The following is a 72089-nucleotide window of genomic DNA, read 5'->3' as shown; positions in this document are numbered from 1 at the left end:
GGTGGGATCATAGTTCATTTAGAACTTGATTGAGTTATTGAGATTATTTTTAAATAGCCCACTATATCCAATCAACAATCTACTCTTCAATCATATCATTCAAATCATTAACCAAAATACCCTCTATTTAAAAAATATATATATAATTCTAAGATCTTTTTACCCAATTACCAACATCGCATAAGGTTATTTAGAAATAACCCCTTGGTTATTCAAATAACCCTAGATCTAACAAGGCCTTTTAGCTGGCTTGTGATCCCCAAACTATTTTCTACATAATAAAATGCCATAAAAAAATGGCCCATACCTTGTGCCATGTCAGCGGCTGCTGTTGTTGTGCAATCAAAGAACCTTGCATCCACTCAACAGGAGAAATACCATCTGGAGAGATCAGATTCATGGATTCTCCTTTTAGCCCAACCTATAATTGGACAGTCAATAGTCAGCGAAACAATTGAAGGCATCATAATCCTTTTTTAAGGAAAAATCGAGGGTAATTGTTTCAAACCTGGTAATTCCATTTAGCCCAGGACAAATCCAACTTTCCTTGGTCAAGTCCGTGTACGACAACTGGTCCTAAGACTCCAGTATTCCAAGTCTCAAAATGTCCTCCAACATTCTTAAATGACACAAAATGGGAAGAAACATGTCAGAAGTAGCTTTTTATTTGTAATTTATTTTGAAATAAATGGTGAAATAGTGAAAACTACTCACTGGCAAACCAACAGCTATGCTGAGCAAACCAATTGTGTTTGTTCCAGCACGCAAGTTGACCTTTCCAGAAAAGGCGAATCGCCTATTTTCTCTTGTCCCAAAGGCAGATCCTACAAAAAGACAAGAAAAGAAAAGTAAAACTTAATGGACAACAAAGACGAAGCATGTTCTGCGAAGGTAATCAGGTGGAACATATACCCGAAAGCTGTCCATTTATGAATACATGAAGAGCATGTCCTGTTGACTGCACTATGAGACTAGGGAGTTCTTTTCCACCACGCAGGAAGGATTCAGATGAACCAATATCAACACTGTGATAAAAATTACAAATCTTGTTTAAAGATTAGCTGTCAGATAATCCTACTTAATTTAGAGCTTGGAAAAAACCTTGTTTGATGAAAAAAAAGATTATTTGGGGTAAATGACTAAAATATAATTTATATTGAATATTTAAAATGATATTCAAAATAAAGCAAGGATAATTTAGTATTTTAGTTGATGATTAAAATGATTTAATCATCAAACAAGGCCTTAACACAAATTAACAAACTCAATCTCACCTAGTCTTGTACCAAAGATAATCACTAGTATCCCTAGTAACATTTATCTGCTCCAAGAGACCAAAAGAACTGAAAGTTGAGCTGTCGTCCATAGCTGAAAGATCTTCCTTAAAAGTTTCCCACGAATACAATTCAGAACTGCTTGGCTGCATTTCCATGGTTGATGTTTGAACTCCAACCTGAAATTAAGCTCTATACAGATTAAAAGGCGATTTACTGCATAAATATTTCCCAACAGAGTAAAATTGTAAAGGATCGACATACTTTAGCAGTATTGAAGACTACATTCCTACAGTCGGGCAAGATGCTGATGGACCAAGGAGGCAAATTATAGTGCATATTATTAAACATCACTCTCGCAGAAGATTGGGTGTCATAATTTGAAAGAAACGCAGCACAAACTCCTGATTCGGATGAGAAGACGTGAGCCTGCAGAAGATGAAACATGTTTAGTGAACAATCCCACAGCAGTTATGAGGAAATATGCATGAGCAGACATACCTGTTGCATGCCTCCTATAGATGTGATAGTTGGATCGGCTGAAACTAGAGCTTTCTCGCATAGCTTGATAGATTTGTGAAGCTCCTTTAGATGGCCATGTTTTGGTTGCCTAATCAAACCTATACAATAAATATTTTAAGCAGTTGATTTTTATGTAATCACTTCATGTAAAAAAAACTTCCACATCCAAACTAAAACTTTTATTGTTGTCTTAAGCATTGTGAATAACAACCTCTACTAATAACTATTACTTCATCTAATTGGTTTATAGGTTGAATGAAGGTTAAGTTCCAATACGCCTTGATTCTAATACTCCATGTTCGGGGTTATTTGGAAACACTTTATTATTCAGATCTAGATATGAATATGGACGAAAAACCGTCAATCAACTTTTTGATACAAATTTTGATATGAAGCACCATCTTATATTCCTTTTTCATTTATATCATATGAACCATTTGCTATCAAGACTATTTTTTTTCAGTTTCCAAACAGAGAAAAGGGAGCGTTTCATTACCATATTCATCGAGTGGAGCATCATAGTCATAGCTAGTGGTGATGAAAGGCCCGCCAGCTGTGCGTCCAAAATTGGTTCCACCATGGTACTATATAATGCCATAAACATGAGAACTACAGTTTACTGAAAATCATCTGACTTTTGGTTACAAATTGAACAAGAAAACCAACCATGTAGTAGTTAACGAAAGACCCTCCCTTCTGTATGAACTTAACAACTGAAAATGCCAGGTCCTGGACAGGCCTTTGATGAATAGGACCACCAAACTCGGTAAACCTTCAAAAAAAGACAGAAAAGATCAACAAAAATTCAAAATGAGACGAAAAATATATCCCTGGCCACAATTCAATACCAGCCACTCCAAGCCTCCGTCCACATTGTAGGTTTATAAGGTCTATTCGGAGAGAAGGCATCACAGTAGAAGCCATTGCATGTATTAATCTGTATGTACAGACAAGATCAAAAACATTATAGAAAAAGCATAACTATTCTGAAATTTTAATGTAGATTTCAAACTTACAACAGGATCTGGGGCATCATCTTCTTTGCACATAACCCATGGGACACCTGTTCCCATACTGATAGCCATATTTGCTGCCCAGGTCATATATCCACGGCCTGCAGCTCCAAATAACTTGCTTTGAGCTCCATATTCGTTCTCAATCTGCAAAATAGAAAAAGCTAAAAATTAAGTGCTTATTTAAATTAAGTTCATCTCATAAATATTCAGCACAAATTAAACTAAAAAGTTAAGCAATAAATATGTCTTAATTCGGTAAGCTAATATAGTAAGAGTTGCACCCAAGACAACTTTAACCCCTGGAATTAATCAAACTAGGTCATTATAAAGGTAAAATATTCTTAAAGTATTTTTCCAATATCAATCCCACGATTTCATCAAATCAACTTATATATAAAGTGATTAGAATTCAGTTATTTTAATATGGTTTATTCTCAAAGGTGGCTAGCATGAGCCCTTTAAATCAGAGTGGGCATCAAGACTTTTAATACCTGAGAAAGTATGATAGGACCACCTTGTGACTCGAAAAGATTTTCACTCTTCATCAAATTGACAATTTTCTCAGTGAAACCTTGCATAGCATTCTGCAGGCAAAAGCAGTTCAATATATATGGTAATTTTAGATCAAATAAAGAAGTAATCAAGCTTAATTTCATAAAATTAGAAGAAGATGAAACCTTAAAAGGCTCATTGTCTGTCCTGAAGCTTATGCCTGGTACATATTTTAGCCAAACAGGAAACCCTCTGCAAAAGTAAAATTAACGATTATGACCACTTCAATCAATTCAAGAGAGAAAGATAGAAGGAAGGTAATCAATCAATGGGTACCCAAAGTTCCATTCTGCACAAACATAAGGTCCAATACGAAGGTGAACATAAAGCCCAGATTTCTGCACTATCTTGAGGAACCTAACCAAGTCGTATCTCCCTTCAAAATTGTACTGATAATCCATCCACATGGAAAAGAAGAAGATAAAGCAGACATATTAACTCAAAATACACAAATGGTAATTGGTAAAGCAGAAAGAAGAGGCGTACATTTCCTTGAGAAGGCTCATGAACATTCCAGAAAACATATGTGTCAATAACATCAAGACCTCCATCCTTAGCCTTCATTATCAGATCTTCCCACATCTATAGACAAAACAGGCAAAGTTTAAGCAAAAAATGAACATTTACTCAACAAAATATTAAGAAAATGGAAAGATTGAAAATGTACATCAGGAGTGCTTCGAGGGTAATGTATGGAACCAGAAATGAGAATCCTCCTTTGTCCATTGATGAGAATGGCCTTCCTATCGTACGTGACGCTGCAGTGGATGAACTGAACAGCAAATGTAACCGCGAGGAAGAAAGGCAAGAGAAACCTTGAAATTGAGTAGCATTCCATAATTTGATGCTTCTGCAGTGTGACCTTCTTCTCCTTGTTTAGCTAATGCTACTATGCATGGATGGAACTGAACAGCGGCTAGTTTGATCTTTTCCTTTGGAGGAAGATTCCTAACTAAGAGCTCTCCGGAATTACCTTAGATGCAAAGAAAGAAAGAGAGTGAAGGAAGAGTTATAGAGAGAGAGAAAGTGGCATTCTGCTTTTTAGTAAAGGCACTACACAAGTCTGAAAACAGTACTGCACCGACGATCTATACGTACATTATATATATCTATCTATATACCTTCTTTAGTTACAGTAGCGGTGAGGCAGAGAGAGAAAGATATATAGAGAGAGAAAGTCACTGTGTGGCTGACTAAAGATACTCGGTCACCAAAAAGAAGAAGAAAGGCTAAATACTATATTAGTCCTTCAAGTTATCTGAGATGTTAAAGTATGAATACCATTCAATAATAAACAACATTTATTTATTTTTGAAAAAAAAAATAGAGAAATGATTAGGTGAGGGAATGACGTGGCATAATCTTATTTGCTGAAAAAATTAAATAATTTCTCTTTTTTCTCTCTTACCTCCCATTTTTACATTTTTCAACCAATGAAGGTGATGTCACTTCATTCCCTCACCAAATTCCCTCATTAAATTCCCTCCCTCTATCACTCCTCAAAAAAATATAAAACGGATTAATTATGTAGCCCGCAAACACACTTAACCATTTAATCTGACGCAAAACTTGTTACCTAATGAGTTCGAACACGAGAACTTAGGATTAATATTCACCTCTTATTTTCGTTAGGCTAGAAGAAGAAATAACACATTTATTTAACTTTGAACTTTAGAGTTACTTTTTTTCAATTATTTATATTTTCTTATTTAAAGAACCTCACTTCTAGTCTAACGGCAATCAGAGGTGGATATCACAAGGTTTTCTGAAGGTCCTAAGTTCGAGTTTGTAGACGATGGTTAACTGTATTTACGAATTATGAGTTTAACCCGCGGTGATTAGTCGCACTCCAAGTTAAAAGCAGACCTATAATTAAAAAAAGTGTTGGAATGAAAAATATCAAATAATTCATTATAAGTTTAGAATTTTTATTTTATATAGTCTATTTTATATTTCGAATTTGTTTTAAATGAATAAAATTTGGAAGAAAATTAGTAAACATTGAAAATAAGAGTTTAAATTATCAATGAATTTGTAAACGGCATTTAGATGCATGACAAAGAAATAAATATTTAAAAAATCTAAACCTTTTACTTAAAAATATTTTATCTAATTAAATTAGATTTCTCATATTAAATAAATAAAATTATTTAAAATTTTAACTTTTATTAATTTTTAAAAGTAATTATAATTATGATGGTGATTACTAATTTTTTTTAAACTAAGTATTTTGTCATCATGTATATTATTTAACTGTCACTTTTTTATATACAATTATTAAAGTAAAAGATGCGTAATTTTATTTTTATTTGGTACAAAATATATAATTGAATTAAATGGCATCTTTTTAAGTAAATAAAAATGATTTTATGATAAATTTTTAAAATCATATTACAAAATATATTTGCTCAATTGAGTATCTTGTTTTATAAAATAAATAAATAATAGAAAAACTTTCAAACCAAATAAGATCAAATAATAATGTCATCTTACATTGAAGAAAAGTACTACATACACCATAATAGTCAATTTAAACGTCACCTACAAAATTATCTTTTTAATCACGTGTAAAATAAAAAGAAAAGAAAATTAATATCCATTCTCCAACTTCATTTTTATTTTATTTTTACATGAGTACATACATCTATTGATTATTATTTAAATAGTTTTTATTAAATTAAATTATTGATACTCAATTTGTCTGAAACTTTTAATTTTTCTTAAAGAATAAAAGAAAAATAAGTCCCAACAATAGTGTTTTGGGGCAGTCAATTTGTAAAATATTTTTTTGATTGAATTTGGAAAGGAACGTTTTGATTGTGGTGGTGTGCAACTAATGAGGACATTATATGTATAAAAAATATATATTGGTATATTTGTATAACATTATTATTGTTTGTAACCAAGATAATTAAAATAAAAATATTAGTGAGTGCAGAATTTGAGCCATAAGATAAGGAATAAAATTGAACTATAATACAACAAGTGAATAAAATTAGCATTTTGCGTAAATGGAGAATGATCCATTTTTTTCCGCAAATTAAGCTGACAAATTGAGTATTTTCTTTTTCTTTAGAAATTATGTTGTTTAACTGTCAAAAGAAATAAATTATTAAATCAAAAGTGAAATGACAAACAGTACATGAGAATATAAATTTTCTTAATCTAAAAATACAAATACATACAAAACCTAACAACTCTAGATATTTTTAAAATGACCTACTTAAAATATAAATTTAAGATATAGGAGTTTAAATTAATCTTTTTTTTAGTGTATCAATCTTTTGAACCTTAAATTATAGTAAAAATAATTATCATTTGAATTTTTGAAGAGTTTTATTTAATCATAGACATTTTTTTACTCACAGAATACAAAGTTAATTTCATTTTTTATTTTTACATTTATTTTATAAGATATGACTAAGTTTATTTAGTAAAAATGTGTGAAATTTTGTAGATTCTTTTACTTTACATTGAACTTTTTTATATTTCAATTTTATTTTTGTCATATATATATATATATATATATATATATATATCACATCCACAAAAACATATAACAAATGGACTAATATTTGGTGGAATAAAAAAATAAATATTTAACTAAGTATGGTAATTTTAATACAATTAATAGCCTCGTAACTAAAGTTAGTGTTAAGAATCGAAACTTAAGACTAAAATTCACAATGGCTACAAATTATTCTGTAACTCATGTTGTTATATATGGGTCTGGTTCACTTTTAGTTATTTAAAAACTTAAATAAAATTAATTTTTCAATTAATTATTTTTTAACAATCAAATTACCCATTTCATTAACTAAAATATTAAAATACCCTCTATTTTAAATTATTATTTTTTATTTTATTTATACATATCAATACCTTTAAAATCTTTTTATCAAAAATAATTATCACCTCATCAAAATCATCGATCATTAACTTTTTCTCCCTCTAGATTTTTAAAAAACTCAAATCCAAACAAGGCCATGGTCGGATTAAAAAGTCAATCTATTCATCTTTAAATTATTTAATTGTTTATATTTTACATCAAATTTATATTTAATATAATTCAAAATTAAATGTTAAGTTACACAAATTGTCATAAATTCTGAAATGCATGTGTCATAAGTGTCAATTATACATAAAACAAAACATATAAGAAAAGAGCTAAAAGGTTACAACATCTATCCTAACATGTCTTCAACATCAACTAAACAACTCTATAATATCGAAAGACAACCACCACTAATCATTCAAAATCGAACAACCAACCAGTTCCGGGAAATAAAACGACCAGTCTGACTGTCAACATGTTCAAAATCCGAGTCCCATTGAAGAACATAAAAGAAGAATGACTTGATCATTATGTTTTAAATGATTTGTATATGAAATTAATGTTTTGCGATATGTCTTGATTTTTGGGGGGTAAATTAGATTTGTCTTACTAAAGGTGTAATTAAAGGCACCGCCAAATGTGATGGGAATAGAAAACTGTTTGAAATTGATATAAAAGAGATGGGGATGTGTAAAATTCAAAGACCAAAGCTAGAGATTTGAAGACAGCTAGCGAAGATCTCACATGGCATTAGACATTGAGATCGGATAAACCCTAGCTTTAATATTTGCGGTGGGATCCAACCAACCATGCATACAATAATATTACAAAAATCTAATTAATTAAATATATATATATAAATTCAATGAAAGTGACAATTGAAGGAAAGAAAGGGAAGAAGGATAGTACTATGTGCGTGGCTTTGTTAGAGATCACAAGTTTTCAATAAATACCAAAATGGTCTATAACAAGACAACAATATTGGAACATCCATGCATCTTCGGATCTGCTGCTTATTTTTGTCATTTATTTCTCTCTTTTTTTCATTTCATATATATTATTATATACAATACAACCAAAATATCATCTTACAAAAATTCGTATTCTAAACAATAAGAACAATCTGCAACATTTAACACATGTATATATATATATAGTTGATGAAGAAATTAAATAAAATAAAACAAGGTTATGAAAAATCTTAACTCAGCATATTTAGGTTGAGGGTCTAATCGTCTGAGATTGGTAGTCAATATCGAGATGGTAATTATAATATGTGGCTTCTACTTATTCACATTGAATAAAGTAATAGACCAATACATATTTATGTGTTCATTAATTATATTGTTATAATATAATGACAAGAAAACACGTAAATAACTTAATTAAATGGATATAATGTAGAAATTCAAAAACGAACAAACTAGTGATAAACTTTTATATATTATGTCTAATAATTAGGTTAGGAGAGTTTATAGGAAAATCAAATAGTCTGAAACCTTAATAATATTTTTGATAGTTATAAATAAGATTATTTGTGGCACTTGGAGCTGGAGTCAGGGCTTGTTTGAGGAAGTGGGTTTTTCTTGGATTTTCTTCTAAAAAACCCTTGTTTGATAAAAACAAGGAAAAATTGTTTTTTAAAATTTTAAGACCGATTTACCCCTGGGTTGAGAGGATAAGGTGAATGTGTGAGAATTGTGGATTAGAGAGAGAAATGATAAGGTGGCTTAGAGAGAGAGGGGGTAGTTTAGGTATTTAAATGGATAAAATTGATGATTAAATTATTGATAAGATGTTTGGGTAACAAGTCCTTAGAGTCACCAAAAGTACTCTAAGCCTTGTTTAACTAAAATATATATATCACATCACTTTTCATCTCTTTCGTCACATCATTCAATTCATTAATATATATAATCAAATACCATTTATTTTAAATTATTAATTTTTATTTATCATTATATATTAATATATTAATATATTTTAAATCTTTTTAACAAAAAAAACACTCACCTCAAAATCATCGCAAATCATTTAAATAACATGAATTCAAACCAGACCTAACAATATAAAAAACACTCTCTAACCTTATTGAAGTCATCCATGGTTTCAATAAACTCATATGGGGAGAGAGAAAAGCTCGAGAGATTTTAGGTTTACGGCGAAAATTTCGACAATAAATTTTCTCATCACGAAAACACGACTGGCATTAACGACACGATCGGCACAAACAGAACGATTGACATGATTTGCATGGTATCAAGGTCGCGGTTCACTTATTGTGGTCACGGTTGTTAGTCTCTTAGTGTCACTTGTCAAACATGCGCACGATCGGCACAATCGGCACAAACAACACGGTATCAGCTAAAATAGTTAGGTCGGTCATTCATCTTTAAAGCTTGATTGGAATGTTAGGGTTTCTAGTTTACCATGTTCTATAATAGCTAGGGTTTCTGGTGCACCATATTCTGTAATTGTTTTTCTTTGTTGCATTGTTGTTGTGTTTTGTTTTTCATTAAAATTGTAAGAAAAAAACAATAAGTATAAAGAAGTCAAAGAATTTGTGATGGAACGTTTAAGGGAGGCAACTGAAAATGAAATTGATAGGATTGTTGAAGAAAATATATTCAGGAAAAACATGAATGCAACAAAGGTAAAAAAAACAAATTGCTAATAAAAATTCTGGCAGTAAGGAAAAAAGTGAAAATAAGGAGAATTTGGAAGGTTGGTTATAACGAAAGAGCCAATATGTTTGGTCTTAAAACCAGTTTACCAAACTCCCGATACATGCTAAGAAGGGAGAAATCACAATTAGTAAAGAAAAAATTTAGCAAATAACAGTCCAACTCAATATTCATTATCTCTAGGACTGGAAAAAAGTAGAATATGAGGAGATAGTTAAATGGTCAATTGATGCAATGAAAGAGTTGATGAAGCTCCCAAATCCAAGATCTACACTATCAGGAGTAATTCAACATAGAAAGTCAATGAGTTATAGAATAAAGCAGAAAGGAATTATGAAGACAATACCTACAAAGGAAAAGTCTACATGAGGATATACAAATAAAGGTAGAGGTACTCAACTCTCATTTTGAATTCAAACTGCATTCTAAAGTAGAGAAAAAATATATTGAAAACTGGGAGTTTGTGGTGGTTGAAAATTGGGAGTTTGTGGTGGTTGAAAACTTTATTGGGAAAATTAGAGTATCATTCTCAACTACCAAAGAGACTCTAATTATATAGTGGGGAGAAAATGGCTTGAAAAAGTTTATGTAAATATACATGACCTCAATTTCCTACCGTCCAAAAATGGCTCAAATCTAAAAGAATCTTGAAGTAGGGCATACTTACATATGATCAAATTGAATAAAGTTGAAAAATGGTTAGAAGAGATGAATCTACAAAGCAGACCAAAGTAAACGACACAAATTTGATTCAAGCTCTAGAACATTTCAACCCACATGTACAATGCTGAAGCAATTAGTCATTTTGCAAGTACAATTGGGAAACCATTATATATGAAACCAATAAATGAAGGAGGAGAGCACTTGTCCCTTGCTAGAATTAGCATTGAAGTGCATCCTATAAGTGTTATGTCAATTAAAATGACATTTGTTGACAGGAAAGGAAAACAAAATATCATGGAGATCTCTTATGCATGGAAATAAAGAGGTGTGATTTTTGTAACACTTTCCTGCACAATAAATGTGATAAAGTTAAAGAAGAAGAGCAGAAAAACCAGAAAAAACAAGAAGCAAAAAAGAAAAAGAAAGAAACAAAGAAGGCTAAATCAAAGATTAAACAGTTATAGAAAAAAGTAAGAAGGATTCTGAGAAAAAGGAAAACAGTGAAGAAAAGAAAGTAAAGAGAATCAATGTGAAGAAAAAAGAAAATTTACTATAATGCGAATGATCATGATGAAAATGGACCCTCAAGTTGTTGTTGAGAAAACTCAATAGGAAGATACCTAGCATTTCAAAACTGAAACAGAAAGTTATAAAGCCGATAAAAAAGATTTCAAAACCAATGTGGAGTCTAAAGCTGAAGCCGAAGATAATGAAGACAAGAACACATAAATTCAAATTGAAGATAACAAAGGTAAAAAGCCTGAAATTTTCAAAAATAAATTTTTAATAATCAAATCAGAATAGACTTATACAAAAAGAGAATTCAAAATGAGAAATGGCAACACTCATCATCTTCTTCAATACAATCTCCTTTCATCGTCAGAGGAAGAGGAAGAGAAATAGAAAGGAAAAAATGTCTCTCAATGAAAACGGATGACATGCGAAAATACAAAGTTGTGATGGTTATGTTTAAATGTAGTCTTTACTTTTTGTCATCTGTGTTTTTTTATAACGTATGAATTCTACTAATTAGTATTTTTAGAGTTTTTTATTGTCATTCTTAATTTTAACTATGGTTTGTATAACTTTAAAAAATAAATAAATAAATAAATAAAAGTCATTTTCTAATATTTGACTATCAAGAATCTTAAAAGATTTCTTAGCACCAACAAAAATTAGTAAGAAAACTAATAAGTCATAGAAATTAGAAAAAAAATAATGCAGCGTTGGGAGAAAACAAGAGACAAATACATCAAAACATAAAGTATTTAACCTATGTTAATTGGCTTAAGTTATTAGGTAAAAAGTCAATCAGTTTTGTTTTAAGCTTAAATTATATTTATTCCATCCCTAATTTCTAATGGTATGGTTTAACTAATTCAATTTAATAATTTTCGTTTATCTATTATTTATAGGTTTACTTTTTTAAATTTGTTTGGTTTGACTAATTAATGTTTAATATATATATATCATCTCACTTTTTATTTTTATTTATTTAAATCACTTAATTTAACAAAAATAAGTTATTGTTAAATTTTAAAAATATTAATAATACTTTTTATTATAGTTAATTTTTTTGTTTATAATAATTAGTCCATAAATATATATATTTTAGTTGTCTTATAATATTATAAATTTATTTTATTTATTTTTACTAATACAATTAATGAAATATTTTTAATTTAAACATCTGGTTACTATACAAATATAAGAAAATATGCGTGTGGCCTCATTGATTAAAAAAAAAAAAGTAAAAAATAATTATTTTTGATGGAGGTAGTACAATATAGTAAAAAGAACATAAAAATATATATTTTTTGGATAATTTCATTCCGAATTTAATTTAATAGTATATCAATCTATCCCAATTTTAATTCAAACGGAAATAACTAATTTAAATTAGTATTTTTGAAATACAGATTAATCCATTAAATATTCAACCCTATTAATGTCAATAATGTCCCTACTCGTTCATACTTATGTGATGAAATCCGTGAACTTGTAATAGTATTTTTTAAGAAATTAATACAAAAGAAAAAAAATATGACCAACACAAAGATAACATATCAAACTAAATAACAATTTTATTAAGTATAGTTGCTTATGATAAAAGTGCTAGGTCTTGTTCGGATTGGAGTTTTTGAAAAAACCTAGAGATAAAGAAATAATGATCGGTGATAATTTTGAGAAAATGATAATTAATATTGGTAAAAAAATTTAAAAGGTATTGATATATATAAATAAAATAAAAAATAATAATTTGAAATATAGAATATTTTAGTATTTTAATTAATGAAATGATTGATGTGATTGTTGAGAAGAAATTATTTAAAATTTAATTATGGATGAATTTAAAAAAAAATTATAAGGCCTTGTTCTCTTTGAGTTTTTTAAAAAACTCACCCCAAATCAATTTTTTAATCAATCACTTCTCAACAATTACATCACTCATTTCATTAACCAAAATACTAAAATACCCTCTATTTTAAATTATTATTTTTTATTTTATTCATATATATCAATACATTTTAAGTTTTTTTACCAAAAATAATCATCACCTTCTCAAAATCATCATTAATCATTACCTTTTTTCCTTTTTAGGTTTTTTCAAAAACCCAATCCGAACAAGACTAAGAGAAAAGACTCATCATTAATTTATAATAATATAAAGATAAGTACAAAATGTTCAGAAGTTATTCAGTCAATGACTCAATGAAACATTCGTATAGGTACGTACGTTCACATGATGATCTATACCTTGATTGGGTTTCATTAGAAAGATTTGATTAATGAAAAATTCATTTATTTAGATTTTTAATGGTTCAAATTATTATAATATTTTTTATTATTTAAATTTTAAAATTAATTAATAAAGATATTGGATGGTTAAAAAGAAGCAAAATATACGAGTAAAAAACACAAAATAAAATTAGATAGTTCTTATTTCCTTTTTAGATGTTGGTATTTAGGATTATTATTAGGGTTATAAAAGTATATAGTTTTTAATTTTGTTTAATTATTATAGTATTTTATTTTTAAATTTTATAAAATTAAGAAAAAAATATTTTAGTTGAGAAATAAAATGGTTAAATGATTAAATATATATATATATATATATATATATGTAAACTTTTAGTAAAAATAAAACATCAAACTAGTTCATAAGGGTAACGGAGAGATTTTGAAAATAATTGTTTGTAAAACCATCCATGCATTCAAAAAACAAAAATACAAAACTCTTTTGATTTTGAATTTTTTTAGGATAATTTTTTTAAATATCTTTTATATTTAAAATAAAAAAAATAATGATATTGATATTTTAATTAATGAATTAGGTAATTTAATTATTAGAATAATAGTAATATAATTAAATAAATTTATAAAAAAAAATCAAACAAACTCTAATAATATTGGTGTATTGACTGATGTTGGGTTATCTATATATATAATGATGCTTAATTTTTAAAGTGTCCGGATTGCCGGGTCGAGAGCTGTGGTTAATTTGAATCTTTGGGTCGGATTGTGGGTTGACCCGTTTTTAAATTTAAAACAGTTAAAAATAAAATTAAAAATGTTAGAGGTATGTTTTGAACTTGCAACCTAACAAAACAAGTACAACTTTTTAACCAACTAGGCTACAAACAAGTACAACTTTTTAACCAACTAGGCTACAAAGACTTTATATTTTAAATTCAACACCAAATTTGATAAACGCGGAATGTTTTAACATTAATATAAATTCAACTTTTTAACTAACTAATATATAATTATGTTGAGTAAATGGATACTTGGGTCGGATTGTGGATTGACCCACTCATAAACTTAAAACGGTTAAAAATAAAATTTAAAATGTTATTCGTAATTTTTTTTTACGATTTCTTATATTATTACTCGTGCAAATGCACGGGCTAAATGCTAGTTTGAATAATATTTGAAATTTACTTTCAAATAAGTTTATGTGAAAATAATCTCTAATAATCCGTGACCGAACCGGGCCAACTTTACCGTTGGTAATTATTTACCAAACCGTTTCATTTTTTCCGTTGAAGTGATGAGTGAGTCCACTTTACAGGACATTTCAAAAATGTCTAGTCCAAAATAAGGGGAAATTTGAGGAAATGACCCCAAAATAAGGCCTAATAGCCGATGGTGCGGGCCCAAGATTTTTATAGCGCTGGTGACCCCCAAACATTTTTCTGCCGAAAATACCCCCGTTGCGTCACGCACCCTCCCGTTGCGTGACGCACCTGAGGGCATTGTGAAAAGTCCACAATGCCCTTACTATATAATTAAAAAAATTCCAGTTTTTCTCAGTTCTTTCTTTCTTGTTCTCTCTCTTCACTTCCCATTCTTCCATTCTCTTCCTTCTCTCTAAAAAGACAACTCCCGACGACGAACTCCGACGACGACCCCCGACGAAGACGTCGGAATCCCAGCGAAGGAGATGTCCGCTACTACTGGTATTCTTCCTCCTTCCTTTATTTCTTTCGCATTGTTTTGTTAGGGTTTAAGGAATGGAGATTTATTAGATAAATGTCACCGGCGGCGAAATACGGGTACGTCACGTAGGTGCGTCACGCAGGTGCGTCACGCAGGTGCGTCACGCAGGTGCGTCACGCAGGTGCGTCACGCAGGTGCGTCACGCAGGTGCGTCACGCAGGTGCGTCACGCAGGTGCGTCACGCAGGTGCGTCACGCAGGTGCGTCACGCAGGTGCGTCACGCAGTTTGGATATTTGTTTGGTTTTTCTCCAAAATCAATGGAGCCCAATCTATGATGTAACTGCTATACTTACCTCCATCCAGGTATGGGTTTGTTTGATTTTGAAGTTGGAACTAACTAAACCAAGCTCACACTAAAAAATACAAAAAGTTATACCTAATTAGTTACATTGCTAACAACAACATGAGTCATGGATAGCATCTGATCAAAATTACATCAAAACTTATAAGGGTTCTATTTTTTCTGCAGTCGTTGCTTTGTGACCCGAACCCAAACTCACTTGGCAACTCAGAAGCGGCAAGGATGTTCAGTGAAAACAAATGCGAGTACAATATGAAAGTAAGGGAGGTTGTTGAGCAGAGTTGGACTGCAGACTACTTCTTTCCGAGGTGGTAGGGTGGTTTGTCCCTATAATAGAGATACTGAGATTTTATTAGAACTTGAAAATGTTTTAACACTTTGTGAACTCTTGAATGGTGAACTACCAACAACATCACATATTTTCTTGGGTTCATTTTAGGGTATTCAGTTTCAGACAAATCTTGTGCATATATTGTTGATGATCCCCTCTGCCTATTAAGGTTGATTGCTTCAATTCTGCTACTCATTATTGTACTGAATTCTGCTTATATCAGTTTTAGTGTTTGTGCCTTTTATGTTGGAATGAGATATTCTACTACAAATTTTAACTTCAAATAATAACAATTTAACTATCTTGGACTCTGTTAAAATTTATTTGTAAACTTTTATATTGTAAAGCATTACATTTACCTCAAATCACAACTTCTGGTTCACAAATCACAATTTATTTGTAACTATCCAGACTTGTTTAACCCTCTATAACTTGAAACTAAACCATTAAATCATTTCGTTCAAAATTCAAAGATTTACCTCAATCATACTTCTCTTATCAAATAACAAATAAAAAATAATAATTTACTTTTCTGCTATTTCTCCAATTATCGTGACTATGATTGTGATCGAGATAAATAAATTAAATGCTTGAACCAACTTAAATGAAGAATAATCTATAACAAATGTGTTGTATATATACATAGTACAGAGTTTACAGCAAAACTCAAATTGGCACAACATATAAGACAATTCTAACAAAAAAAAAGATTTGTTCATCGTACTCGAGGCTGCTGCCGGTGGGCTGGTGATGGAGAGGCAGCAGAATGAGTCGTATTCATGGGCGAGCAATGATGCGTTTTTGGTGGTAAGTTACTTTTCGAGTCATTAGCAGTTCGAGTTTTGGATGTGTTTTTCAAGGACTGGATCTCTTCTAAGGTGGCTAAAACCAGTGACATTTTTGGGCGTACTTTAGGCTCTGATTTTAGACACTGCAGAGCAAGGTTAGCAGCCATAAAAGCTCCCTTTTGAGGATATTGTCCTTCTAAGTAGTGTTTCTCATTACCTGATCTTTATATTGGAACAGTGCAGCAGTTATCACCACAATTGAGACAAGAGAAACATTAGAATGAATGCTTATAGAAAAGAAAAACATAATTTGGTAAAAAGACAATATAAGTGAACTACCAAGAATTCTTCCAATTGTGTGACATTGAGGCCAAGCTGTTCTAGCATCAAATTCAGCTGGCAAATCTGAAGTTCTTGGATGAACAACAATTGGAATTCCCCTAAAAGCATGTGCAGGTGTAGGTTTCACACCAAGAAGACGCTTAAATTGGCTAACCTAAAATGATAGTTGACATGATTAGAAAGGAATACATTCATAAATTGAGTTGGCAAATAAAGCACAATCTAAACTAAGCCCATAAAACTCACTGTGAAATTATAAAATTTAGGATTCATGTCCGCTTTCCAGCCAGCCTTAGGATTTCCATTAATCAGTTCTATGATCGGCTCCTGAACAACCACAAAGATTCAAGATTCCTGCGTGACGCACCCTGCGTGACGCACCCTGCGTGACGCACCCTGCGTGACGCACCCTGCGTGACGCATCCAACCAACCAACCTGCATTCAACGAATCAGGGCGAATCAATGATGTTCTGTAAAAGAAATCAACACAAACAATCATATGTAAAGGAAATCAACACAAACAATCATATGTAAACGAAATCAACACAAAATATAAACGAATATAGTGGAAATTTTATCTTCGGTCGTCGTCGTTCGCCGTTGGAAGTTCTTCGCAGCTATAGGCCATTGAATATGGTGGAATGGTCCACGGTGCCTCTTCGATCGGTTCTTCAGCGATGAAAAAGAGAGAAAGTCTTCTCCGCCACCATTAGGGTTCACGGCGGGCGGAGAAGAAAGGGAAGAATGGATGAGAGAGAAAATGAAACGAAAATGAAAAAAAAATTAAGTCTTTATAGGGTTCAGGGTGCGTCACGCATCTGGAGGGTGCGTGACGCATGGGTAAAATGGTCATTAAAAAATTTGGGGGTCACCAGCGCTATAAAAATTAGTGGCCCGCACCATCGGCTATTAGCCCCCTTTTTGGGGTCATTTCCTCAAATTTCCCAAAATAAGAACCGAAATAAGAACCGGACCCACTAATTTTCCTCCCGTTAATAACAACAGTTTATACTTCATACAATTTAATAATTTTTATAAATTAACGAATAATTTTTTTTATATTTAATTTTTAATATTTACTAGCCTACTCTAATTTAAAACGTTTTTAACATAAATTAAATATTAATTTATTAGACAATTTTTTTTTTAATTTAACAATATAATAGATCTTATTTAACTTAAAACGTTTTTAAGTGTGAATCAAACTCTAATTCACAATTTTCATACCATACCATGTCTTAAATATTGAGTCTCGTTCAGTTGAGGACCTAATGTTACCGTCGAAAAAAATAATCATTGATTATTATTTTGAAAAATAAGGATGTTTTTTTTGTTTAAAATTATTTATATATATAAATAAAATAAAAAATAATAATTTAAAATATAAACCTCGTTCAGATTGAGGTTTTAAAAAACCTAGAGGAAAAAAAATTAATGATTATTGATGATTTTGAGTAGGCGATACTTATTTTTGATAAAAAGACTAAAAAGTATTGATATATAAATAAAATAAAAAATAATAATTTAAAATAGAGATTATTTTAGTATTTTGGTTAATGAAATGAATGATGAGATTGTTATGAAGTGACTGATTGAAAATTTGATTTTGTGTGAGTTTTAAAATAATCCAAAGAGAACAAGACCATAGTGTATTTTAGGCATTGTTCGGATTGAGGTTTTTTAAAAACATATAAGGAGAAAAAAATAATAATTGTTGATGATTTTGAAGGGTGATGATTATTTTTGATAAAAAAAAAATGGTATTGATATATAAATAAAATAAAAATAATAATTTAAAATAAATAATATTTTTGTATTTTTGTTAATGAAATGAGTGATGTGATTGTTGAAATGTTTTTTATTGAAAAATTGATTTTGTTTAAATTTTTTTAAAACTTAAAGAGAATAAGGGCTTAATATTTTAGTTATGAATTAATTGATTTGATAAATATGAGGAGAGTGAAGTAATGTTTAATTTTTTTGAGTTATTTTAATAAGTCAAAACCAAACAATGACTTAGAGCATCCCTATTAGACCATCCTTATCCATGAAAAAAAAAAATGGGTCATGAGGTTGGTTATGGTTGATTTTGTCAATTTACCATGACCAAATGTTTGATTATTCCATGACCAAAATCAAAACCATGTTCTTGGGTCTTTATTTTTGTCAAATTATGACAAAAATCACAACCAAGGTCATCCAATCAAATGTTGTCATTTGTCAGCATTTGGTTGTCCAAAATTTTTTTATCTCTTATCTTTAAAATCCGATTTTAATATTATTTATAATTTAAAAAAAATATATATCAAAATTCATAATTTTTCGAGATCTATAAATAGAGACTACTCTTGCTATATTTCGGAGCACAAAAAAAAATCACCATTTTCTCAATTTTCACTAATTATCCTCCTTTATTTACAATTATCCATAATCAATACTAAATTATTATTATTTTAAAAAAATTATCCATAATTAAATATTATTATTATATTTAAAAATTATTTATTATTTTTTTAATTTAAAAATAAAAATAATATTTTTTAATTCATGATCAAGATTTTGTTGGTCATGAATAAACGCAATGACCAAAATCTTGGTCATAGAGCTCTTTTCATGATCATGGCTATGATTATGATCCATTTTTTGGTCATGGATAAGGATGATCTCAATAACTAATTTTTTGGTCATGATCATAGTCATGATAATGAAAAGAGCTTTATGACAAGATTTTCGTCATGATATTTATCCATAACAAAAAAAAATCTTGAGAAGGAATTAAAAAATATATTTTTTTAAATTAAAAAAATAATAAATAATTTTAAATATAATAATAATATTTAATTTCTAATTTTTATACATAATAATGTTTTATAGATTATTGTTGTAGTTATCCATAATAATTTAGTATTAATTATGGATAATTGTAAATAAAGGAGAGTAATTAGTAAAAAATGGAGAAAATTGTGATTTTTTTGTGCTTCGAAATATAGCAAGAGTGGTATTTATTTATAGATCTCGAAAAATTAAGAATTTTGGTATATTTTATTTATTTTTTAAATTATAAATAATGCTAAAATTGAGTTTTAAATATAAGAGATAAAAAAAATTTGGGCCAAATGATAACATTTTATTAGATGAATTTTGTTGTGATTTTTATCAAAATTTGACAAAAATAAGACGCAATAATTGTGATTTTAGTCATTGAATGACCAACCAATTTGGTTATGACAACGAAGTCATAACCTATTTTTTTTTAGAAAATCTGGCTAATACTCAATTCATTGGAAGGTGGATGGATTAATAATCTTTATGGATAAAATTATTAAATTAAATTGAAAATAACTTTTATAAAATTTGAACAGAAAATATTTGGTATGACTTTGTCAAATATATTTGTTATTTTAGCAAAATTATAAAAAGGTTGTTGAAGCTTTGGTGAACATTAATTACCGTTTGAATCATAATTATAATCAAGTTGAATAATCCACTAACACTACATAACAATTAGGCCTGCATAATGCATAATTATTTAGATTTTTTTATAATTGTTCATTATTACATCATTTATCTTTTTAATAATCAAATTGTTTAGTTATTAATAAAAAAAATATTAATAATTTAACTCAAATAATTAAAATACTTAACTTTATCATTTTAATAATTTTAAAAAATAATTAAATACAAAAAAAGAAAAGTATTTAGGGTTAGCCAGATACTGACCGTACACCGTACACGTGGCTATTGGAACAAAAGAACAATTGTTAGTGGGCTTGATGGGCCCGATGAAATGCGAATACACGTGCCTTTCATAATTGCTTGCCTGCCTGCCTTGAAAAAGAAAAAACTAACGGTAGTTTCACTTGCCGTCAATCTAGATTCTATTTAAGTGACTTACCGTCTAAGTTTTCACGGTCATTTGTATCAATCAATACATCTAGATATATAGAATAATAAATTCTGAGAGAGACAATTAGATTATAATTTTTTTTTTAAATTATCACAATCCTCTCATCACAATCTTTTTTTTTTTTTTAGAGAAAAATAAATATAAAATCTGTAATATATATTAGATAGTATAAAAAATATTCTTATTTTTATTTTTGTAAAAATTCACGATGATATTAAACTTGTAAAAATGTAATTACAAATTTTTTTTATCAATATATTTTATAAACATCAAATTGTATAAAATTGAAGATCCTATTGTATTAGTAAAAAACAAAAAATAAAAATAAAAATGGGTTACTTGACACGTAAAAATTTAGATTAAATTCATTGAGAATTTACTAATAGCTGTAAATGTAGTAGGCCGCCTAATAGTTCGGTCCAATCTTTGGATTAATGGGCCACTTGTTAATGGACTGACAATTTATTTTTGATATAGAATTTTTAATTTTAGTTTTTTTAATAATCCTGGACAATATTTAAACATGTTTTTCAAAACAATTGGGACTTATGATCCATTATTTGTTGAAGTATAAGGAATATTTGAATTTGTTGAACCAAATTTTGAATCATGTAAATATTTTCTATTGACTAAATATATATTAATGGTGATATCTTAGTCATATTCATTTATAAATTGTAAACATATTGATGGATCTTCCATACTACTAATTAATTATTGAGCTTTATGAGCCCATTACAAACTCATAATAGTCCTTCCATGAAAGTCAAGTGTCCTTATATCTTATGATACAAATTAGTCTAGAAACTTGACTTAGCTTGATTTTGATCACTTCTAGCCGAGCTCAAGACAACTTATTTAATATTCGATATGAGTTCCATTTCATATAATATTTGTTCGATAATTTGTAGAGTTCAGTGAAACAATATATAATTAAAATAAAATAATATCAAAACTTAAAAATTTAAAATAAAACTCTTTTTCAAATTTTATCTCACATCTCTAAAGTATAATCATAGTCTATGTGGATTATGTACAATAATATTCATGGTCCTATTTCTCTATTCTAAAACCTTAATACCTATTACATTGTAATAGCCTAATGACCCTATTTCAAAATATTCCCCTCTACTTCCATCCTCATCTGATTCCCTCTATAACCATGTTTATCTAATCCCCTCTCCAGCCCGCAAACTCCAAACTCATCTAATCTCATCTATAACTGTCTTATTTAAAAAAAATCCAAACTTCAGCTTTAAACTTAATTTTAATTCAAGGTTGTTGAGTTGAGCTAATAGACAAATAGTCGAGTTCGAGTTCAAACCGAACTAAACAAAACTGAATTAAGCCGAGCTCGAACTTAAGTGAGGTTGAGCTCGATTTTGCTCATTTGTAGCCCCTAATATATCCTAATAATTAATAAATAATTAAAATCGATAGATTAACTATATTATGTACAAATACCTAAATTAATAAAATCGAAAGTTGAAAGAATAAACTTTGAAAGAATAAACTTTGAAAGAATATAAGTTATTTATATATAAAATTAATTTAAAAAATAATATTAAACAAGTGACACTAAAAAACAGTTATATGCAAGAAAGAAAAAGATGATCATGCTTATAAAAGAAAATTTTATTTGGGCGATGCTATAACAAAAGTGAAGGTACTCACTTCTCCTTTTGAATTTAAACTGTCAATTGAAGTGGAAGAAAAATGTGTACAATGCAGAAGTTCTAAGTCACTTTACAAGTTTATTGGGGAAATTATTATATATGGACCCAATTACAGAAAGAGGAGAACAACTTACTTTTGCCAGAATGAGCATTGAAGTGCATCCTCGAAGTACGCTGCCAAAAAACATGACAATAGTTGATAGGAAATGAAAGTCTACAGTAATGGAAATCTCATATGAATGGAGACCAGACACGTGTGTTTTTTATAATTCTTTTCAATATGTTAGCACTAAATATGTAAAAGCAATTTAGGAAAAGCATAGAATCCTAAAGCCCAAGATGAAGAAATACAAAAAAATGAAACGGACGAATCAAGGATCAAAGAGCATATTGTGGGGAAGTTAAAAAAAATAGCAAGGAAAATATATAGAGGAAGAAATCAAGGAAAAATCAGAGAATGAAGAAAGTAATGATGTAGAGGAAGAAAACAATATGTAGAATCAGATAATGAAGAAATTAATGAAATTGAAGATTTTGAAAAATATAAAACTAAAGGTAAGAAAGAGAAAGATGCAGAAGATGAAAGTAAATGTACAACAGAGGATACAAACAAAGAAGAAACTAAGGTTGTTGATCCTTAAACACGAAAAACTGAAACAGAGAAAAATAGTGATAAAAACCCTAAAATCCTAAAAAATAATACATTTTATTATATTAGTACGAGTTCATATAGAGGAAGATTAAATAATAAGAGCAGACAGACATCATAATTTGTTTTAGTTCAATCTCCTTTCATGTAGAACGCGAGAAGATTGAGACGTTGAAGAAGGCAATATGGTCAAAAGGCGGATATGAAGATAACATAAGTTAGAATAACTAGATAGTAGTCTTTATTTATTTTAATCCGTGTTTTGTAATGTGATTTGACTGACACCATTCAAAAACTTTTGAGTCTTTTGTTTGTCATCTTAAAATCAAAACTAGGGTTTGTCTAGTTTTGATTATTAACCCATCCCAGTTTTGAGTTTTTTAATGAAATTGTGTTAAATCGTTTTTTAAAAAGAAATAGTTATAATTTTAAAATTAATAAACGAGTATAAATCTATAACTAATATTATTCAAAATTGAATATGTATATATAATTTAACTTTATTATTATAAAATTATAAAATCGAAATAATTTAAAAACTTGTAAATTAAAATTTTTAAAAATCATTAATTTAAAATTGTAAAAGTTTAAATTAGTTAAACGCTTACCAAAAACCAAATTCGTTAGACTTCGTAAAATTTTAAGTGTTAAATCAATATTTTAACTTATTAAAATTTTAAAAAATATATTGTTAGTTCATTATATCCAAAAATATGTCAAGAAAGAAGATAGAAATAAATTATCACCTTAAATAAATAAATTAGAAAATTAGCAAGATTAGTCCAAATTCACTATTCAACTTATTTGAGTAGAATCCAATGCTTTTTACTTGCGCTAAACTTTTTTGATGAACTTATCACAATAAATATCATAACTTTGGTTAATATCAACTCTATTATGTTATTCAAAGTGTCTCAATCATCAAATTATTAGTGATATTCACATTGTCACGATCATCAAAGTTTATAAACTAATTCACTTAATTATTCAATTTCTAATTATCAGTGTATATTGTTTATGTCAAAGTGGACACCAAAACCTAATGAATTGCAATGTCATCTGGCTTAAATATTACTTCTTCTTAGCTTTTGAGATTGTTTATGATGTTTTGAAGCCAATTATGACTTAAAAAACTAAAAGGTTAATATGAAAAATATGTAAAATGTGCATAAGTTTTACTTATAATTATCTAATCTAATTATATATTGAAAAGTATATTTATTAAAGGACCATTCCAGTTGTCTCTCTAAATTCTAATCATAGAAGTGAGAGAAGAAAGGAACCAAAAACATTGTAATAATTTTATCTTCCAATTTTAAAAAATGGTCCCTCCTATTTTGCATAGTTTAATCAAACAATTTTATGAATTCGAGTCGAAAATTGATAGCGATATTGGCTCATCAATAATTGCTCAAAAATCGGTACAAGACCGAACCCACCCCCACCATCCGGGGTCCCAAAGCGCACATGGCAAACCATTTGAACAAAATTAACCAGCACCTAACCAAAATAATTGAAACTTGTAAATTTGTAATCTATATACATTATAAGAAGAAGAGTTTGGGTCCCATATTCCCATAAAAGAAATCCAACTTTAGAATCAAAAGGATTGTTGATGGTGACAAGTGAACTAACTCCATTAAGAAGAAAACTAATTGATTACATTATCATGTTATCAATCCAATGCACATGGATAGATAGATAGATCACTGTTAGATGCAAACTGGCATGACTTTGATGGGCAATTTCTTCTTCATCTTCACTGTTGGAAAGTTAACTATAACATCCTCATCAGCCACCCATCTGTGTACGTACCAAAATTGAAATCCTTACATAAATAAAATGGACTAATTGTAACAATAAAACTTCTAAAAATTGTCAATGATTGATTGGTTGCACCATGAATGACTTTCAAAAAAAGTAAGATTGAAAACTCAATCAATATATGTTTTAATCAAACAATATATTTTTTTTTTCAAATAACCCAATATCAAACAAGCTCTTAAAGTGTATTTTATACTTTGATTGACATGAAATAAGTGAAAAGATGATGGCTCAAGAATGACTTAAAAGGGCTAAGAATGACTTAAAAAGGGCCATAAATTAGTCAAACCGGCTTAAGCTCGACTCGTTGAAATATTTTTTAGCTCGACTCGAACTCGAACGAATTTATAAATTTGTGAGCTCGAGCTCGACTATAACTTTCAAACTCGCTAAACTCGATAAACTTGAATTAAAATTAAATTTTTAAATAGGGAAGAAAAAATATTTATTTTAAATTTTAGGTTTTAATATTAAAATAAATAAAAATATATTATTTATTATAAAGCTCGAAAAAGCTCGACGAATAATAAACGAGTCGATTCGAGCTCGACTCGAACTTAGTCAAACTCAAGTCGAGTTTTAACCGAGTAGCTGTATAAGAGTAAGTCAATTATATTTGAAACAAAATAAAACCTTTTTTTTAATTGGAGAATAATATCATGGGAACTAAATACTTATTATCCTTTTATTATTAAAATAAGTTGTAAGTTGGAACATGTGCAAATGAATGGATTTTCATTTCCCATCTCTCTTTTTAAAGATTATCACAAAAAAGTAGAAGAAAAATAATTGAGAATCATGGCCTACATTAAAAAAGGTATGGGCAAATCAAGCAAGAAGTATAATAATAATATTGTTGAATTTTACCTGTATGTTGTGACAAGATGGTGAAGAAATATGGAAATTTCAAGCCTTGAAAGTTCTAATCCTGGGCATAGTCTCTGCCCACCACCAAATGGTGTAAATGCAATATTGCTACTATTCAAGTTACCTCCTTCCTTCTGTTTCAGAATATCATACCAAAAAAGATTGTCACAAGTTAAAAAGAGCTAGTTTATCTTACATTATTTCGAAACAGTTATAACCCCTACTTCGACTTCGGGTTTTCAAAAAAGAATTGATCCATAACAAGACTTATATGAAGAAGTTTTACTGACCTCCCATCTGAAAGGATCAAACTGATATGGGTTTTCATATATTTCTTCATCCATATGAACTGAACTAAAGGATGCCAACACACACCAATCTCTTGGTATTATATAGCCTGCAATTTGTTTATCAATTAATTCTCTTACAAAAATGGGAATAAATAGTAGAAAATGTGAAATAACCTTTGATCTCAACATCTTTTAGAGCCTTCCTCCAAACTGCATTGATTATATTTGCCATCCTAAGTGTTTCATTTATCACCTAATAAACAAATAACATATAAAGTTATACGAGTTTTATTTTCGAAATCTTTAGATTCTAGAATACTTACGTTTTGAGTAAATGACAAAGACATATAATCCGTCCATAGATAATCTTCGCCTGATTCACACTTACGCCTCTTTAGATTCATATTCTCCTCCTATACACAAGAAGAGTCAATATATACACTTAATAAAATTTTCAAAAAAAATAAATTTCAATGACTTTTTATCATAATGAGTGTTAGATAGATAGTTAGAGATAGGAAATGCAAATACTACCCAATTGTCATGAATATGGTAAAATGTTCATTATAAAATAAAATAAGTTATACTATTCTTGTATTTTTTATATAAAAATATTTTTTTGAATCACGCAATTTGTAAACATTATCCATATTATGATAAATTGATAATATGTTTAAGATATCCAAAAAGACACGTAAACATGAATAGTTGGTCCTACAACATCAAGCATCTTTAAAGATATTGCCTAGATACATTGAATAAAATTCTGTAACAAAATAAAACATGTATTTTTTTTAATTATAACTACTATTTATACAATTATCTATTGTTCTTTCTTCTTCTTCTTTTTCTACAATAAAGGCATTCAAAGTTTGCAAACAACCCATGTTTTAGTGGAAGCTTTGTTGATTATCAAATAATTTTAAGCAATTCAATGACATCGCCTTTTAAAAATAAATAAATTCAAAATCTGTGTTCAAAAATTAAAGTTGTAATTTATGATAGTTATCAGCCTGGGGTCATGAATCATGATCACTATATGGTAGGATAGTGTTAGTTTATTATATTTCATAAAAAAAAATCTTAAGAATCTTATAAAACCATCTTTTATTGGATGAATATAATAAAGAAATAGATTAATCATGTGCTCTTACAAAAATGAGATTTCAAATGAAATTTTAACACCATATAATCATGACATATGACATGAATAATTATGTAGGCATTGATTAATCAAATAAGGTAAAAAAAAACCAAATGAATGTGTTTTATCATTTTAATTTTAATTAATGATTTAATTGATATGATTGAAAAAATAATATTGATGAGACAACTAATTATTTAGAAATAATGTCCAATCAAACAACCTCTAAACTTCTAAATAAACTATTATTTTTAAAAAAGATGTCAGCTTGCTTTTTGCTTTGACTACTTTCTGATTTACTCAAGGTGAAAAAAGAACACTTTTTTTCTTCTTTCATATTATACTTTATTTAGAGGGGCATTATAACTTATACCATACATTTTGTTTTTTACCCCCTTTAAATCTAACAAAGTTGAATTTTGTGGTAAAAAAATAAATATAAACATTTAAATTATATAAAACGAAAATTTGATATCAATAACGTAAAAAATAATATGACAACTAATGATTAAACTTAAATTTAATAAGAGTTCAAGTTCTTGTCACATTATTCCGACACTATTTATCCCATCTAATTTCCGCTCCGTTACATCTAAATATATTAATAAGATTATCCTATCTATCTGAAGAAATATTCGAATAAAAATTATTTAAAAATTTTAAAACCCAAATGAAGAAATAATAAAAGCAAATTAATTATGTTTAAGATGTTGACAGGACAAGAATTAAGTGGTACAGAGAGTAGTGTGCTGTGAGGTCCGCCGTCTGACAGTCATTCAATATTTTTAATCGGACGGCTATTAGAGACTGGACCTTCTCTCACCCCCACCACACTCGTGCGGTGGTAACTTCTTTTGTCCGTTCGAAAATGACTTCAAACGAATAATTTCATTTTATCTATTTTTTATTTTTTTATTTTTAAAATAATTATAAAAAAAAAAGTCAAAAATACCCCACATTCTGACAACTTTGCAGAAAGTCTCCCATCCATTGGATTAAAAAGATCAAACAGATGGGGTAAATTTTAAATTTAAATTCATTTTCCTATTTTTATTTTTATTATTTACTTTTTATCATTCCACCTTACTAATAACCTAAAATCAAATGCAATAACACTTATTTGATGTTCAAACATTTTAAATTTAGTTCATCCAAATTTTAAAACTCTTAAAAAAAAATAAAGACAACAAAATTAAGCAATCTTACTTGCATTCGAGATAGGGCGTTAGGACAATCGCTAAGAAATTTGACGGCTAGAGTCATCACCATGGGCACGGAGTCTTCACCCGGGATCATCATCTCGATAATGTTCCCGCTTATAAAATCCAAGGGCAAACGCTCGTTGGCTTCACCCTTGTCTCCCAACAAAACATCGATAGCGTCATTTGGTAACCCTTTATCATGATCTAATATTGTTGTTATTTTCGCCTTTCTTTCCTTCACAATTCTCGTAACAATCTTCAATAATCTCTCCTTAGCCTTGAGAGATTTGTATAGCCTTGTCCCGGGAAATTTAATAGGAAAACAAATTAATCCTTTGATGAACTCTTCGTACTCTCTTTTTAACAATTCCATGTCTGGATCTTTTGATTCTACACTCATTAACACTTTCACCAACACTTCAAATGTTGTCTATATAACAAAAAGATATAAAAAATGATTAATTTGAAAACTAACCCACTAAATTGAAAAAAAAACCCATAAATAAAAAAGGAAATCTAGTTGGGCCCACTTAAATATACATTATAGTAATGAAAGAAAGATAAGAACCTGTTTGGTTTCTTGTTGGACGAAAACAGGGGATTTGTGAAGCCAGGTAGAGAGAGAAAGCTTGAGGGAATCTTCAATGGAGCGAGTGATTCGTGCTTTAAGCTGTGGAGAACGGAGGAAACCGCCGATGATGGCGTGGAGTTTCCTTTGAAGTGGTCCATTCATTTGTAGAATCGAAGATTTTCCAAGTAATTCAGTTATTGATTTTGGGTAATAAGGAATGAATATATGTCCTTGATTCTGTAGAATAACCTTGTTCACTTCTGGATCAGTTGAAACTATCATCGGTCTTCCTAGTATATGTGTTTTAAACACATTCCCATACCTTAATTATTCAAAGTTTAACCACATCATTAGATCAAACTTTACATTTTTATACAATATTTTATTTTTATATTAAATTTTAAATTCACAAAGATATTTAATCCTATACAAATTCTAAACAATCTATTTTTTGAGAGAAAAAAAAATTCTCAAAACCCAAGATCAAACAAACCCTTATATATATTTCTTTATTTACTTTCCTCCTAAAAATAAAATTTATTATCCAGTGAGTGAGGAGATAAGGAGATAGTGTTAATTTCATTTTATAGTAAATAACAAAAAAAGAAACAAATTTCTCTGGAAAAAAAAAAAAAGTCAAATAACTAATTTATACCATTTTAAAAAATAATAATTAAATTTTGGGCCTATGACTTATGAGTCTTGATTGTTTTTTCCCAACCATCATAATTAATTAAAACTATTTATGTAATTAGGTTAATAATAAGAAAAAAATCTAAAATAAATAGTATTTTCACAGTATTGATTTTGAGAAAAATAATTATTTTTTAATAAAAAATATTTTCATTAGTAAGTTAAAATAAAAAAATAATTTTTTTTTAAACCTTTTGGCGGTCTACATCAATTTGCTACTTAAAACTTATCCTATGACGACTTTACCTCATCCATCTTCTTCCTAGATAAGCTAATTAGCCTTGAAAATATGACATCATATATATACATATATAACCTAGAGAAAGAGTGATATGATGATTCATGATATGGGTATGGGTTATCTCATCAGATTATTTGAAAATAAATATAGAATATTGAAGAAAAGGAGAAGAGAAGAGAAGAGAAGAGAAGAGAGAATTACATTGATTTGCGTTTTTCCATGAAGCTAACAGGCTTGGAAGAATAACCAGAAGCAATGAAATCAAGTGTTTCTCCAATTAGAGGCCAACCAGAACTTCCCTTTGGGATATTACCTCCATTGATTTTCAGCTTCCTATCATCTTCTTTCTCCTTTATAAGTTTTTTCATTAACAAAACAAACAAACTCAAAGGAAGAATCACACTCATGATGATCACCCACTCCATGGTTTCTCTCACAAAGTCAAAACTCAAAAACTGAAAAGCCTTATTGTATTTGTTTAGGAAGAAGAAGAGAGAAAAAGGGTTTCAAAGATTGTATGAATTCGATGTGGAGAAGATAGAAGACAGTATCATTTAATGGGGATATTTAACTCTGCACATTTTTCATTGTTTCTGCCCTTTACCCCACTCTTTACGTTTCAATTCCCTTACGTGTGTCAAATTTATTATTATTATTTGTTAAATGTGTCATTTTCTAATTTATTATAAGGACTTGTTTGTTCATGGGTTGTTTTTAAATGATTGTGTTTCATGCATGTTATTGAAAAAAATATTCAATATCAAACAAACTCATATTGTGTTTATCTTATTATATTACTACAATCCTCTTTTTAAATTTGTATAATAAATGAATCAATTAGTAAAGATTATTTATATAAACCTAATTTGATAAGATAAATTCAAAATAAGGCAATTCTTTAATAGGACATGACTTTTTCTTTAAATATTATCCTTATCATTACCTTTTAATTTATTTTATCTTTTTTATTTAAAAAAAAAGTTAAATAAAAGTCGCGTTTGACTTTGATCATTCAAAAGTTTGTTAAATCTTTTTTATAAAAAAAATGTTCTTTGAAATTTATTTAAGATAAATTATTTAAAATATATATTTAAAATTTAATAAAATTAAAATATTTTGATATTTTTATTGACATCTAAGTAAATTGATAATTAAAATGATACTGATGATATATAGACAAATTTAAAAAAAAAACTTGAAAAAAAAAAAAAAAAAAAACTAAGATCAACCAATCTATATGTTTATCTAAAGGAAAAGTAAGGAACAAAGGCAAATTTATAAAAATTATAAAAAAATGGGTAGAATTGAAAATGACCAAAAGTTTGAGTCAAAATTGAAGAGGAGAGAAAATTAGAAGTTGCATTAATAAGTCATTGTTTTAGCTATACCAAATGTTGCGTTGGAAAATCTTTATAAAAATGGTAAGTTATAAAATATTATCTAAAACATGAAAAAAATTTCACCGGGTGTGTGCTATTGTTGTAGAAAATAAACTCTAAAGAAAAATCTACACTATGAAAGATTATAATGAGCAGTTTCGATCAATTTCCGATAGGGTGAGCGCATGCATAGCGGGTTTGGAAGATTTGAAAATCATGTCATTTTCTCGGTTGCCGGAGAAGTTGATACATACGGGTCAAGTCCGAGGGGAGGGGATCGGGTTCAAAAGGCAGGGTAGGGTGCCCAATGGACTTGAAATATTTAATTTGGACAATCCAATTATATAATAAAGTCAATTTCATTAAGTTATACATTAATATAAAAAAGATGAAAATCTTGTTCCTTTTATATACTCTAAATTGAAATCATCAAATTAGTATTATGACAACTGTAACATGTGATTACAAATAGAGAGCCTCTTCTGCATTATAAGTTTCATAGCTAAATATTCCATAGTTACAAGATTAATGAGACATAAATATTGTGAACATGCTGTTCTTCTAAATATCTTGATTAAGCGACCCATCTTATAAGTAGAACACATAAGTCGATGTTTTGATTAAATATGCAGGTGATTATTCAAATAGGTGTAAGTGTAACGGGTCATGGGAATGACCCAAATACTTGGAGTTACTTACATATGAAATGCATGTTGTAGAATTAACGAAGAGATAAGTCACCGTTCTTATTAATGGGAATAAGATGACAAATAATTTAAGGTCTTTCAAAAACTCTACTTATGCTCTACATCTCAAGTTGATGGTCTCTTGAGATTAGAGAGAATGAAAGTTAGGTTTCGCGGCGACAAGAAAGGTACTGTTTTAGGCTCTTTAAACTCGAGGAAAATTGACTGTCAAATAGGCACACTCAAGCAACCAAACAGAAATACAGAATATACATAGTGAGTGAGACATGGAACTCAACACAATAAATAGTTGCGAAAATATTCTAGAAAACATAGCTAGAATGAAACCATTCATCATTCAATAAACTCAGGGATCATGGACTACATCCTGTGATGCCCTTTATCTTGTTTGAGGGAGAATGTTAAAAGATATGTGTAGAGGACTCAATGAGTCAGCCACATAGTTGGCTAGCTAAAGAAATTCAAAGGAAACTGATTTCCAAGATTTCCAGAATTGCAATTTTATTAGCTAATTAGATAACTATTTATATTTGATTCTTCCTAATTTGTTTGCTGTAAATTTTACTCAGGTAATCCACCAGGTGTCAGGTTCGATACCTACTAAGAATGCTCTGAACATGCTAGCCACCCGGGAATAAACGGAAATCAAAGAAAAAAAATACTGTTAGGTTTAGAAATTAGAACCTAATTATATTATTGAAATCAAAACACAATGAGGCAAATGTGAGTTTAATCTCTTCCCTGTTTCTTCTCTGTTCATGAAAAGTTTATAAATTTACAGTTTTTAATCATAAGGGCATATATATAACAACATCCATCAAGTGAAAAATATGATGAGGATCAAAATAAGAATTCTTGGCTTGAATTAGAATTGACAAATTGTAAGTTCAACAGGAAGAAGATATGGAGGAGGATAATAAAGTGTAGCAGTAAGACATGATATATTGCTAATTTAATGTAACACTTAAACTTAGGTATTTGCTAATAATGTTGTTGTCTTAATGTTCAAACCAAATGGTTCTACTATAAACTTATGCAAGTAATTTCACAATATCAGTTCCACATTCTATCAAATCAACTTCATACCAAGTACTCAAAAAATATTGTTTCTAATCTAAATACACATTTGTCAAATTTCACACATTGTTGATGGTTCAATATGATTAGACATTATTGATACTCAAATTATGTAATTTACCAATCATCAGTTAGAAATTGCAACTAGTGGAAGTATCTTAAATGCAAGATCATCTGTTCTCACAGTTCTACTACAACCCTATTGATGATATACTAAACCTTGAAAAGACAAGTAAAACTATCATCTTGCAATGATATTGGAATCAGAAAAGTTGATACCTCATTATTCCATTGTTACTTTTGCACCAATTTCCTTCATCTTTGCAATAATAGTCTCTGCCTCTTCCTTTGTCACTCCCTTCTTCAAAAGTGTAGGCGCTTTCTCCACCAAATCTTTAGCCTCCTTCAGTCCCAAAGCTGTACACGCTCTCACTTCCTTGATAATCTTGATCTTTACACCTGCATCATACCCACCTTCAAGTTTCAAATCAAAAGCAGTCTTTTCCACCGCCTTCTCCTCCCCTTTTGCAGCTGCACCTCCTTTTGCCCCACCTTTTACGCCGCCGAATCCCATTCCCGGCATCATCACCGCCATCACGGGCATCTCATCAATGGAGAGTTTCTTCCTTAACAACTCGGTTAAATCGGCTACTTCAAGTAGAGTGAGGACGGAGATTTCGTCGACGACGGAAGAAACCCTTGTTGAAGGAGGGGCGTGAGCGGATGATGTGAATCTAGAAAAACCTGGTCTTGATGATGGAGATACATATCGAGTGGTCCGATAAGTGTTGGATAAAATGCGCGAGAGAGAGTGAGACATCATGAATCGAGAGAATCCCATAGTTAAACGGTGATCTGTGATTCCTTATTAGGATTCCCGATCATGCTGGGGAGTTGTCGCGATCTGGATAAGAAGAACCGAGGAAGATCGATCTGCACTTCTTCGCCGGCGCTGGTGGAGACGACCAGAAAGATGATGGGTTTTATCATGGGCCGATCTTCACCCAACCCGTTCTTCTATACTATAGCGGGTTGTATTCCAGAAAGCCCGTTCTTCTTAATGGGCCAGAAAAAAAGGTCATTTTAACAAAGTCCATTTTTTTAAAGGATTTGAATTTTTTTTTTTTAAATTAAAATGGATATATTATGACTAGCTATGTGATATGATAAATGCAAGTGAATTGGACTTGCCAAAAATTATTGTTACATTTATTTTGTTAAGAATTTATCATGTATGATCATTCTGGTCCACATTCACATTTTATGTATAAATAAACTGAGTTTGAAATATGATACATTTGAGGATACATCATTGGAGACTCATTTATTCGAATTCCCCATTTATTCCCTCAATTTGAAGAGTGGTACATACTGTGACTCATATTTGGATACAGTAAATCCTCTCCCATTTAAATTATCCATATAAATTATATTTTAAAATAGTTTTTATACATGATTTAGATCTTTTTGTTTAATATGAAAATTTATTTAAAATTATTCAAAATATTATTAAATCAATCAAATATATAATAAATTCTATACAATTGTAATATATAGTTATATATATAAATTATAACTACCTAATTTGATAAAATTTAAAATTTATTTTAAAAAAACTGACTCAACCTAATTTTTGTTTAATTCGATATGAAAAAAAAAATGATTAAAATAGCTCGCACTCTAGCTTTGGACAATGTCCCACCCATTGCAATGTCAGACTTGTAACCAAGAGTTTTCGATCTTTCTTTGAAACCAACAATCGCTTCGCTTGCTTCTTGCCTAACTTATGATAGAGCTTGATTCTTACGGTAGAGTAGGCTACACACTATTAGTACCGAGGTACATTAGATACACAAAAATATCCCCTTTCCTCAATAACTCCAACTCAATTTATCCCATTAATCTCTTTACACTAAAAATTGAATCCAAGTTGAAATACCTCTGATCCCTATAGTAGGTGTCAAAGAAGAATGAGAAGAAGTAAAAAAAAAAGCAAAAAATAATATAACCTCCGATATGATAAACAAAATAAAACCATATCGAAGTCCTAATTGTACTACTTTGGTATGATGTCCTTAGAACGTGGATTCACGCAAAACATCGCGCCACCATACAAACATGGTATATAGGATAAATAGAAGGCCCAAACTGAGAAGTGTTGCACCCTCTTGAAATGAGTGCATGTACATCACACCTCCTATGGTGGTTGCCAAAGCTCCGAGTGAACCCGAAATAGGCCATGGACTTGGATCTACCAAATGATAAGAATGCCTTTGAATCACTAAAAAAAACTTGGTTGCATGTAAATCCCCTTCATTTTGTTAGCGTTCTGGGTGACTGCCACCTTGCACAACTTTAAAAAGGAGAGAATTTTATAAAAGAAAGTCATTCTCTCCAACCTTTTATATGTATCTTTAGAAGTAAGGCGAGAGAAAGTAAATATGAGCATTGGTTTTCCAACGAAACTAAGCGCTTTTTTCTTACACTGTGCACTGACCATAGTAAACTTCTGTTCGTATTGACATTAGAAAGTTCCTTCCTATTGCACTAACCAAAGTAACTCGAGTTGACCTTCCAATGCGTTCTTTTCGATCTTGTATTAAGTATACTGAATCAACCAAATCTCGATATCCTCACTCATGGCACACTAAAAAGATTTTCATTTTATGATACGTGACTTCACAAGTGAGAGGAAAGGATCTTTCTTAGCCATCGATGACTAAAAATAAAACTTTTGCTGTAAACTCCACGGCTTCATAACCTATTTTTTCTCTAGCCTGGAGTCGGCACTCCTAAAGTAGTTAACCAAATTTAGGATCTTTCTCAATATTCTCTGCGCTTACTTTTTTTTTTTAATCCAAGACTTGGTTCAAACTTTCAAGCAGTATTGACCACTATTCTATAAATAGCATAGACAACGCCTAATAGGCTAGCTTCACTATATCGACTTACTTTTCCGTAGGAGAAGTTATTCGAAATCTCTATCACTCAAAGAACTCTCTTTCCTCCACCCTTTGAATCTATTTCGCCTATTGAGCAAGGTAAAGTAGATGTCCCTTAAGACTTGAAGTTCGAATTGACATGGATGATGGATCTAATGAGCTATTCCTCTTCTCATTTATAAAAAAAATTAAAAAAAAAAAAATTAGATGAAAATTAAATAAAAAATTGGGAAATGTTTTTATTTTATTTTTAAATGATGTTTGTTAGATAGTAATTTTTTATGATTTTTGTAACAATTCTTTTTATTTAATTTTCTAAATAAAACATATACCAAATAATCTCAGTTAGCTTATGAGTCCGGAGATAGACTAAAACAATTAAAATGAGATGGTTGTTCCTTTATCTACAAAGCCACAATCGATAATCATTCGCGAATTGCTCTCTCAAAAGCAACCTTTTTTCTTCCATCTTCTTAATCACTGCAATGATCTCAATCGAATCAAACAAATCCATGGCCACATTATTCGTAAAGGTCTCATCGAATCCTCTTTCCTCCTCACCAAACTCGTTCGATCGCTCACTAAACTGGGCACTCCAATGGATTCATACGCTCGTCTCATCTTTCAACAGGTAAAACAACCCAATCCCTTTCTTTGTACCGCTTTAATTCGTGGTTATTCTCTTCAAGGACTATTCAAAGACTCGATTCTTACCTACGTTAACATGAGAAGAAACGATACTTGTCCTGTTTCCTTTACTTTCTCCGCCATGTTCAAAGTTTGCGCCGCTGTTCTAAATTCCCATTTGGGTAAACAGATTCACGTACATACGATTACTCTAGGCGGGTTCGACTCGGATTTATACGTTGGGAATTCCATGATTGAAATGTATGTGAAATGTGGTTTACTGAATTACGCACTCAAGGTGTTCGATGAAATGCCAGAAAGAGATGTCGTTTCATGGACGTCTTTAATCGTGGCGTATACTAAGAACGCGGATATGGAATCAGCGGTTGGAATGTTTGAAAATTTACCCATGAAGAATACGGTAGCATGGACATCGATAATTACTGGTTTTGCTCAAAACAATATGCCGAAAGAGGCATTGAACTTCTTTAAGAACATGCAAGAATCAGGAGTTGAAACAGATGAATTTACTTTAGTAGGTGTGATTTCCGCTTGTTCACAGATTGGGGCTTTCAAGTACGCGAATTGGGTACGTGAAGTCACTGAAAAATCAGGGTTCGGACCACCTTACAACGTTATCGTCGGTTCAGCCCTAATCGACATGTTCTCCAAATGCGGTTCAATAAACGACGCACGCCAAGTGTTTGTCAAAACAAAATCGAAGAACGTATACTCGTATAGCTCCATGATTCTCGGGTTGGCAATCCACGGTTGTGCTAATTCCGCGTTTCAATTGTTTCGCGAGATGTTAGAAACGGGTACTCGTCCAAACGGGGTTACGTTCATCGGTTTGTTAACTGCATGCAGTCACGCTGGAATGGTTGAGAAAGGAAGAAACCTGTTTCAATCGATGGAGGAACGGTTCGATGTGAAACCGACTTCTTATCATTACGTTTGCATGGTGGATATTCTCGGGAGAGGAGGGTTTTTGGAGGAAGCTCTTAGTTTAATCAAGAATATGATAATAGAACCGATAGGAGACGTTTGGGGAGCGCTTCTTGGAGCTTGTCGAATTCATAGGAATTGGGAGATTGGTGAAATTGCGGCTGGGCGTTTGTTTGAGATTGAACCGAGTTGTGCTGGAAATTATGTGTTGCTTTCGAACATTTATGCGTCGGTTGGAATGTGGAATGAGGTTTCGAAAGTTAGGGTTTTGATGAAGAGGAAAGGTTTGAAGAAGAAAGCTGGATTCAGTTTGTTTGAAGGAAGGAATGGTGTTGTTTATGAATTTGTGGCCGGGGATATGATTTATCATAAGTCTGCTCAGATTAAAATGGAATTGGAGGTTGTTTTGAATACATTGGCTCTTCATGGGTACGAAATCAAGCAAAAGAGTTAGTTGAATTAGGCATAATAACAGGTTCAGAATTTGTGTTAGATTATTTTTAGATAATAAAATTAAAAGATTTGATGTAATTAGATTGAAATGTAATTTTGATTGTATTCTAAATGTATTAGGGTGATATTTAGTTTCTTAAATTTAAAAAATATATAATGTTATTGTAATGATATGTATTATAGATGCATATTAGTTAGTGGTGATAATTTAGTGCGATTTTAGTTATACTCATTATTTATTTGTAATCCGATTTAAAGGTTAAAATGAAATTAAATCAGAAATTAGTTTCATTATGTTGATAGGAGAAAAATACATGGCCCAAAATTAATTTTTCATCAGTGTCCTAACCTGAATTGTTACAGTATTGGATTAAATTAAATGACTTTATTAATCTGCAAAAGTATCAAGTTATTTGATTTTCAATAATATAACAAAAATATACAAAAAAAAAAAAAAAAAAAACAATTTCTTGTAACTTACAAATAATAATGGCAAGAAATCCAACCAAATTTCAATATCCATTAATTGCTTTCTAAGCTAGTATAAGGAAAATCAGTCATATATACCGATTGATTGATTATAGTTAAAATTAAAGAAATATATGCATGATTAAGTTATGATACAGTTATTGATCAATAGTTAAACTATAAAAATCTAAACAGTTATAGAAAACTAAACCAATTTATATGAATTTCTTCAAATTTAAGAAAACTAGAAACATTAGCTCTCGTGTTCTTCATTTAAATGAATTATTAACTGTATAATATATACTAAAAATATATTTAATCTAGTTTTGTGAGATTTGATGACTTAAAAAGTAAAGAAAGAAAAACTTTATTTAAACCAACAAACCATTATAAGAAAACATATATATAGTAGTCAACATGAGCCCTAAAAAAGAGACTCAATAAGAGACAACAAACATTTAAACAAGCCAAAATAAAAACAAAACGCACACATAAGACAGACGACTTACAAACAACCCCACAACAAGAGAGAGAAACCTCTCCCCCAAACTAACAAGGTTTTTTTTTTTTTACTTTATTATATTACATATATCAAACCCCCCACTTAAAAACTATATATATCTATGTTTATGGGCGGTTGTGGCTGCCGGGGAGCTTGTCCTTGATCTTGTCCATGATACCTTTCTTCTCATAGGTCTCTCCGGTGGCCGAGTATCCCGTGCCCTGACCCTGCCCCTGATAATGGGTTCCCTGCCCCTGCCCCTGATAATATTGATCCTGTTTCTGCCCACCTGGCAACTTCTCCTTAATCTTCTCTTTAAGCCCTTTCTTCCTCCTCCCTCCAAGTCCATCGTCCTCCGATGAGCTCGAGCTCGAGCTTCCAGAGCGGCGCAAAATCCCACCGCCGGCTCCATGGCGGTCCTGTTGCTGCTGATGTTGGCCGGGCATCATTCCTCCTCCGATGCCAGTTCCCGTGCCGGACATATAGTCACCCATGGTTCCCGTGCCCGTGCCGGTTCCCATGCCGCCGATCACTCCATAGTCACCGGGTCTGTTTCCACCATGACCATGCTGAACAGGGTTGCCATACTCATCAGTCTGACGAACCGGGTTGCCATACTCATCTGTCTGTCTACGAATGGGGTTTCCATACTCGTCGGTTTGGCGACCGTAATCTGATCCATACTGAGCCATCTTCTTGACCGTCTGATTATATATATGACTTTGTAAAATGGATTTTATGTGTATTGCAAGTTGATAAGATGAGAAAATACTGGGATTGTGATTCTTGTTATATAGAGGGCAAAGAGAGAAAAATCTAGATAGGGGAGATTAAGTGTAGCTACGTGTATAGCATAGGAAGAGTACACGTATTCTCGGATTTATTGGGATTGTGCCACGTTGTGAATTTATGGTAAATTATTGTAACCACGTGTCAACTGTCGGCTACAGATTATGCAGGGTTTACTTAGAGTCTGCCAGCGCAAGACGATGAGTCAACATGATGGTCTTCACGCTAAATCTTTCTATCCAAAAATAAATAAATAAAAGTTAAACAAATAAAAATTTGTTAATATTCCAAATGAGCTTGATTGTGAGAGAATATATATATATTTTATTCTTTTAGCAAAATAAAACTAAATTACTTTTTTTACTCAAATTTATTGTCAATGGCATTTATTTAATTAAACTACCAAAGACTTCAATAATCCTATATTAATTGATGAGTTAATCATATTTATTTACAATCATATTAATATTTAAAATAAAATATGAAAATTTTAGTAGTAAGTGAAATTTGACTCTTATAAATTAAAATGACAAGTGAGTTAGTCATATGTGTATGTTGATCTATATAAGTCTTGTGTCATTAATAATCACATAAATATTCAAATTATGGTGCTGTGATATGATTTATTGCACTAATAATCATATAAATATTCAAATTATTAATAATTATTTATTTTCGTTTGTATAAATTGTATGTTGTATTGCAAATATATAATAGTTTTGTATTTAAATTAATAAAAATAATATGGTGCAGTTGGTTAATGTTTTAGCATCATTAAAACTGTAGATTTAAATTTTGCATAAAGTAATTTGGTCCTTAAACGGCTGCTTAGCTCAACTCATTATAGAACTGACCCGACCCAACCCGGATTGCACAAAATTAATCAGTTGTTTTTTCCGTGATTATTTCCCTTGTAATCTCTCATATGTTCTCTTTCAATGAAAAATTTGGTTTAACAAAATGAATATGAAAGAAGAAAAAGAATTGAAGAGGATTAATGAACACATTTTTTACATCTATGAAGCTTCACATAAATTGTATGGCTCATGATAAAAACATTTATTATTATTATTATTATTATTATCAAATTGATGAGTTAGTAGAAACTTTTTTCTAAAAAAAAATATCCTAACTTTAATATAGAAACTGGCTGTAACTAAGTCCCAAAAAACAAATATTAAATGCATGCATATAAAGTTTGTATGTGTTTAAATTTTAAAAAATTATTAATATTCTTTTATTAGTTTTTAGTAATTAGTTAATTTTTTATAATCTATTATACTATTATATATTATTATATTATTATATATAATAGTATAATAGATTATATATAATAGTATAGTAGATTATATATAGTTTAACAAATTAACTAACAACTAATAAAATAATATTAATAATTTTTTAAAATTTAAACACATACAAATTTATATGCATGCATGTAATATTATGTGTTTCTTCATCTACAAAATTTTATAATTCTTTTAGAATTTGGTATTTTTTATTTGATTTATTCTTTGAATGACATATTTGTTTGTTAGTTTATTTTAGTTGTTCTCCTGTCTATTTTTATTTATTAAACTTTAAAACTCATTATTAGATAATATTTTAAAAAATATATATATTTGTCATTTTAACTCAATTATTTAAAAATAAATAGTATAAAATGAAATACATTAGAGAGAGATAATGGAGGGTCGGACCGCGGATTATTTGAAAAGAAGATATGATTATATTTGACATTTTCAATATACTATTTTTGACCAATTAATATTATTATAAGCTGGAAATTATCAGGCGCTGAAGATCAAAAGTGAAAGAAGAAGAACCAGAAAAAGAAGTTCAAAACATATGTACATATTGAGTGAGTGAGAGAGAGGGAAGAATCCGAAACTAGGTTTTAACACAAATTCCAACGCACTTTTCTCTTCTTTAAGCGATAAAAGGAGGTATAATAGATTATATATAATAGTATAATAGATTATATATAGTTTAACAAATTAACTAATTACTAACAACTAATAAAAGAATATTAATAATTTTTTTAAATTTAAACACATACAAACTTTATATGCATGCATGTAATATTTATTTTTTTGGACTTAGTTACAGCTAGTTTCTATATTAAAGTTAGAATTTTTTTTTTTTTTTAGAAAAAAGTTTCTACTAACTCATCAATTTAATAATAATAATAATAATAAGAAGAAATGTCTTTGTCACGAGCCATACAATTTATGTGAGGCTTCATAGATGTAAAAAATGTGTTAATTAATCCTCTTCAATCCTTTTCTTCTTTCCTATTCATTTTGTTAGAACCAAATTTTTCATTGAAAGAGAACATATGAGAGATTACAAGGGAAATAATCACGAAAAAATCAACTGATTAATTTTGTGCAATCCGGATCGGGTTGGGTCGGGTCGGGTCGGGTCAGCCCAGTTCTATGATGAGTTGAGCTATGCAGCCGTTTAGGGACCAAATTACTTTATACAAAGTTTAAATTTACAATTTTAATGATGCTAAAACATTAACCAACTGCACTATATTATTTTATTAATTTAAATACAAAACTATTATATATTTGCAAACAACATACAATATATACAAACGAAAATAAATAATTATTAATAATTTGAATATTTATATGATTATTAGTGCAATAAATCATATCACAACACCATAATTTGAATATTTATGTGATTATTAATGACACAAGCCTTATAGATCCACATACACTTATGACTAACCCACTTGTCATTATATATATATATATATATTCCTTAAGTTCAAGTCTCCCAATTTTTTCTTACCCTAAATTAGTTTCTGGATCTATATATAATGTAATTTTATATCATAATGATAATTACTTTTTGATCTCAAGTCAATGAACAAACTATATCATATATAGGTGCAACCACAAAAACCAATTATTCTTTTGATTAAAAATATCTTGTAAAACATACTAAATAAATAATAAAATATATTGAAATTATGATTTTATTTAAATATTTTTTAATAAGATTAATAATTTTAATATATATATATATATATATATATATATATATATATATATATATATATATATATATATATATATATATATATATATATATATAATCTATTAACAATTATTCTAACAAAAATATTTTATTTTAAAATTTTAAAAAATAATAAATTCTAATATATATATACACAATTCTATGTATGATATATTTATTTAGAATAACTACTAAATATTTATTAAATAAATATAAAAATAAAGTACTAAATAGTAATAAAAAAATTATGATAATAAATTTATTTTAATATTTTTGATTTTATTCTAATAAATTTGATAATATATATATATATATATATATATATATAAAATAATAATATATTATAAATAGAATTATATATAAATTAAAATAATTAATCTTAATAAAAGATATTAAAATTATTAATTATATTAAAATATATAATATATTTTAATATCACCAAATTATTCTAATAAATAAAAAAGAAGAAGAATTCTATATATTTTAAATAAATAAAATTCTATATATAATTAAAATTATAAATCTTATAAATTTTTTTAAAATAAAATAATTTTTTTATAATATTTTATTACCTGTTATTTGAATAAAATTATTTAGTGAGTAAGTTAATATAAATATTGCTAAATATTATAAATATAATTAAAATTTATTAAGATAAGTAACAACAATAATATTTTTTTTAACATTTTTGTGTGGATTTTTCTTACGATAAATGGAGGTCAGGCTTAAGATAAGAATCAAACTATGGAGGGAAGTTATGGGATAAATTAGTATTTAATTAATTTAATTGATTGAGATAGGAATAAGTTAATTTGGAATTAATTCAAACAATTAATTATATACCCAAACAAGGAAGTGTTTAATTAGAGTACCTAATTTTTAGGAATGTCAATTTTTTACCAATCAAAATCAAATGGTAAAAAAATGTCAAATTTATTTATTAAGTAATAAAATTTTATTTATATATATATATATATATATATATATATTAACTTGTCAAAAAATATAAAATTTGTATAAAATAACAAAAATGTGAAACAACGTCAAATTTTTAGATAATTTTTTTCCCTAAATAGAATGTCAATTTTACCTACTAAATTGTAAGAAGGTGTCAAATTTATTTATTAAGTATCAAAATTCTATTTATATATATATACTTGTCAAAAAAAAAATATCAAATTTGTATAAAATTTGTATGAAACGTCAAATTTTTTGCTACATTTAATATCTACCTATTTTTATATATTTTTAATTTGTCACATTACTTTAATTATTTTTCTATTCAAACAAAATATTAAATTTTTTTTTTTTTTTTTTTTTTTTTTTTTTTTTTTTTTTTTTATCCCAACTCTTCATAATTTTCTTCTAGTTATTTAATTGTCTTCTATCTATTCAATTTCCTCATTTATAAAAAAATTGTATGTATTTTTCCTGAAATTTCTATTGATCTGATAGATAGAGTATGAGAATTTACTCAAGTCTCATCCTTTCATTATCTAGACTCGCTCCTCTGCCGAAACTCAACTCTTTACTACTATTTCCATTCACTAAGAATGTAATATCTAGGAGGAGATTTCGATCATTAACCTATCAATCAGGACCGCTTCGTGTAATTAGAAGCGAGAAAATTGATTCAAGCGATGAAAAAACATATGGGATTGAGTTGTTGGAGCGAACTAGATGCTATAGGAAAGCGGAAGTTAGAGATTTGTTTAAATAAGCGATGAAGAATATGGGAATTAAGACACCTCCTTTTGGGAACTGGATCTACCGACTGGGAAGTTTCCTCTTATTGGATGGAAGGAGTATGAGCTCGTGAGCTCGAGGTTATGCGCGATTTGGCTATCGTTGTAATTATTTGTTCTATTAATGGCGAGTAAAATTGACTAATTGATTAGTTTAAGAAGCATACAGTTAAATACAATCACAAAATTTGTTTCTACTTCTTTTTTGGAAGGTGGTAACAAAAAAGAAATGATTTGATGCAAATTATAATTTTATTTAAACAGTGGATTGAAACATTTATGATCAAAGAAAGACAAACCACCACACATACAAGCTGTTAACTGTTGGCTAGGGATAGAACTTTCCACCCAAGGTGGCAAGCTTTTTTATTATATTATATATATAGAGAGATATATCTATGGGCGGTTTTGGCTGCCGGGGAGCTTGTCCTTGATCTTATCCATGATTCCCTTCTTCTCATAGGGCTCTCCGGTGGTGGCCGAATACGGCGGCGCCGCCGTTCCCTGACCCTGATATTGATCCTGCTTACCAGGCAACTTCTCCTTAATCTTCTCTTTCAGCCCTTTCTTCCTCCTCCCTCCAAGTCCATCATCCTCCGACGAGCTCGAGCTGCCGGAACGACGCAAAATCCCTCCAGTTCCAGTTCCAGTGCCGGACATATAGTCACCTGTGGTGCCGGTTCCCATACCACCAGTTCCCATGCCTCCGGTCATCCCACCGGGCCTGTTGCCAGCATGACCATGCTGAACTGGGTTGCCATACTCGTCAGTCTGACTAACCGGGTTTCCATACTGAGCCATCTTTTGACAGTCTGATTTTGTATATGACTTTGTAAAAAGGATTTTTAGTGTATTGCAAGTTGATAAGATGAGAAAATAATGGGATTGGGATTCTTGATATATAGGGGGTCGAGAAGATAGAGATACGAACGGGGAGATTAAGTATAGCTACGTGCATGGCTTAAGAAGGGTACACGTATTCTCAGATGCAATGGAATTGCGCCACGTTGTAAATTATTATGACCACGTGTCATGTGTCGGCTTCAGATAATGAAGGATTTACTTCGAGTCTGCCAGCGCAAGACGATGAGTCAACATGATAGTCTTTACGCTAACGATTTCTATATATAATAATAATTTGAAACTATCATAAATTATTTTATATTCTAAACAAAGGAGCAAGCTATTATATATATAATTTGTATATGCTCGTATATATAGTTGAAATAAATCTGCCAATTCATTAACATTTATATATCTTTCATCTTGCCTCTCTTTTTATTGTCTACTATCTTGTATTGTGTGATCCTTAAATTAATGTCATTCATTTTGCAATAAAATTAAAGTTATGTGGAAAGTATGATTTAATATTTGCTATTGGCTATATATGATTCTAACTATCCATGTTTTTTTGAGAGAAATGGATGAAACACATATAAGCCTTAACAACTGAACTTCTTAATATTACAACTTTGATTTGATGATCTACCATGTACCTACTGTTTTATTGCATACACTTATATTACAATTTCGGCAGCTTAAAAACATCATCCTTTTCTTTCCGTTTCACTTATTTGAACTGCATTTGTATTGTGTGATTCTTGACTTAAATTTCTTATTTTAGTACATGGTTTGGACTCACCAATATTTATGTCTAACATCTAGCTAGTTGTACGCCTAGGTAGCGTTTGGTAGATGGTATTAATTATATAGGTATAAGTTGTAATGGGTATAAATTGTAAGGAGGTATTAAGATGTATAAATTATATAGGTTATTAGTGTTTGGTTGGGAATATAAAATATGTATAAATTATATAGGTTTTATTATTTTGTGTTTGGTTAGTGGTATAAGAAAGTAGTAAAAAATATAAAAGACTATTTTACCTTTATATTTATATAAATTATTTTTAATTATTATTTTAATATTTATCTTACAAATAGTTTTAATTATTAATTATATTAAAATTAATATTTGATTATTATATAAAATTATTTTTAAAATAAATAATACTATTATATGATTTAAATTATTTTATATATGAGTGTAAGCACTAGGGTGCCTATTTAACATGATTATTGAAATGGTGATCTAAAAGTCGATCGTACAGTCTCGGTCACTCTTTCCACACGCATTTCCTGCACAATGCTCCACTCCACATCTTCTTTCACATGTCATAAAACTTGTGATTGAGTTTTTATCTCACACAAGGACAGTGAGTCGATAGACCCAACAAACATTTAAAATAGGACATTAAATGACATTTATACTAAAGTGCATGCATGAGATAACTTATATAGTTATATAAATAAAACTTATATATTAATTAATATTTAATAATTATATTTAAAATTTTTGTATCATTATAAATATTTGTATTTTAAAAAAAAATTATAAATTAATTTTATATATAACTAACTATTATTTTTTAATTAAAATAATTAATATATTAAATATATATATAATTTTCACATTTAAATTTTTTACACTTAAAAAATATAAGTTTTTATTTATAGAGATAAATAAAATATATAAAATTAAATAATCAAATAAAAATAAGTAATTAAATATTTATTATTATTATTTAAATTAAAAAATTAAACATAGTTAAATATAAATAAGTATTTAGTTATAATTTTATATTATAATTATTATATTTTAAATATAATAAAGAAATTAAAATTTTATAATTTTATAAAACTAAATAATAAAAAATAAATATTAAAGATTATACATACTTGTAACTAGTAAAACTAGTTACTATATTATACATGTTTGAAGGTATAAATTATACCTAATTAATCATGTAGATATAAATAACAATCAACCAAACAACAATGTTAAATTACTGTAGATATAATTATCCAAGTATACATTCTTATCCCTCACACCAAACATAGCCTTGACTTTTAACTTAAACTGGACAAGTGTTGTCATCTAATCATTAACCTTGTGTAAAGATTGTTAATAGTTATCTAATTAGATTTAATCACGTTAATGGATGCATCATAAATAAACACTAAAAAACATATTATAATTACTTCTTGTCAGATGCCAAATAGCCGTGAGATTTCTTCATGATTTTGCCGGATCGAGCTTTCGAGACACCGCCAGATATGAAGCTCTAGTGTTGCCTCTGTCCTGCGAATGTTGCCTATGTCCTTGGAAATGTAAAAATTCCTTACAATGTAATTGCATCATGGATTTAAAATTTTGGTGCTTTTATAATTTATCTCATGGTGGACTCTGTCGGCAGTATATGCTATTAAGAATTTATTTTGAAATCAGCTAAAGTATACTTAATGTGCTTCACATATTGAATAATTTTGAAGAAAATTATGTTAATTTATCTCAAATGCATTCAGTGCCTTTACTTTGAACCCCAGAATTTAGTCTTGTTGTTTGAAACCAAGACTTATAATAGTACCTTGTATATATAGGGTTTGATAAGTAATTAAAAAACTTTTTCTGTTGATGATGTTTAGTGCACCAGTAACTTTCTTTGATTTGAATAGATATATAGAACATGACTTTGTCTTGAGATTTGGTACCTACCTAGCTAGGAGTTCTTCTATATTATTATGGCATTTGTTTCTTCTTTTAGGAGGTGCTATGAAACTTACTGATGTCGGAGAATTATGAGTTCATATTATTTGTGTTTGGTTTTGACCTGAAGTTGTTTTTTCCAATGATGAAAAGATGGAACCTGTAGTTGGAATTTTAAGAATTCCATCAAGTTTCTTTTTAAGTGGAAGTGAGTATTATATTTTATTTCTCTTTTAGTTGGTTCTAATTAATTGCCTTCAATCATTTGTTAACCTTTCAAGTATGAAGGTGATTTAATAGTAAAAATTGTGGTAGTTATGAATGACAAGATCATGTTCTACACTAAGACAGACATTGGACTTGACTGAGCTGAATGGAGAAGTGAAATTTGACCCAATAAAATTATGCTGCTAAGCATATTGCATCTGTCCCAAAAGAAGACCCAAGTTGAGACTACAGAATAAGACTACTAAAAATATAATGAATCCATTTATGTGACAATGTGCCATCTTATTTAGGATATTTGAGCTAGCTAGCTAGCTAGCTATATCATATGTTGGTTTAGGTATGTATATACACAAATATTTTTCATATTTTGTTTAGGTAAGTCAAATCGTGCACAATAAAATCATTCAAATGCCCAGGGATCAACAATGACTAATTTTAACATTTGATCTTGTAAACACGATAATTCTTTTTTTAAGGAGAAAATGATAGAAACTTGCATAGTATTACAAATTTATTTAAAAAACTTATTCTAATAAATTTTAAAAACATTTAAAACAGTGCGAATAAAACATTAAGATGAAAGACAAACAACCACGTGATAACCTGTTGTTTGCTAGGCTAGGCTAGGCTAGGCTAGAGATAGTACGCGTACTTTCCAAGTTCCAACCACAACCAAAGTGGCAAGTTTTATTATCTTACTTATTTATATGATCATATCTATGGGTGGCCGCAGGGGAGCTTGTCCTTGATCTTGTCCATGATTCCTTTCTTCTCATAGGACTCTCCGGTGGTGGTGGTGGTGGCCGAGTACGGCGGCGTTGTAGTCGCCGCCGTGCCCTGACCCTGATATTGATCCTGCCTCTGCCCACTTGGCAACTTCTCCTTAATCTTCTCTTTCAGACCTTTCTTCCTCCTCCCTCCAAATCCATCATCCTCCGAGGAGCTCGAGCCGGTACGACGCAAAATGCCTCCACCAGAGCCATGACGGTCCTGTTGCTGCTGGTGTTGACCCATTAATCCACCTCCTCCTCCGATACCAGTTCCCGTCTCGCCGGGCATATAGTCACCCATGGTTCCGGTGCCAGTTCCCATGCCGCCGGCTCCATGGCGTTCCTGTTGCTTCTGGTGTTGACCCAATAATCCTCCTCCGATGCCAGTTCCCGTGCCGGACATATAGTCACCCATATTTCCGGTGCCGGTTCCCATGCCGCCAGCTCCATGACGATCCTGTTGCTGCTGGTGTTGGCTCATCAATCCTCCTCCTCCGATGCCAGTTCCCATGCCGCCGGCTCCATGGCGATCCTGTTGCTTCTGGTGTTGACCCATCAATCCTTCTCCTGTTCCTCCTCCGATGCCAGTTCCCGGGGTGGAGATATAGTCACCAATGGTGCCGGTTCCAGTTCCTATGTCGCCGGCTCCATGGCGATCCTGTTTCTGCTGGTGTTGGCCCATCAATCCTCCTCCTGTTCCAGCTCCTCCTCCGATGCCAGTTCCAGTTCCAGTGCCGGACATATAGTCACCAATGGTGGCTCTTCCGGTTCCCATGTCGCCGGCGCCATGGCGGTCATGTTGCTGCTGGTGTTGACCGGCCATCAATCCTCCTCCTCTTGTTCCTCCGATGCCAATTTCCATGTCCCCGGGCCTGTTACCAGTACGACCTTGCTGAACCGGGTTTCCATACTCATCAGTCTGACGAATCGGGTTTCCATACTCATCAGTCTGGCTGCGAATGGGGTTTCCATACTCATCAGTCTGGCGACCGTACTCTGATCCATGCTGAGCCATCTTCTTGACCGTCTGATTATATAAATGACTTTGTAGAAATGATTTTTAGTGTATTGCAAGTTGATAAGATGAGAAAATATTGGGATTGAGATTTTGGTTATATAGGGGGCGAATAGAGAGAGAAATCTAGATGGGAGAGATTAAGTGTAGTTACGTGTATAGCATAGGAAGAGAACACGTATTCTCACATGCAATGGAATTGCGCCACGTTTTAAATTTATGATAAACTATTGTGACATGTGTCATATGTCCGGTTACAGATTATGCTGAGTTTACTTCGACTCTGCCAGCACAAGACCATGAGTCAACATGATAGCTTTCTGTATATAACTTGATTATGATTTTTTTTTTTTTAATATATATATTTATATATGTGTTTTTCTCTTTCTATTATTAGAAAGCAAAACAAAATTATTTCTTAAGGAGGTTTATCCTGTTTGAGAAAATAAACGTTTATCTTCCAAGGCACTAAACTAACTCAAACTATTGTAATTTTTAATTTTTTTAATTATATATTAATATTTAATATTGTAACTTAATTATTTAATAAAATAATTTAAATATATATATTTTTTATTTATAACGGTTAAAATTAAGATTATATAAATAAACTATTTTTAAATGATTGTATTTTTAACTTTTAATAAAATTAAAAATTCTAATTTATATATAAATTTATTTATAATACATTTTATTTATAATAATTATTTAAATATTTATTAAATAAATACTAATCAATTATTTTAAGATAATGATTAATCTTATTTAACAAATTCAAACTAAAATAAATGTTACAAACTATTTTATTCTAAAATAAGTGAAATGAATCATGTTTAAATAATTATTTTAAATAAAATATATTATAAATAAATTTATATATACATTAGAATTTTTAATATTACTAAAAAATTTATTTAAATATAATTTATTTGAAATTATCCTTAACTTTAATAATTATAAATAAACTATATATTAAAATTTAAATTATTAATCTCATTAAAAAAAATTACAATATTAAATTATTTTATTAGATAACACTTTTAAAAAATTGAAGTATAAGAGTCTCCATATATGGCAAACCAATAACAGTTTTAATATTTGATGTGTTATCTATGACACATTTTTTTTTCTTCAATTTATTATATACAATATCTCTAATACATAACTATATTTAACAACTCTATCCAAGTCGGTCAAATAGCTATTCTTCCCAAACATTTACTGGTCTATAATATGAATGACAACAGATACCTTAAATTATCGGGACAATGAAATATTCGTCCCCAAATTTATTTTTTATTTTAGGTTTTGACTTAATTTCTATCATGTGTATCATTATTTTTGTTACCATTTTCGATTTGTCGGTACAACATTTTTGATTTGTCGGTACACAATTTTTGACGCGTATTCCATTTCACGATTAAATATTATAAGATTTTAAAAGTTAAAAAAATAATATATATATATAACTAAATTAAATAATAAATAATTTTAAAATTAATAATATTAAAATATTAAAAGAAAATGAAAATGTTACTTATCCATGTACTTGTGTTAAAGATTTTGAAGAAGGTAATAATTTTGATGTTAAAATGAAGACTGAAAAAGAATTAAAGAGTAAAGTTTGAATATAAAATGTGATCATAGAGAAATAATATTTTGTTATTAATAAGAAATAAATTATATTTTCATAAAAAAATATGATTAGGGAGTGAGTAAAGTTTAAATAAATGATATATTGTGTTGTTTCTCGTGACCATGTTAAAGTCTTGATAAGTCTTAATAAAATAATTATTTTATTTTTAATATTATCGTAATTGAGTATTGAGTTTGAGTTTCACACGTTTCTCATTCTCAACTAAGAACCTGATCGAATAACCTCCTTTCTCTCCGATATCGTCTCTGATGTACAAATATTTATTGTCGTCCTAGTCTAAAGTTGAGTTTTGCTAAAAATTAGTTTTTAAATATATTTTCTTTTATAAAAATAGTATAGTCGAATGAAATACAATATTGTGCTTATTTTATGAATGATTATTTTTAATTTAAAAATGTTTAATTTTAATAAGTAATTTTCTTAATATTTGATGAAACTGGAAATGGAAATAAGTTGATTTTGAAGATAAATTTAGTTATCCAAATATGTCATTTAGACTTTTTTTTTTTTTTTTTTTTTTTTTTAATAAAAAAATTAAACAATATTATAATTGAACGATTTGCTAAAAGACAATTAGAAGTCTAAACGGTATTGACACGGAAGGATCACTATGATAAAACATAATATAAATGATTTTTTTCTTTCTATTTATCAATAATTTTTCTATTCTCTTTATTACTAATTTATTTTTTATTTTTTAACTAATAATTTATCCCTTCATTTATTAATTTATAAATATATATTTATATATTTTTGTTACTTAACTTATTTATTTATATTATTTTAGAGTAATAATAGGATAATAATAAATCAAATAACAATATATATATATTTTAATATATATAATATATATTTAAGAGAATAACAAAATTAAATATAAAATTCTTAATTGTTTTTTTAATTAATTATATTTTCGGTTAATAATTTATTTATTTTAAAAATAAGTAATAATAAAAAAAATAAAATAAATAAAATAAATTAAATATATATATATATATATATATATATATATATATATATATATATATATATGATGTTTTCTTTTTCACTTTAATTTTTCATTTTCTTATGAAATATATTATAAACTCAATGAATTATCATTAACTAACTCACAATGTTATAATTGATTGAATCATTTTAATAATTAAGAAATTGTCTCTTGGTCTAATTTCAAATAAATTTAATAACAAATTTTTTTTATAATACATTTAAAATTATAAAAAATTATATATATATATATATAATAATATATATATTAATAATTTTAAAATATTATTTATAATAGTTTTTTTAATATTATTTTTTATCATAAATTACTAAATATATTTTTTAAATATTAAACAATTAAAGAATTAAAAAAATATTAAATGCATTTATGGTGCCATGTACATTCTATAATTAAATAAATAGAAATTCTTAAACGTCTTATTCATTTGGTGACATGTGACATGTATAATGACAAATTATTTACTGCTTCGCTACTGCAACTGTTTCGCTCTTCATGTCGTTACTCAAATAAAAATAAGAGCTATAGAAAGGTTAAAAGATATAACTTATAATATTTATTTTATTTTAAAAGAAGAATAAAGCCAAACACCTAAAAAAAACTCTGTTTATGCTATCGAGTTGTTATATTAAGATTATACATCTATAAAGTCTTAAAGAGAGACAAACAAGAACTCTGGTTTTTATATAACTCTGTTTGCTACAAAACAAGATGATGCCAATGGTTTTTTGAGTGGATTTAAAGAGAAGAACACATGAGAATACCTTTTTGCACTTATGGCATCAAAATATTTCATGAAGTATAGGGGGTGGTTGAATTGGGTATTTACTATGTGATTCATGGTTTTGAGGTTTCTTCTAGGAAAATTCGTGCATTAATATTTATTTTACTTATAGATATGAGAGGTATCCAGACATAAAATAGTTGAAATTATGGATGGCATTGGCAATGGGTACGGGTATGTCTTATACCCTTGAGTACCCGCTGAGTTCGGATATTATAAATCGGGTTCGGGGTCGGGTATGGAAAAGGAGAAGGTACCTGATCGGAGATGGGGAATGTGCGAAACCCAAATCCATACCCGACAATATTAATATTTAAAGTATTTTTTTATTATTAAAACTTAACGTGACTTTTCAAAATTTTTATCATTACAAATATATCTATGATACATCATTTAAATTGATCTTATTCACATTTTACTCAAAATATCATCATGAATACACTCCACTCCATCTTTAAATTTTTTTTTGTATATCTAAGAAAATATTTCTCTACAAAAATCATTATCTTCAACTTTACTTTAATAACACAACATTGCATGCTTTCTCTCATCATTTTTCATATCTAATTTTTAATTTTTTTTCTCAACTTTCATTTTTTTTCACTCTAGTTTATATTCTTCAACATCTACCAAATAAATATGTAGGTATGTAATGTTTTTATTTATATTTTTAATATTTCAATATTACTAATTTTAAAATTATTTATTAAAATTATGTTTTTTTATAATCTCATAATTAGTTTTTTAATTGGGTGATAGGGTACCCATCGGGGATCGGGTAACCGACAAATTAGGGATGGAGATAGAAGTAGAGATATATGTCAGGTTCGAGTATTAAAATATAAATCGGGTTCGGGAATAGGTACTTCACTACCCGATGGGTAAGGTACCTGTTGCCATCCCTAGTTGAAATATTACCACAAATATTTGGTGGAAGGTGTTTTATTTATACTCATTTGTTATTACATTTTAATCATTCAAACTATAATCTGAAACAATATTATATTTATTAAAAAAAATTAAATGATTTAATTATCATTAACTCGAATAAGTAGTTACAAATAAAAAATTAAATAAAAAAATAACATCATTAAAATTAAAACAACTAAGTGAAAAGGTAAATGTTAAATAATATGATAAATTTGTAAAATCTAAAATTATAATGAAGAAGAACCAACAATCTTGTAATTTTTGTAGGATAACTCCAAAGCATTTCATTTTCCCCAATCTTCTCTTCTCTGCTAAATCTTTTCATTTGTTCATTCATAATGAATCTCTCAATGACGGCGACGAGCTCAGACTCCAAATCAACAATATACAATTACAGGTGCAAATAATGTGAGCCTTAACAGTTAGACGAGTCGAAGGACTTTAGTTTCTTTGTGATTTCTTTGAGAATCTCTCAATGACGGCGACGAGCTCAGACTCCAAATCACCTCTCACATCCTTAAGAAATTAGTTCTAGACTTGGAACTAGATAACCTCATCCTTTCTTCAACATTAGGTACCTTCCATATATATGTTTTCAAAATAGTTAAATTGTTTGGTTATTACAGTGTATGTGAGCCTTCAATATTTTTCCGATCTAACAATGTCTCTAATTTTTCTCGCGACCTACAATTCTCTAATGATTTACCGCATTTAATAAATTCCTCTTTTCCTTTACGATTAAACAATAATTACTTATTTCTTTGAGTTATATATGTACGGTGTTACCATTATAAACATGTCTACCTATTTCAATATCAAAACAACAATATCACGGTAAACATGTCTACCTATTTCAGTGGGCTTATTTTGATATACAAAGAAAGACCATAGTGTTTATTCTTATGTGGATGTAGTTTTACTAAATATTTGTTGATATTAGTAAGACTTATTTGATCTCTATTAAAATAGACAATTTGTTTAGGTCAAATAGTTACTATTTTCAATATTGTTTAGAACACATAATTTTATTTCTCCAAACATATATATACTACATCTATCTAATGTACTAATGCTTTGATTTAAGTTACCAAATTCGATACTTGATGTTGAATTTTATTTATGACTCGTGTTTATTCTTAGTGCTTAAGATAACTTAGATATTGTTAATTGATTGTTTTAATTTGTTTTCATTATGTAATGATGTTTCTTTACTACTTCTATTGTGTGTTACTTTAGCGTTACAATAATTAATGACATTATGTTTTTAAAAGTAATACAAATATAAGAAATATATATGACTTTAACTTAAAATTAAGAATATAATCTACTTCAATCTTCGTTCAAACTAACAATAACTTGTTGTTTACTAAAATATGCCGATATTGTATAATATACTTATAATAATTTTGAAAAATCGTAACAAAATTAATTTAGTGATATTTTTAATATTATTGAAAACTTTATTATAATTTCATTTGTTTTAGATCTATTATCTATACACGAAAATTAATTTCTTCATATTTATAATATATTATTAATCCAATTGCATATCAATTTAGTGCATCTAAACCTTATTTAATTTTATTTATTTTGTAGAACATGGTATATTATTATTAATGGATGATAACAGTTTAGTACAAGTAAAAAAAGATTACTTCTTAATGTGATAACTCAAACCAATATTGTAATTGTGAATTGGTTTCAAGAACAACAACCTATACCAAGAGTTTCACAATATGACACTGAGGGAAATAATACATTAAGAAAAATATTGTCAAAAAGATTATATGGAGAGAAAGACAAGACTTGTTTTGACTTATTACGTTTCACAAAATACGGTTTTACTATTTTTTTATGAATTTCTGCGTAAAAAGTGTTTACACGATAATAGGCTAATAGCAAAGTGATCGTTGAAGAATTTGTAGCCATGTTTTTTCTTGTACTAGGACATGGAGTAAAACTTTGGGTACTTGGAGATAACTATATTCGTTATTTAGAGACAATTAGTAGGTGCTTTCATGAAGTACTACGATTGATTCTCAATTTAAGTAATTAAGGATTTTATAAGATTACCTAATCAAGTTGGAATATTGATGAGAATGATCATAAATGGAGGTGGTTCAAGGTTAGTACCAAAATTAAGTTTGACGTATATTTGTAGATTAATTTTGAAATTATATAGTTTGATTTTAAATTTGTTAGGATTGCCTTGGAGCTTTAGATAGAGCACATGTTGAGATGACTATTACACTTAAGGATCAAAGTAGATATCGAAATAGGAAACAACAGCTTTAGATAGAGCACATGTTGAGATGACTATTACACTTAAGGATCAAAGTAGATATCGAAATAGGAAACAACAGATAACAACTAATGTTTTTGGAGTATGTGATAGAAAGAGTTTGAAATTTCTTTATGTTCTTCCAGGATGAGAAGATTCATCATCAGATTCAAAAGTTTTACGAAGTGCATAATGAGAGAAATGGATCAATTTCTTGTGCCGACTTGTATTGATTTTTAAATTTTATTTATATTATTAGCATTAAGAACATACTAATAAATTTGAATTTTATTTAGGAAGTTATTATCTAGTTGATGCTAGATAAGCAAATACTCCAGAATTTTTAGCTCCTTATCGTTCTACTCGTTATTACCTAAATGAATGGTCGAGTCATGGCAATCGTCCTTCTAACTATATGAAATTATTTAACCTACGACACTCTTTAGAAAGATATTCAGTAGAGGAACATTTAGATTGATGAAAAAATGATGGGCAGTATTTCGTCAACAATTATTTTTTGTACTAATACACATGCGGTTTTTATACACTAGTAAAAAATTAATTATTAAGGAGATCAATAACCCTCGGAGAAAGGTGAAATGCCTTCAGTGATAATCTTTCCCGAGAGTGATAAATGCTCTTGTGTCTCGGTGATATAACTGTCGGTGAAAAAAAAAGATTTGCGAGGGCGTATGTAGCCTTTAGTGATAACTGTAAATTATTTGCGAGAGCATGAAAAAAACCCTCTATGATAACTGAATATTATTTGGAAGGGCATGAAAAGCCCTCGGTGATACTGTCCATTATTATTCCTCACATCAATCCTAATAATAAATAAACAAATTGATGATTGGATAATTAAGTCAGTTAGGATTAGATTTTAGGTTTTACCTTTTAGCATCAGATTTCCACTGAGCTTTAAGTCTTTCATCCAATCTATCTTTAGCGACCCTAGCTACACCTCCAAGCTCTTCAACTTGATAAATCTGGTTAGTTGTGCTTCTCTACTGTATATATTATCCAGATTCAATCACTAATTATAATCAACAACAACTAACTAGAAGAATTATAATTAGAAGAATTACCGGGGCAAAGCTATTATGAGATGCGAAATTACTCGAATACAAACAAAAAGAAGATCTACTTGTTGATCCAACTGTTCCAATCGCTAAATCAGAGAAATCGACTCCAGTATGATGAAATCGTCGCCTCCGAGCACTTTCAACTCCATGAAGCATGCCGCTCATTTCTTAATCAACGATATTAAAGAAAAACAAATAGAAAGCTGATTAATGTAACAACAGGTTTAAGCAATTGACGGAAATACTCTGTCTGTAAAAGAAAATCATTAACCATATTAGCATTCATGAACACTAAACTAAACAAATTCATTTGAGAAATTGAATTTCACTAACTTGACAATCTTCAAGAGCTTGAAAACAATAGAAGAAATGCTGGTCTAAAATCATTAGATGTTCAACATTTGTTGTTCAAATTGCCTTAACCAAAACCTAAAGATAAAACAGAAAAACAGAATCTTGCGAGATTGAACCACATAAAAAAGAATTAATCATTGAATTGATAGATTTTCTATAAATTATAGCCTAACACTCACAGTTGGCCTTCAAAGAAAAGAAATCAGATATCACATAGGAAAAAGAAAGACAGAAACACACCAGAAAAATCTACAAACATATATCAATTTTAAGATTCAAAAGACTTCCACAAAAACTCAAAATTTTCAATCACTGTAATTATATATAATCAAATTTGAGAGGGTTGATTCCTACATAGAAAGACAGAGAGAAAAACAACTCCTTTCTCCATTAGAATTTGATTAGAAATAAGAATATATATAACGATAATCAACTCAATAAGTGGATGAATCAGAATGAGAGATGAAAGTATACCTAACCCGTTGATTAGGGTTGGCTCTGTGGCTGTCCAAGGGAGAGAGGAATCGACAACCTCTTCTTCCTGGGAGTTTCGTGTTCGTCGGGGAAATCGGCGAGCTTACCTGATCGAAGATTCCGCTTAAAGCTTGGAGAATCGGAAACGGAAGAAGCTTAGAGATCACGCGCCGGTGGAAGAGAGATAGAAAGAAGAAAAAAGGAAGAAAAGAAAATAAAAGAATCTGTTTTAGGGAAAATTAGAAGATATCAACGAGGCATCGTTGATAATTTTTTAATAGAAATTCACCGTAAGCTGATACCAATGGCCCTCAGAATTATTAATTATCTGTGTGAAAGTGAAGAGCTGCTCTCCACAGTGAGAGCGAAGTGCTCCTCTCGGTAAAATATTTATTTCCGAGAGTTTTCAATCGGTTCTTTTCCTCGTAATTACACCTTTTCCATTAAAATATTTATTTCCGAGAGTTTTTAATCGGTTCTTTTCCTCGTAATTACACCTTTTCCACTAGTGATAACATAATTATAGGAATTGGTCATATTATTTTTTTTACATAGATACACAAATATTTGTCTCAATAATTTATTTATTTGAATGACAAGTTCGTATTATTAATGTTTGTTGTGTTCTTCATAACTACATACGCGAGTGTAGACACCTTATTTCTACACCCTGTGTATCCAATAAATAACCCGATCATGCTTGTTTATTGGATCGGAAAAATAAAAACATAAAAAAAGATCTTTGGAAAACTGATTTAGAAAAGCTTGAAAAACAATGATTCAAACGACAAATTCCAAAAATGCAAATGCATGAGTGCCTCTTAGCTTCAAAATGACCGGCACGAAAATGTACCAAAGGGTAATTTTGGAGCCCGTTTATGGGTTAAACCACTATTTTTCATAACGACTCGATTTCCGGAACTCGTGACACATTCATATCATTCGTTTTGAAAAATTATGAATTTTGAGTATAATATTGCTATTTGTAATTGTGTGCAAAAGATGTTCGAAAAGATGAAAAACCGAAAAAAATGAGTCAAACTGGTGAATCAACTCATGAACCGGCGAGTCAACTCGGGTCAAAGGGGAGTCAAACGCGGGTCAACCAATTAGAGGAGGGATTTGACCACCCATTTGAATTTTGTTAAGATTGGTGGATTATTTGAAAAAATGAGATTTGTCCAAAAAGAGAAGGTGGACTTGAACTCTTAGAATTTCATTAAGCCTATAATGATTTAAAACTTCAAAAATTCTCCTTGGCTTCAATATTTGACGAAATTTGATCATTTTTGGTGTTTTGAAAAGGGGGATGAGTCATGTACAAAGGCTATTTCAGCTCAATTTCATGTTGGGGTCTTCTAGCTTGACGAAATATCGACATGAATGAAATGTGTTTAAATAAAGATCAATGTAGACACCTCTTCACTCAAAATTTATAACTAGAGTTATAGTTGGTGGATTTGAGTGATTCAACTTGGGTTAGGAATTCAATCCATGCATCATTCAAATGGAGCCGGTCCCAAACCATGGCTCGACATTTAGAGCACTTGCCCAGTTAATGCAAGTGAACGTTTGAATCCTAGGGGTTATCTGGAGGAAGGTTACACTTTAAAAATTAATATCTTTCAATTCACTTGGCCATTTTGGGTGAATGAGCTATCATTGGAAATTCTTTTGACTCAGCTTTCTAATGGTACCGAGTAGACCTCCTAGTTCGCTAACCTAGGTCGCCCGTAATAATATTCATACATGTGGTGACCTGTCTCTGTACAATCATTTTCCTGGTGAACACATACTTTATTTGTCGAAACTCAAAACGTGTGAGTTGTAGGAAAGACTCATGTATTTCCAATGCCTACTCGCTCATCCCGTGAGGAGCGCTGAGTCAAAAGTTGTGGGTGTTTGAGGTCTCGGGTGTCGAAACCGTAAGGATGTTGAAGATTAAATAAAAAATGAACTTTGAAAAATCATAACTTGGTCTTGGGGACACCGTTTGAGCTGATTCAAAGAGGGGGTTTAAGGTCGTTGGGTTGTGAGTCCACCATAAATATTTCAGGCTCATTGGGTCAAAAACTTGGCTTGGTTAACCCATTAAAGAAGAGGCTACTAAGTGTTAACAAAGGAAATGAGATTCAAAATATTAAAAAAAAAATAGAAAAGAAAGAATCTCATTTTTTTTTATACCGAGAGTACCCTTCTTATTAAAAAAAAAAAGAGTCCAGTTCAACGAAAAGGAGGTTTTTTGGTGGAGGATGGACAGTTACAGTGTAAAGGGTTCAGCAGTTCAATCTCATTTTTGATTTATTGATGGTTTATTGATTTGTTGAATTAGACTGTCTGTTGGTTAAATAATTAGCTGGTAGATGTTATGGTTAGGTTTAGTTTAGATTTAGATTTAGGATGAGATTAAATCTTATCTAATACACGTAGCGGCCGATTCTGCGATCCTGAAGCGAAAAAGATGACAGATCAAGCTTCGCTGGAAGATCTGAGATTCATACCAGAGATTCAATCCTCCTTCTGTTCCACGATGCTTGAATCCGAGGATGCTTGAGTAACTGTCGTGCGACGACGATAGCGAGGAGATCTGAAATGACAAGCGACGCTCTGTTTTCAGACGACGCCGGAGATAATCGGGAAAGAAGACAAAGGCGATTTTTTTTTTTGTTATTTCCAATTTCCTCAGCTCTTCTAAGAGTTTTAAAGAAGCCTTCGGGCCTTTTATTCTTTTAAAATAACTTAAACACTTTAATTTTGAATTAATTAATTAATTTGAAATTAAATTGGTCTCTGATTTCTTTTTTTATTTTGGTTGAACCCCAAATTTTTTTTCTCATTTAATTTTGATTTCAAACATTAAAAATTCCAAAATTAAATAATTTTCTTTAAGTTTGGTTTGTATATGGTATTTAACAAACAACTTAAAACGATGATTCAAATGTTCAAACATTTTTTAAATTGTTCAAATTTTTCCAAAATTCAAAAACATTATTTTTTTTAAAATTAAAAATTTTCTTGAAATTTAAAGGCACGTTTGAGAAAATTCAAAACTTTAAAAAGCTGTAACTTGAATTTCATTAGTCCAAAAATCAAAAGTGTAAGCTTCTAACAAATATTTTCAATGTTCATAAATATTTTTAGATTTTTTAAGTCCGTTTGAAAAAATATCTATCTCGATTCATATGAGCTTTCTAAAATTATTTTTGACCATCATATGAATTTTCGGAAATTTTGGAAATTATTTTTAAAAATTACTCGTTTTAATGTGTTATATTCGAAGTTTTCTCAACTTCTAAAATTTTAAAACAAAACACTTAGAATTTTTGATTAATTTATTTTACCTTCTTCGTTTCAAAGGAATAAAATTTTAAACTCTAATTTGAATCATCATCTTCTCCAATCCGTGATCATTTTTTCCTCGGGAATAGTTCCCAAGCTTTTCATTGTTTTTGATCTTGTCAATACCTCGTGAATATGATTAGTCCATTTACAAAAATGGTTAATGTTTATCACACAAGTAAAAGAGTTCTGAACTCAAAATGAGAACGTAATAATTCTTCAAACATCAACTGACCAATCATTTAGGAGTAAAGACTATCTATGAAGACATGCGTATATGACATAACGTCGTAGACCCTTTCCTAATACGTAACTAAACTCCAAACTCTTAAAACGAATCTCTGATTTTATTTTTTAGTTTATTTGAGAAGAAAACTAAAGTGACGACTCTAAAGTCAATTAAATCAATACATCCGTGAGTGAATCGATTTAAAACCTATACTATTTTAGAGAACTCTATTTTGGTTCCTCGCCCCTTTTCACTTTTTACGGGATGCAGAAGAATGTAAGTCAATGAGTTCTTTAACATATAGTTTGCCATAATACACGAAAAATATTTTATTTTAAAAAACAGTGCACGTGTCGAACCTACCTAAAAATCTCTCGTCTCCTACCGTGGGAGCACGCGAGGAAGGTAATAATGAGGTTGATAATTTTTGGATCGCACAAACTTCCCTTAAAGACGGGGTGATTTTTTAGGGGAACGAAAAAACGCGTACAGTGATATTGCAAAAGAAATGGATTATCCCTTGTTACATGAGGTTGATTGTGATTTGACACAACAATCAAATGAAGTATTTGATGTAGACTATGAAAATTTCATAACTAAATGTACAAGGTGGTAATCAATGGACAAATTTAGAGATAATATGGAAAGGGAGATGTATAACCAATATCAAGTTAGGAGTGGTAGAACTTAGTTACGGGTTGTTAGTGGATTTATATCTACTTGAACATTTTTTTAATTTATGTTAAGCTAGTATAATTGCGGTGATGTGTATATTCTATTATCAAATGATATAAAATCTTTGTTAGTGTCTTTTCTAATCAATCTCATACTTTGACTATCTATTTTGAAAAGATAGAGAGAATGAAGACTAAATCTTATCTCAAGTAGACATCAATGATGGATAATGTGCTAACAAATGTATTGCTTGAGCAACATAATTTGGGAAATCATTCTCCTTACGGATGGAAATCTGTTGCATATGCTGCCGTGGTTTAGGGCCGACCCTAAAGATTGGAGGGCCAAATGCAAATTTGAATTTTGTGTCACATAAAACTATAAATATTTTTTTTAGAATTAATAATTATAAATTAACAAAATATATATCCGAATAGAGGAAAAACGTCTCCCACTTATATTATCCTTAGAAAACTTATCTTTAAAATCTTAATAGTACCGTTGAGCTAACATTATCTTTTTTGAATCATTGATATTTCCCCACAATCTTGGATCATAGTTAACATCAACATCCTTTTCAAATTCAAACTTATGTTTAAATTCTTAGTTAACACATTTATCCTCAATATTAACATTTATAGTCATGGGTTGTTCAAGTATCTCATCTCCAATCCTATCATTTTCTTCATTATCCACTTCATCCTCAAGATTACTAATAGGTTGTTCCAATACTTTATCTCATACGTACTCTTACACTATCATTTTCTTCATTTCCATCTTGACTCAAAGGTAAAGAACTTTGATTTTTTACAATGAACAATTTAGAAATTGAACACACTAATGATTTTGTTGTTGTCTCATGCCGTTTCTTGATATTTATTTTACAAGCACATGACTCATATTTTCGATCTTTATCATTTATATTATTTTTGTCATTTAAACCTAAAATATTTAAACCAATTTATAAATTCTAAAGTTAATAATAAATTAATGCATTAAGTAAGATTATTTAATTATATCTAAACTTCAAAAAGAAAAAAAAACTTAGTGATATGTTTTTCGTAATTTTGAAGCATTATATTGATGATATATGGTCTGATTTCTCCACAATAAGAAAATATAATCATATATATTTTAAAGTGATAAAAGATTATGAATATAAACATAAGAATTAAAAAAATTAAATAAATAAGTGCGTCTATAACATCATTACCTCAAAGATGATTTTTACTATCTTTGTAAAATGCTGCAAATAGTAGGATTTATGGTTAGAAAATTACGATTAAAATATTAGGTTAGAAAATGATGGTAATATTAGAATAGAAAAGAGTGTGAAATAAAATTAATTAATTATATAATTAATATTTATATATAATATTAAATGAGATATAAATGGATAATATATTATAATACGAAGAAGTGATAAGAAACGGAGATAAAATGTTATATATATATATTTTATAATATATTTAATTTAAAAAGGAAAAAAGATTAATAATATAATATAATTAATAATCTATATTATATATTAAAAAAATGGTGGCATAAATGTGAGAGACCATGTCCAACTAATTGTCCTTAGGTAGTATTTGTCCAGGAGTTCCATGAAAGGATTTTTGGAATAAAACTCAGTTTTTATCCCAAAACTCAAACATCTTATCAATTATTAAATTAAATAATTTTATCATTTAAATATCAAAATTACACTCTAATTTTATCTTCTTTCTAAATTAGCATTCTATCACCTATACAATATCCTCTAAAGTCAAAGGGTAAATTAGTTTTTAAATTTTAAAACCAGTTTTTTCTTAATTTTTACTAAACAAGATTTTTTAGAATAAAATCCAAGTAAAACTCAAAAAAACTCTTTCCTCAAACAAGCCCCAAGTGGAGAAAAAAATTAAGTTCTATAACATATATTGTGATTAGATGGGGATAGGACAACAATCTAGGAGATTAGAGTCCTTTGATCCCAATATATGTTTGCTTCTTCTAACCGCGGCAGGGGCATAAATGTAATATTTCTTTTAATTAATTTTTTTTTTATATTTATGCCCCTATCGCGCTGTGAGAGAAAATAAAAAAAAAGATTACGTTTATGTCCTCACAGCGAGCAGCATATATTGAGATCAGAGGAGAGGAAGACCATCTAGATTGCTATAGTCAAAAGTCATTTGACTAAGACAATTGTGTATTTGATCATAGAGATCAATCTTAATACAGTTAAAATACTGTTTTTAATTTTAAAGTCACCAATAATATATAAATCAATAAAATGGAGAGATGAAAGTTGTTTCTTTCTTATATTTATATTTTATAATGAATATCATGCATTCTTATAGTTATAACTATTTTTAAGTAAAAATGTAAAGATTTTTTTTTTTTTTATTTGAACTAATTTAGTAATTTATTTTTGCCCAATTTATTTTTGCCCAATTTATTTTTTGCGTGGATAATATAACTCTCAAACATTCATAACTCATTTAATTAAAAACGATTTTACCATAATCAAACTTTAATATAAAACATTTTTTAATTAGGATACAAAATATAACTTGTAAAAAAAAAGTTTCAATTAATTAATTTACACAATATATTTTAAAAATATATGAACCGTATCTGTGACATGAAAATTAGAAGAAAAAAAAGGATATATAAAAATTGTATGTCTATATTTTTACCCAACTTTAGGTAGATAAAAAAAATTAAGGAAGAAATAATATTAAAAAGCCCCCGGCGAGGATCGAACTCGCGGCCTTTCCCTTACGAAGGGAACGCAATACCACTATGCTACGGAGGCGTTGGTTTCTTTATTTTTAATATAACTATATCTTTTCAAGTGACAAATACGCATTACTCAAGGGATTCAGTATCTTTCAAACATCTTATGGAATATAGTTAGGCATTTTAAAATATTTTTTCAAAATCATCAATAAGCCCTTTGTCTATACTAGGGATTAACAACTCAACCGAATCGATTTTTTTTATTCGTCATATATATATAATGTCTTAATAAAGTACTGGTGGATTTGAGGTTGTGATAGAAAAGTGGTGAAAGTGGATAGTGAAAAAGTTTGGAGAGTTTATGTCAAGGCATATTAGTTTATGTTGCCTGAATTCTTATTTTAAGATAACACTTTTATATATTTTTTATTTGTGACTTGCTTATAGGCATACCCAGATGGATGGAGTCATTATAGAAGTAAAATTAATGTTAAGATCTGATAAGATTTGTTAATATTTGTGGACAAGATAAAAGCTAATAGAAATAGAGTTGAAACAGTTGATGAAGGCGCGAAAACTATGTTATGTTTGAAGATATAGAGAGTTGTTCAAAATTAAATAAAGAATTAACCAGTGTAAAATGATCTTATAAGAGAACTCGTCATAATGATATTGTCAGTACTGCAATATCCAAGATGGCTGACGTGGTTGGTAAGACATACAATGTTGAAAAGACAAATGCTCAACAAATTTTTGATGAACTATAAAATATTTTGACTTAGAGAAGACACAATTTTTACAAGTTGTTGTACTCACAAAAACGAGAGGAAATTCGAGGCGTTTCTACAATCCCTTAGCATATGAGGCGTGCATGAATTTTTTTACAAATAAAGAAATGATCATCAAGATATGAGATTTTTAATTTCTCATTTTTGTGAATTTTTAATGTGATTTTTTTGTTATTAAGACTATTTTTTTTTATTTCATATATGAGTAAGGAGATACTTGAGACTAATTGCATACAAAATTATAAACTTGTATATGTTACTTTGATTTTCGATCAAAATATTATTATTTTGTCTGGTTGATTTTTTTTTTGTTTTGTTTAAAAGTATTGAAATAAAGTTATTTTTAATTATTTGTCAAAATTATGTTATAAAATAATTTCTTCATCCAAACCAGAGAATTGAAACTGAATTACAATTCATCCAAACAAAAAAAAATTGAAACTGAAATACAATTTTACATTTGAATTGATTGTTCCTTGCTAATTTTGGTGGAATTGAAATGGTTTCATACTTTTAAAGAAAACATATATTTTCACTTGTTTATGATAGTTGGATTAATGGTAAGTGGTAATAGTAAAAACCAATCCATAATTACTCCTAAAATAATCTTTTTATTTATAAAGGTAAAAATAGATCCAGGGTTACAAATTTGTCCAATATCTCTAAACATATGAGATAAGAACCTAATCGATTCAATTCACACTTGGCTCGTTAATTTTATGCACCCTTTAAAAAAATAACAAAAATAAACAGTTGACATTGATTGACAACGTTTCCGTATGTCATTGAAATGTAAAGAAAGGCAATTAGAGTTATAATATGATATTTATTCAAAAACAGATTTAACTTCTAATAAATAATAAGAAAAAAAAAACTAACAACCCAAATTCATTTAAACAAAGATTGAAACATCTATGATCAAAGACTTGACAACCACTCTAATCTATTAGAAGCTGTTGGATACAGCTTTCAACAAGAGTGGCAAGTTTTATTATATTATATTACATGTTCACTTGTCCTAGATCTTATCCATCCATGATTTCTTTCTTCTCATGTTGATCCTCCTTGTGCCCACCTGGCAACTTCTCCTTAATCTTCTCTTTCTTCTTCCTCCCTCCTACTCCATCGTCCTCAGAGCTAGAGCTTCCGGAGCGGAAAAATATGACTCCGGCGGCTCCATGGAAGTCCGGTTGCTGCTTGTGTTTGCCCACTAATCCCCTTCCGTCTCCTCCGATTCTAGTTCCCGTGCCAGACAAATAGTCACCCAAGGAGCCGCCGGGCATTTCATATTCCCATGTGGTGCCGGTGCCAACATGTTCATGCTTAAGTGGGTTTCCGCACTGATCAGTTGTCTGACGAACCGGTATTCCACACTCCTCTGTCTGAGGAGAGCAAATGGGGTTTCCAGCATCGTCGGTTTGGCGACCGTACTTTGTTCCAAACTGAGCCATCTCTTGACCGTCTGAATATATGATTGTCAAAAACGATTTTTTTTTTTGTCCGAGGGGAAAAATCTGAGTGTATTGCAAGTTGATAAGATGAGAAAATAGTGGGATTAGATTCTAGATTATTATATAGGAGCGAAGAGAGAGAGAGATCTGGATGGGGCAGATTAAGTATAAGCTACGTGCATGACATATGAAGGGTACACGTATTCTCATGCAATGAGATTGTGCCATGTTGTAAACGTATGGGTGAATTCGTGTCTTTTTGTAGGTTTCAGATTATCATGGATTTACTCTTATATAAAAAAAAAAGAATAATAAAAGATGGAAAGGTAATTTTAGAATGTTTTAAGGGACAATTTAATGGAAAGGTAATTATGGTTATTATATTGGATAAAGATCTGAATGTTCGAAAAAAAAAATAAAAAAAATTGATCGAAATAATTATAAATCCATTTAACCGAATTTTGATAGTTTATAATTTATTGTATTGATATTTTTAGTTTAATTAATAAAAAATCGATGAATAAATCGGCAGAATATATATATACTTGTTTTTTATATTTTGAAGAATATGTCTTTCTACATCGTATATAACAGATATATATAATATCATGATTTGTTTTTTTTTTTTTTTTGTTAAGGGTTTGAATTTTGGTGAGAAATAACACATATTTATTATTTTATATTTTTTTTTATTTTTTAAACTTATTTTGATTTAATTAATATTTTAATATATTTTTTAAGTTAAATTTTTTTGTTAATTAATTTATTAAAATTTTATTTATAAAAGGTTTTTCAATCATTTTACATTTATTTATTTTTAATAGTATATGTTTGTTATTTTGTTTTCATATTCTTCTTTATTATATTATATATATATATATATATATATTTTTTTTTTTTTCAATGATAATCGATTTTATAACTGACCACATCAACCCCATCAACCAACAGAAGAATAAGCATTTTGAAAAAATGATACTAATAAAATTTTCAGTAAAAAAATCAACATAAACCTTTACCCCTATATATTCCTATCTTATTCTCATAGGTGATAGCATTCAATTTATTTTAAAAGTTGACATGTTGTGTATATTTGATTAACCTTGTATACATGTTCAGTTTTTTGTTTTTTTTATTTGAAATAATTAATATTATATAATTATAAATATTAATCACCTTAATTTTTTAATATATATATTTTTTATAAATTATTTATAATATATAACTTATTATTTAATTATATATTTAAAAACGTAATGTTTTATTTAAAATAATTTGTGTTTTTTTTATTAGTTTAATTTTAAATATTAATAAATTAGTTAAATTAAAAAATAATTTATTTTAAAATAAATTAAATGTATATAATTTTTTTTATTAATATGTAATATATAATTTTAATTAAAATAAAAAAAGTAAATAGAAAATAAGACATAATTGTTTTTTATTTTTTCATATATTATTTTTATGTATATTTTTAATGTCTTTTTTTTATCTATTATATAATTTATTTATTATAAAAAAAATAAATTTTATTTTATTAATCATTATAACAATTATAAAACTTAAAAAATATATATAATATTGTTAATTTTTTTTTATTTTTCTTAATAACTTATAAGTTATAAATCTTTAAATTCATTGTTACAATAATGAATTGTTTTGTAACATGTTCTTTGCAACCAAAACAATACAAAAATAAGTAATTAGTAACTAATTTAGTAACATCAATAACCATTCTACTAACATAACATAATGTGAAGTTTAGTAGCAATTAGATGTTATTCTGATGTTTGGAAATTTTAAACTTATATCGTCACTCCTTTTGTATTTATAATATTGTAATTAAAAGTTAGTCATTTTTGTTTCAACATAGGTAACGTCTCAAAATTTCTTATCTTCTATTTTATTTATTTTTAAATTTTAAATAGTCTTTATATTTTAGAAAATATTTTTGAATATTTTAAATAAATTTAGAATTGACTTATATATATTATAAATTTGCAACCTATTTTTTTTTTTAAATTAGGAAAATACTTTGCGTAAATTAACGTTTTTTAGAGATTCTGTTTCGGTTTGAGGTTTGGTTACACTCGGGAAATAGCTCTCGCGCTTACTCCTTTATGCCCGTTAAAATGACGGTCTCTAATTTAAAATTTTGGCCAATTTTAAAATTTTATTGTTTTACACTTTTAATTTTTGAATGATTTAAATAATAATCATTAAATATATTAAAATTTAGAATTTAAATCATACTTGGAGATCAGATTTTGATTGATTTTTATACTTATTTGTTGTTTTTCTTCTTCTTCTCCCCGGAGTCTTTTTTTTCGGTTTTCTTCTAGATCTGAATTCTTTTTATAGGGGATGAACTAACTTCAAATATTTTACCAAAGTCAACCATCTTAGTTGAACGTCATGTGAACAGATTAAATCTCTTTCTTCGTCTTTATTTGCGGTTGGAAGCTTTAATTGTTGGTTGAAGCTTATCTTCCCCGCCTTCTAAAGATTCTTCTATTGAAGAAGAGGACAAAGCTGCATCACTAATCTTATCTCCTTTGTTGACGCGAAGAAGAACACTAGTAAAAAATGCATAATTACCGAGGACGATCACTGAAAGCGTTTAAATGTTTTCAGAAATATTTATTTCACCGAGAACAATTGTCTGATATTTATTAAAGTCACCGAGAGCAATATTGTTCCCTCGCTGATAGTTTTTATTACTGAAAGATAATAATTCATGCTTTCAATAAAATTCATTTATTTTCCCTTAACCTTTCTTCATTTCTTCATTTCTTCTTTCTTTCTTTTTCCTCTCGCTTCCATCGCATCTCCCTTTCTAATTCTCCAATTCTGGCGTTCCTCATCCAAGCCCGTAGAAGGAGCTAAGAGAAGATTCTCTGATTCCGCCTGTCCTCCATCAGCTCCACAATTTCTACTGCCCTCCGTTAGCACCCCAATTTTCGGTAATGGCGAAAGGGAGAACTACCTCCAGGCTTACAACTAGGTGATCGTCGACTGTCCCGCTCGTTCTCGCCATGCTTACAGATGAACACAAGACATGGTAGCAGGGTTTAACTTCCCTGATCAGATCCCGCAAATTGAAATCTGAATTCGACCAGTCTAAGGTAAAGAGTGCCTCCAATTCCTCTTGCATACGGTGAAATCTTACTCTCTCTTTAGACTCTATTGTGAATATAGACTCTATTATGAATATTATTCTTGAGACTTTACTGATTATTTTTGTTTTAAGATTGAAGTTGTATTTCCTTAGGAATTCATGTAGGTTTTGTCTTGAATCATGTGAAAATGCATTTTTGTTGAAAATTGAACGCCAATAACATACTGAAAGTTTAGCTTGCAACTTATTTTTGTTCTTCGAGCAGAACTTAATGGTTTCTTCAGTTCTCTAGAGTTAAGTGTCAGTTTATCTCCTAATAACTAGCTTTGGTAAAAGTTGTTTCTTTTTTATGATCTTAGATTAAAGTTTTCTACCCACCTGTACCTTTTTGTGTATGGTATGCCGAAGCATTCACTAGTCTCATAGGATTGAGCAAGATGGGATTATAATCATATAAGTTTCTATTGTTTTGCAAGACCCTTATTTTTGCTAGATGGTTCATAATTTCTCTTACTAGTAAAAATAAGAAGCATCAACAGATACTTGGTGAATGATCATGTAGGTGTGTTGTGGGACCATTGACTTTAATATATTATCATATTGCTGTTCTGGTTTTTAGTTTATATAATCTAGCATTTTACCGAGAGTAGAGCTTTAGGTCTCGGTAATTATTAAATATTTTCGGCGAGAGCCTTTCACATTCGGTGATAATTTATTTCCGAGAGCTACAAATGTTCTCGCAGATACTTTTTTTTCCACCGACAGCTGTATCACCGAGACGTTGCGAGGGCATTTATTTCCCTCAGTGAACACTATCACCGAAGGCATTATCTCTTTCTCCGAGGGTTTTTGCTCTCCTTAAAAATCAAATTTTTACTAGTAGAAGATGATACTGTCGATCTTATCATAAGAGATAAGTTCAATTTTTTTTTGTGGTGAAGGAGGTGGTGACCGCTTCATTTGGGAGCTCGGCAGGAGGGAGGAAGTGACTGAGGAGGCTAGTTTTTTTTTGGTGAAATTAGGGGCTCAAGCCCTTTTAATCACACACGAAGGTTTCTCAAATTTTTTTTATCATTGTTTAAAGAGCTCTTTGACCTTT

The 72089-nt window shown here is 29.3% G+C and overlaps 9 protein-coding genes, 1 long non-coding RNA gene and 1 other non-coding gene across 13 annotated transcripts in view; 1 reads left to right on the top strand and 10 right to left on the bottom strand.

The window, feature by feature from the left end:
• The window catches only part of LOC124918837 (beta-galactosidase 3-like), a 6455-nt gene extending 2002 nt beyond the window's left edge, over nucleotides 1–4453 (bottom strand). The window contains exons 1-16 of the mRNA XM_047458897.1: nucleotides 4032–4453; nucleotides 3851–3946; nucleotides 3641–3753; nucleotides 3490–3556; nucleotides 3304–3396; nucleotides 2813–2956; nucleotides 2645–2733; nucleotides 2463–2568; nucleotides 2293–2380; nucleotides 1776–1894; nucleotides 1539–1703; nucleotides 1275–1453; nucleotides 913–1025; nucleotides 715–824; nucleotides 509–619; nucleotides 308–421 (exon numbers count right to left, since the gene is read on the bottom strand). Of these exons, the coding sequence (XP_047314853.1) occupies nucleotides 308–421; nucleotides 509–619; nucleotides 715–824; nucleotides 913–1025; nucleotides 1275–1453; nucleotides 1539–1703; nucleotides 1776–1894; nucleotides 2293–2380; nucleotides 2463–2568; nucleotides 2645–2733; nucleotides 2813–2956; nucleotides 3304–3396; nucleotides 3490–3556; nucleotides 3641–3753; nucleotides 3851–3946; nucleotides 4032–4202 (1878 nt within the window). The 5' untranslated portion in view covers nucleotides 4203–4453. The remainder of the gene's footprint in view (nucleotides 1–307; nucleotides 422–508; nucleotides 620–714; nucleotides 825–912; nucleotides 1026–1274; nucleotides 1454–1538; nucleotides 1704–1775; nucleotides 1895–2292; nucleotides 2381–2462; nucleotides 2569–2644; nucleotides 2734–2812; nucleotides 2957–3303; nucleotides 3397–3489; nucleotides 3557–3640; nucleotides 3754–3850; nucleotides 3947–4031) is intronic.
• A 12440-nt stretch (nucleotides 4454–16893) lies between these two features.
• Nucleotides 16894–17145, bottom strand: LOC124922447. The gene is made up of 2 exons (XR_007097814.1): nucleotides 17056–17145; nucleotides 16894–16963 (listed from the first exon to the last, which is right to left on the bottom strand). It is a non-coding gene; the product is annotated as an uncharacterized LOC124922447 (long non-coding RNA).
• A 7442-nt stretch (nucleotides 17146–24587) lies between these two features.
• Nucleotides 24588–30337, bottom strand: LOC124921369 (3-epi-6-deoxocathasterone 23-monooxygenase CYP90C1). Its single transcript, XM_047462021.1, has 8 exons — nucleotides 30076–30337; nucleotides 28938–29262; nucleotides 28374–28799; nucleotides 26347–26436; nucleotides 26198–26276; nucleotides 26024–26130; nucleotides 25734–25867; nucleotides 24588–24845 (listed from the first exon to the last, which is right to left on the bottom strand). The coding sequence occupies exons 1-8, from the start codon at nucleotides 30297–30299 to the stop codon at nucleotides 24755–24757; spliced, it is 1476 nt and encodes a 491-aa protein (XP_047317977.1). The 5' UTR covers nucleotides 30300–30337; the 3' UTR covers nucleotides 24588–24754.
• Nucleotides 30338–32274: 1937 nt separating this feature from the next.
• Nucleotides 32275–34021, bottom strand: LOC124921368 (50S ribosomal protein L7/L12-like). 2 transcript variants are annotated; one of them, XM_047462019.1, is made up of 2 exons: nucleotides 33317–34021; nucleotides 32275–32580 (listed from the first exon to the last, which is right to left on the bottom strand). In XM_047462019.1, the coding sequence occupies exon 1, from the start codon at nucleotides 33876–33878 to the stop codon at nucleotides 33321–33323; it is 558 nt and encodes a 185-aa protein (XP_047317975.1). In that variant the 5' UTR covers nucleotides 33879–34021; the 3' UTR covers nucleotides 32275–32580; nucleotides 33317–33320. The 2 variants fall into 2 exon arrangements, with proteins under 2 accessions (XP_047317975.1, XP_047317976.1); XM_047462020.1 differs by having other exon boundaries at nucleotides 32275–32571.
• Nucleotides 34022–36354: 2333 nt separating this feature from the next.
• On the top strand, nucleotides 36355–38192 carry LOC124921804 (pentatricopeptide repeat-containing protein At5g44230-like). 2 transcript variants are annotated; one of them, XM_047462505.1, is made up of 2 exons: nucleotides 36355–36610; nucleotides 36797–38192. In XM_047462505.1, exons 1-2 carry the CDS (start codon nucleotides 36368–36370, stop codon nucleotides 38003–38005), a joined length of 1452 nt encoding a protein of 483 aa, XP_047318461.1. In that variant the 5' UTR covers nucleotides 36355–36367; the 3' UTR covers nucleotides 38006–38192. The 2 variants fall into 2 exon arrangements, with proteins under 2 accessions (XP_047318461.1, XP_047318460.1); XM_047462504.1 differs by having other exon boundaries at nucleotides 36355–38192.
• A 630-nt stretch (nucleotides 38193–38822) lies between these two features.
• On the bottom strand, nucleotides 38823–39716 carry LOC124921412 (water stress-inducible protein Rab21-like). Its single transcript, XM_047462074.1, has one exon. The coding sequence runs from the start codon at nucleotides 39664–39666 to the stop codon at nucleotides 39100–39102; it is 567 nt and encodes a 188-aa protein (XP_047318030.1). The 5' UTR covers nucleotides 39667–39716; the 3' UTR covers nucleotides 38823–39099.
• A 5156-nt stretch (nucleotides 39717–44872) lies between these two features.
• On the bottom strand, nucleotides 44873–45357 carry LOC124921555 (abscisic acid and environmental stress-inducible protein TAS14-like). The gene has a single exon (XM_047462231.1). The coding sequence runs from the start codon at nucleotides 45340–45342 to the stop codon at nucleotides 44938–44940; it is 405 nt and encodes a 134-aa protein (XP_047318187.1). The 5' UTR covers nucleotides 45343–45357; the 3' UTR covers nucleotides 44873–44937.
• Nucleotides 45358–49015: 3658 nt separating this feature from the next.
• On the bottom strand, nucleotides 49016–50120 carry LOC124921554 (dehydrin Rab18-like). Its single transcript, XM_047462230.1, has one exon. It carries the CDS (start codon nucleotides 50096–50098, stop codon nucleotides 49031–49033), a length of 1068 nt encoding a protein of 355 aa, XP_047318186.1. The 5' UTR covers nucleotides 50099–50120; the 3' UTR covers nucleotides 49016–49030.
• A 7354-nt stretch (nucleotides 50121–57474) lies between these two features.
• LOC124931488 lies at nucleotides 57475–58749 on the bottom strand. The gene is made up of 4 exons (XM_047471970.1): nucleotides 58667–58749; nucleotides 57842–58005; nucleotides 57648–57760; nucleotides 57475–57580 (listed from the first exon to the last, which is right to left on the bottom strand). Exons 2-4 carry the CDS (start codon nucleotides 58001–58003, stop codon nucleotides 57475–57477), a joined length of 381 nt encoding a protein of 126 aa, XP_047327926.1. The 5' UTR covers nucleotides 58004–58005; nucleotides 58667–58749.
• A 6888-nt stretch (nucleotides 58750–65637) lies between these two features.
• On the bottom strand, nucleotides 65638–65709 carry TRNAT-CGU. Its single transcript has one exon. It is a non-coding gene; the product is annotated as a tRNA-Thr (tRNA).
• A 1737-nt stretch (nucleotides 65710–67446) lies between these two features.
• Nucleotides 67447–67872, bottom strand: LOC124931481 (dehydrin DHN1-like). Its single transcript, XM_047471959.1, has one exon. The coding sequence runs from the start codon at nucleotides 67870–67872 to the stop codon at nucleotides 67447–67449; it is 426 nt and encodes a 141-aa protein (XP_047327915.1).
• Nucleotides 67873–72089: the final 4217 nt, after the last annotated feature.

The sequence above is a fragment of the Impatiens glandulifera genome, chromosome 1 (assembly GCF_907164915.1).
Source record: "Impatiens glandulifera chromosome 1, dImpGla2.1, whole genome shotgun sequence".
NCBI lineage: Eukaryota > Viridiplantae > Streptophyta > Magnoliopsida > Ericales > Balsaminaceae > Impatiens > Impatiens glandulifera.
The sequence above is the reverse complement of the archived record's forward strand: the minus strand, read 5'-3'. Positions and strand labels throughout refer to the sequence as shown.

Coding starts and splice junctions, on each gene's coding strand:
- LOC124921804 (XM_047462504.1), top strand. CDS start 36,368: ATGGTTGTTCCTTTATCTACAAAGCCACAATCGATAATCATTCGCGAA.
- LOC124921368 (XM_047462019.1), bottom strand. CDS start 33,878: ATGGGATTCTCTCGATTCATGATGTCTCACTCTCTCTCGCGCATTTTA.
- LOC124921555 (XM_047462231.1), bottom strand. CDS start 45,342: ATGGCTCAGTATGGAAACCCGGTTAGTCAGACTGACGAGTATGGCAAC.
- LOC124931488 (XM_047471970.1), bottom strand. CDS start 58,003: ATGAGCGGCATGCTTCATGGAGTTGAAAGTGCTCGGAGGCGACGATTT. Junction 57,761..57,841: donor CTCATAATAGCTTTGCCCCG/GTAATTCTTCTA, acceptor TATATACAGTAG/AGAAGCACAACTAACCAGAT. Junction 57,581..57,647: donor TGGAAATCTGATGCTAAAAG/GTAAAACCTAAA, acceptor ATTTATTATTAG/GATTGATGTGAGGAATAATA.
- LOC124931481 (XM_047471959.1), bottom strand. CDS start 67,872: ATGGCTCAGTTTGGAACAAAGTACGGTCGCCAAACCGACGATGCTGGA.
- LOC124921412 (XM_047462074.1), bottom strand. CDS start 39,666: ATGGCTCAGTATGGATCAGATTACGGTCGCCAAACCGACGAGTATGGA.
- LOC124921369 (XM_047462021.1), bottom strand. CDS start 30,299: ATGGAGTGGGTGATCATCATGAGTGTGATTCTTCCTTTGAGTTTGTTT. Junction 29,263..30,075: donor ATGGAAAAACGCAAATCAAT/GTAATTCTCTCT, acceptor TGAATAATTAAG/GTATGGGAATGTGTTTAAAA. Junction 25,868..26,023: donor TTGATCCTTTCAGATGGGAG/GTCAGTAAAACT, acceptor ATTCTGAAACAG/AAGGAAGGAGGTAACTTGAA.
- LOC124921554 (XM_047462230.1), bottom strand. CDS start 50,098: ATGGCTCAGCATGGATCAGAGTACGGTCGCCAGACTGATGAGTATGGA.